This window comes from Narcine bancroftii, unplaced genomic scaffold, assembly GCF_036971445.1.
Source record: "Narcine bancroftii isolate sNarBan1 unplaced genomic scaffold, sNarBan1.hap1 Scaffold_116, whole genome shotgun sequence".
NCBI classification, from domain to species: Eukaryota; Metazoa; Chordata; class Chondrichthyes; order Torpediniformes; family Narcinidae; genus Narcine; species Narcine bancroftii.
In genome coordinates this window covers 854,799-926,887 of record NW_027211851.1, presented here as the reverse complement: position 1 = coordinate 926,887, position 72,089 = coordinate 854,799, and the positions used below count along the sequence as shown (strand labels likewise).

Below are 72,089 nucleotides of genomic sequence, written 5' to 3'. Positions count from 1 at the left end.
ATTGGGCCTGTTCAAAGTAGGAAATGGCTTCTACCAGCAGGAATTTCTATTTGATAAAAAAAAAATATTGATAGGTGGCTGGCCAAATATGTTTCCTAAAAATTAATACCCTCTCCCTCACTAAACCACATTCAGCCCCGTGACATCTTTCTATGTTGCATTACTGGGACCACCAAGGACCTGACCCATTTCCCATCTCTCCTTGCAATGCCAATATGGCAGCTGCCATAAGAACTGACAAATCACATTTTAATTCAGCAAGTAACATGAAGGTTATCCTGACATCCTGCTTAAAAGGAAGGGTCAACAAGCCGTCCTAATTTTGTCACTTCATTTTTATTTTGCTTCCCATGGGGCATTAGCAAAAACTGTCCTATCATAATTTGGCTCACCAAATTATGAGTAAAATCATGATCCCTGTTCATGAAAACCCATAACTTTCAATGTTACACAGATAATCAAGGAAGAATTCTGTAATAAAAGTGAATAAAACATTGAAAGAATTTCCCCCTTATCAACGCTGATATTGTAGCGCACCAGGCAACTGGGCAAGCAAAAAAGGCCAAATCACTGCAACACTTGGACAGTCCAAGATGGCACAGAGTCCCCTTTACCACTGAGAAGGAGCCTGGGCCAAGCACCATGTGCGGGCTGAGATGCCCCTGACTTCCGCGTAGCGACCAGCCAGCTGGAGAGTGATGCCACAATGCAATGACGTCACTGCTGGAAGTCAGGGGCACGTCACCAGAAGTGGGCGGGCCAGTGAGCACACGTGGGGAATTTAAACCAGTAAAGCCAGTCTTTGTTTTACACTCACCTTGTGGGGACGTCTCTTTATTTGGTAGCGCTGCTGCAGCCGATGCTACAAATCGATAACTTCTTACTTGCTGCAACCAAACAGGTCTGCAAGATACACCAACCAAAATAGAAAACATGACCAGAAATCCCAGAGATCATAAATTCAAATGTGTCAGAAATAGAAGTACCTTTAAAGAAATTGCTCGAGACAAAAATTGAGAACAAAGAACATTTATTACAGCAACAATGCAAAGTTGGGTGCTTCCCCTTACCCTGGGAATACACACATACACTGGGGCTCACCCAACTTTTATACAGTTGATTTCAGTATAGGAATACCCTCCCCCTTACATTCTTCTGCCTCCTGCTGGAGAGGTTTGGCATTAGGCAATCCTTCCTGCCTACGTGCAATTTCAGTATACTTCGAGGACCAGGGGGTATCCTGTCGGTGTCCCTTCATGTTATTGTCCTTATTCACACCTTCCTGATTCTCGGGGCTACAGTCTCTTGATATGCAGAGTTGGCTCATCCTGTCTAGGGTTGGCTAATTTAATATGTATAAATCTGTGTAAGGTTAGCTAATTAGATATGTAGGACTTGGTACTTCTGTCCAGGGCTAGGAGACCCTTATCTGATCCAGACTACCTCAACTTCCTACATTCTATTGTTCCTTACCACTCCTTATCTTAGTCTTATGGTGGCTCTTGTCACAAAGACTAGAAGATTCTTATGTTAATCGTGCTGACTCTGCTTTCCTGCATCCTAATTCCCAAACTCATCCTGTTTGTACTGGTTACAGCCATTAACTGATATATGAATTTTAGTTTCCTTCATGTTCATAATTTTAGATCAGTTTTCCCATCTCTCACAAAAGGATTGGTGAAATCTTGACTCTGTATTGTTAACACCAAAGTCCCTATATTTTTAAGGCATTTGGACAAGTAACTGAGAAACATTGCATTTTAAACACATGGTACGTCAACTTTAAAAAAATAACATCTAACTTGATGAAGAATGTGATACTACAACAGGAAAAACAGATGGAATCAGACACATTCTATTAGCATTGGGAAGCAAAGAAAAATGGATTGGTTTTCCATCCCTTCCGAAGCGACCCAATGACCCTGACACGTCCTCCCCGACCTGTGACCGTAGTGGAGTTCAAAGGTCCCACGATGGTCGCAAGTCGATGTTTTGACCCCGTGCGAAGAGCCCTGAAGCCTTAGAGCCTATTTTTAAAATCAAATGATTTGACAAACGAGAACAGAGACACAGGACACAAAAGACCCAAAATGTCCGGATTGACTTTGTGACTGAGGGTCCATTGGATGGGGGCAGCCATCTTAATTTCTGTGCGCATGCGCCAGTCATCAGTTGGCGCTTGCGCAAATGTTTCGCTTCGTGGCCCTCAATCGGCACATGCGTATCTGCAACATATGCGCGAACTCACCACGCATGCGCCAACCAGACTTGCCAATCTCCTGCCCCCGCCAACTCCCGCTGCAAGTTACCCCACGTCCTCCAGCCTCGCCCTGTCGGCGTCATCAGGCCTCGCACCGACGCCTGGGCTCCATCCAAACACCCCGCCGATACCGGCCGCTCCCGGGTGGGTCCCACCGGGCTGCTGGTCGCCCGTTTTCCCTGGACCGCGCGGCTGAGGATCCCGGCGGCGCCGCCAATTTCTTCCCGTTGGGCCAGCGGGGACACGACGGACCCTGAGCAGACGATGCCGCCACAAACGTCCCGCCTTCCCACAGCACGAGCCAATCAGCCCGCGAATCCGCCTATCAATCCAACCCGACTTCAGCGTCCAATCAAATAGCGGCCTCACCGAATCAGCCCATTGGCTCGCGCAACTGAAGCAACCAATCAGCAAGCGATCGAACACAAAGGCGCACCCACTCAGCATCGCAAGACAGAAGACAGGCAGTCGAAGGAGCAGGAGACCCTTCGGCCCTTCCATTTCCAGCTACCCCAACAACTCAATCAAATCCTTAGATTTCATAGGATCACTTTGTCTTGGCTCCAAGATCCCTCTGATCCCAAGAAATACATTGTACCCCAACTACAAGGGAGACTATTTATTCTCAATCTTTCCTCCAAATTTATTACCGCTTCCAATTTAATGTCTGTTAATTTTTTCAAAGTATCTGCATCTAAGTTAAATGCATATGATCCCTCTACGAATGTGTCCGCCAATAAATTCATCACAAGTCCATGGATCCCAATTTCAAATGAACCTTCAATAGGGTAGAGAATTCCAAGGATATTTCATTTTCATTTAAGACATCTAAGCAACCGATCGGTTATTGGGAAATTGTGACACTTGGTGTTCGGCTCCTTTGCATTATCCTCTCTCGATCCGTGCTGCTGTGTCCTCTCATAATGTTGTAAGGTCATCTCCATTTTTTCCAATGACAAAGAGATCCATATTCAAACTTTCCTCCTATCACCCGGTTAAAACATCCCAGAAACAAATTTGACAATATGTGTGCACTTCTCATTCTTCATATAAGGAAACTGGACACGTGACTCCCGATGTGAAATTGGAGTGTTCGCGCTACTGTGAAGGGTGGAAAGGAGGACACACACTCAAGCAATCAAAGTTAAAGATGCTTCATTACACTGATAGCTCTACTTCTATTCTCTCCCCGCTGCTGTCGACAGGAGTGATGTCACATTCGCGCCGGCCTCTGATTGGTCAGTATTCCTGTCCTTGTTGATTCCTTCCGTGTGGGTTGTTCCCTGGGATGAAAGTTGTTGGTCCCCGTGGACTCTGTGCGGTCACCACGTTCATCAACCATCTTGTGTATAGGGTGGATTCCCAGTTAGCATGATCCCCCACCTCCCCAGAACCAGTGATTAGAGCACTGTTTGCTGCTTTTGGTCACCTATATCTGTGTCGTGGGGGCTGAGTAGAGGCCAGTTTGCTAATGTCCAGATGGAGGGGGCATGAGGTGGTTTATGGGGGGATTTCTTTATTCTTTCTTTTATATATATCACATATATTTGTATTTCATTTGTATTATTATTAATTGTGTTAATTTTTTGTGCATTTAATTTATAAATAATATATTTTTTAAATGATCAGAGGTCAATCCACGGGACCTGAAGAGGCCTAGAGTAACTGGGGACACCCTCCTGCCCCCCACCACCCCAAATATCAATGTGAACCACTACGATCATTGACAAAATCATCGAGGACCCCTTCACCCGGCCAACAGCATCATCCAGCTATTCCCGTCGGGAAAGAGATCCAGGAATTTCAGAGCCGGTACCACCAGGCCCAGGAACAGCTGCTTCTTCCAAGCAGGCAGAATGTGGAACGATTCATGTGCTGCTCATACAAATACTCAACTCTGCTATTTATTCAACAATATGGAGTTATTTTACTGGACGTGCTGCACATGTATCATTTGTCTGTTAGTGTGAGGGCTTGGTTGTGTGTTTACATGTGTTTACCCCAAGAACGCTGTTTCATCAGGTCATACTTGTGTTATCCAATGGTAATAAATTTGACCTTGTACTTTGGAGCAGGTGCAGAAGAGATTTCCTGGATCGGGGAATGTATCTCATGAAGCAAAGTTGACTGAGTAGGGCTTTTCTCTTCCCTAACCCCCGCACCCCACAAAATTGACATTATTCAGAAAATATTTCCAAAGAGGAAGACCGTTGCAAGTCCTTTCTCCTCCTCCGGTTGAATCCAGATATTCCCTTCACTGCACATTGCTGTATACGTCTCTGTTTATCTTCATTGCCACCATTTTGATACCATGTGGTTACTGCCCCCCTCTGCTGTTGGAGGAGTTCCCCTTGGTCTCAGCCTCTCAGTGCCCAGTAATGGGAGGGTTATGATCGATTCCTATAGTGCCTTCGTGTTGGCAGCGCCAAGTCTCCACCCATTCCTCATCATGTACTCCTGCAGCCTGGAATGTCCCAATCAGCAGCGTTCCCTCCACAACATCTCCGCTCACTGAAAGACTGACAGGTTTTAACATAGAACACAAGAGCACAGTACAAGCAGTTCAGCCCTCGATGTTGTGCCGACTGATGTATTCCTACCAAAATAAAAATAACTAACCCCTTCCTCCCTCATAACCCTCCATTCTTCTTACATCCATGTGACTCAGAGCCTCTTAAATGCCCCTAAGATTTCAGCCTTCATCACCACCCCAGTTCTTGGGCTCGTCCCATGTCCCTGACCTGGTACGCATACACTGCATCCCCTCCCCTTGTCACCCTCCTGCTCCCCTCACCTTGAGCCAGTAGTGAAGGTGGTTTCTGTTCCAATAGGTGTTGGGGGCCTCAACCAGGGAGCAGATCCGAGAGATGAACCCCAAGTGCACCGAATTCAAGTTCCCGCAGATCAAAGTACGTCCATGGGCCAAAGTGAGTGACCCAATGGCGAACTGGAGCTCCAGGGGTGGTCTCCTTCCTCTGGCTCCATCCCCAATACTGTCCCCTGTCACCCACCAGGCCCATCCCCAAAGCCCCCATATCCCACCAGGCCCATCCCCAAACCCCTCCCCCTGCTGAGATCGTCGCCAAGGCCTCTGTCCCCCACTGGGCCCGTCCCCAATGCTCCACCCATTGCTTGGACTGTTCCCAGAGCTCCTGACTCCCACCAGGGCCTTCACTCAGCCCCTGTCCCCCAACATGCCCAGCCAAAAGTCCCCATCCCATCCCCCCTCACCTATTTGCCTGTACCCAAAAGCCCATCCCCATCAGGTCTGTCCACCCACCAGACCCATTCCCTCACTGGAACCCTCTCCAATCAATCACCCATCACAACTTGTCCACCCCAGTTCTTGAATCTCCCCCTTCTGCCACCCACAGGCCTTGGAATATGAGCTGTTCCTGGGACCTCCGGACAATGGAGATGTGGGGAGGGTAGTGGTCCATCTCCTTCCCGGTGGAAGCGTCCCATACCTTCACCAAGCTGGGGAATCCCCTGACCCTTTGCACAGGGATATCTGTCCCATCTGAGCCAGTCCTTTCTCTCCCTCCACCTTGGAGAATGTGGCCCAGTTCATCTGGCTGCTACAGTACACGCTGCCCTTCACCTCTTGCCCCAGGACTCCTGCTCCCACTTGTCTTTCAATGAGCTATGTGACCACAGCCAGGAGCTGCCCCATCCTCATTACCCTGTGGGTGAATGGGTGGGACATGACGACGGGGTTGTAGGTGGTGGAATTGGGGTAGGAAAGTTTGGGTGAGACCTGGGAAAGAGAGCTGTGATCATCTGGCTGTGATCATTCGGCAAAGATGGTGTGAGGCATTGAAGAGTGAGTTAATGGGCAGTCCCCTGCTGGGTCCATCCCCCACCGGGTCCATCTCCAAAATTCTCCTCCACCAGGTCCATCCTCAATATTATCCCTCGCCGGGTCCACCACCAATCACATCCCCACTGGGTCCAACCCGAATACCGTCCCCCGCTGGTTCCATCCCCAATCCTGTCTCCGCCGGTTCCATCCAAAATCCTGTCTCCCGATGAGTCCGTCCCTAATCCCGTCCTCCGCTGCGTCCATCCCCAATCCATTCCCCCACTGCATCCAACCCCAATACCGTCCCCCACCAGATCAGACCCCAATACCATCCCCCACTGGATCCATTCCCAATCGCATCCCCACCGGGACCTCCCAACTCCAACCGATTCCGTCCCCAGTACAGTTCCCAACTTGGCCTGTCACTAATTATTTTGCCTGACAGGTCCTCCCACAAACACAATTCCCCACTGGACCCTCCCCAAAGCCCCTGACCCCCACCAGGTCCATTCCCAAAGCCATTGTCCCCCACTGGCTGGTGTCCAAAGCCCCCGCCTCCCCACTAGACCCATCCTGAAGCCCCAGCCCTCCACTGGGCCTGCCCCAAAGGCCCATTCCCCATCATGTCTGACCTCCCTCTGGACCGATCCTCTCACTAGGCCCATCTCCAATCGATCACGCACCGGAACTGCCCCACCCCAGTTACTGAACCTCCCCCTTCCCCCACTGACAGGACTTGGAACCTGTTGCTCCAGGGACCCCCAGACGGTGGAGATGTGGGGAGAGCAGTGGTCCAGTCAACTTGCCGGTGGCAGCATCCCAGACCTTCACTGAGCTGGGGAATTCCCTGACCCCTGGCACTGGGACATCTGTCCCATCTGAGCCAGTCCTCTTTCCACCCCCCCCCACACTGGAGGCTGTGCCCCTGTAGCTGGCTGCTACAGTACACCCTACCCTTCACCATTTGCCCCAGGACTCCTGCTCTCATTTGTCCTTCGACAAGCTGTGTGACTACAGCCTGGACCTTCCCCCACCTCATTACCCTTGGCCCTGTGGGTGAGTGGGTGGGACATGACAGGGGGGATGTAGGTGGTGGAAATGGGGTAAGAAAGTTTGGGTGAGAGCCGGGAAAGAGAGCGATGATCATCTGGCCAGGGAGAAGCATTGGGGACAGAGTCACTGGGCAGGGGTCAGAGCCTCAGGGAAACAAGGGCACTGGAATTTGAAGCAATCACAGCTCATGGAAAGTAGGAGGAAGAACCCTGGGAACCATTGAGAGTGGCGAGGTTAGCATCGCGGTTAGAACAACGCTTTTAAGGGGCCAGCGAGCCGGGTTCAAATTTGACACTGTCTCTGGGGAGTTGTACGTTTTTCCCATGTCTGCGTGGGTTTCCACCAGTTGCTCCTGGTCCTTCCACCATTTAAAACGTACCGGGGGTTGTAGGTCATTGGTGTAATTGAGTGGTTGTGGCTCATAGACTGAAAGGGCCTGTTCCCGGGCTGCAGGTGTCAATCTAAAATCTCCATCTAAAATGATAGTCCAGCCTGTCATGAATTTTTTAAAGATTCAACTCAAATGACTGGTCCAAATAGACAACTCTGAAACAGTCCTTTCGCTCCTTATTTTCTGCTGGCCAAGCTGCTTGCAAACAAACCATATCCCTCTCAACCTTTTCATTCGACGGACCCATTCAACTGACATTACATTGTCAACCTGTGGGCCTGTGGGAATAAGTTATTTCCCTGCCTGGCAACCTGATTATGTTCCTCCATAATGGTGAAGTTTTGGAAGTCTGGTTGGCGCATGCGCTGTGGATTTGCAACTTGGGGTTGGGTTCACGCATGTGCGGCTGATACGCACGTGCTGACTAAGGGCCACTCAGCAAAGTCTTTGTGGAAGCGCCAACTAACAAGTCGCGCATGCGCACTGAAATTAAGATGGCTGCCCCCAGCCGATGGACCCTGAGAAACTGAGTCACAAAATCAATCTGCACATTTTGGGTCGTACGTGCCCTGTGTCTCTGTTCTCGTTTGATTTTAAAAATAGTCTCTAAGACTTCAGGGCTCCTCGCACAGGGGCAAATCTCCGACTTGCGTCCATTGTGGGACCTTTCGGGTTTCATTACGGTCGCAATTCGGGGAGGACCTGTCGGGAGTCATTGGGTCGCTTAGGAAGGGATGGAAAACAAATCTGAAGGAGTTTAGAGATAGTTATTATTTTAATTGCAGAAGTTTAGAAACAGTTATTATTTTAATGTTAGGAGTTCTGAAACAGTTATAGAAGGTAGAAAAACAGCAGAACAGAGTAAACAAGATAACAGAGGAATTTAAGAAATATGCACGTACACACACAAAGAGCTTGTTTAATCGGGGGTGGGGAAAGGAGGTGTGAGTACGGGATAGGAGAAAGTCGGAGTCAGTCAAGAGTCAGGTGAATAGGGCAAAGTGCCAAACCAATCCAAGAAGGATAAATGTAGGAAAAATGTAAGGGGAGGTGAATTGAAAAATGTATAAAAACAAAGAAGCTTCCCGCCCTCGGTGTACTTTCCCGAGGTAGGGGGAGAGTATCCAACCTTGCAATGTTGTAAATGTAAATAAATGTTCTTTGTTCTCAACTTTTGTCTCGAGCAGATTTTGTGAATGTGAAGCCACTTCTCACAAATCCATTTTTCTTTGCTTCCCAATGCTCATAGAATGAGTCTGATTCCATCCGTTTTTCCTGTTGTTGTATCACATTCTTCATAAAGTTAGATGTTATTTTTTAAAGTAGTGTCACCTGAACAATAATGCTCCAATCCTTCTGATCCTGATGTACCAAGTGTTTAAAATGCAATGTTTCTCAGTTACTTGTCCAAATGCCTTAAAAATATAGGGACTTTGGTGTTAACAATACAGAGTCAATATTTCACTAATCCTTTTGAATTTATGATCTCTGGGATTTCTCGTCAAGTTTTCTATTTAGGTTGGTGTATCTTGCAGACCTGTTTGGTTGCAGCAAGTAAGAAGTTATCGCCTTGTAGCATCCGCTGTGGCAGCGCTACCACATACTGTTTTAAATTCCCCACGTGTGCTCGCTGGCCCACCCACTTCTGGTGACGTACTCCCTGACTTCCATCTTTACGTCATTGTGTCGTGGAGTCACTCTCCAGCTGGCTGCCGCTATGTGGAAGTGTAGGGCTCCTCAGCCCATACATGGTGCTAGGAGTGGGCTCCTTCTCGGCAGTGAAGGGGAGTCTGTGCCATCTTGGATTATCCAAGTGTTGCAGCGATTTGGCCTCTTTTTGCTCACCTGGTCTCTTGACGCACCATAATCTCAGCATTTATAAGGGGGAAATTCTTTCAATGTTTCATTCACTTTTATTACAGAATTCTTCCTAGATTATCTGTGTAACATTGAATGTTATGGGTTTTCATGAACAGGGATCATGATTTTACTCATAATTTGGTGAGCAAATAGATGGGACATTTTTACTAATGCCCCATGGGAATCGAAATAAAAATGAAGTGACAAAATTTGGAAGGTTTGTTGACCCTTGTTTTTAAGCAGGATGTCAGGATAACCTTCATCTTGCTTGCTGAATTAAAATGTGATTTGTCAGTTCTTAATGGCAGCTGCCATATTGGCATTGCAAGGAGAGATGGGAAATGGGTCAGGTCCTTGGTGGTCCCAGTAATGCAACGTAGAAAGATGTCACGGGGCTGAATGTGGTTTAGGGAGGGTGAGGGTATTAATTTTTAGGAAACGTATGTGGCCAGCCACCTATCAATATTTTTTGTCAAACAGAAACTGCTGCTGGTAGAAGCCATTTCCTACTTTGAACAGGCCCAATGTCAATATCCAAGCACATATTGTTAAGAGCCCATAGGATCCCAAAACCCAGCAGCAAGAGACATTCACCAAGACAAGTGGTTTTTAAAACAGAAGTTATTTTTAATCAAATTTAAACATGAAATTAGAATAAAACTTTAAATTAACTCTATACTTAACTAATCCAAATGAACCCCCTTCTAATTCTAAGCGCACATGTTTGTAATGTGTATAAATTTAAGAAAAGTTCTTTGGTTCAAGGTTCAATCTCACTTCTCCTTCTTCCAAGTTCTCTGGATGCCCAGCCTCCCCCTCGCCCTACAACTCCCCCTTCACCCTCCCCCTTACCCCTGCCTGGCCCCGCCCCCTCCCCTCATTCACCGCCCCCGCCCCCTCCCCTCATTCAACTGCCCCGCCCGCTCCGGGCTCCCGCCCCTCCCATCCCCCTCCCTCTCCCTCATCCCCATCCCCTCCCCGCCCCCTGCACCGACCCCTCGGCTCCACCCAAACACCCCGCTGGTACCGGCCACTCCTGGGTGGGGCCCGGCGGGCTGCGGGTCGCCCGCTTGCGCGGCTGAGGAAGGTCCCGGCGCTGCCGCCAACTTCATCCCATTCGCGCCCGCGGCGAAGCGACGGACCCCGAGCAGATGACGCCGCCACCAACGTCCCGCCGCCTCACAGCAAGAGCCAATCAGCCCGCGAAACCGCCCATCAATCCAACCCGACTTTAGCGTCCAATCCCATAGCGGCCTCACCCAATCAACCCATTGGCTCGCGCAACTGAAGCAACCAATCAGCGAGAGAGCGAACACACAGGTGAACCCAATCAGCATCGCAAGACAGAAATCAAAGGCAGTGGAAGGAGCAGGAGACCTTTCGGCCCTTCCACTTACAACTACCCCAACACTCAATCTAATCCTTGGGAAACACAGGATCACTTTGTCTTGGCTCCAGGATTCCTCTGATCTCAAGAAATACATTGTACCCCAACTGCAAGGGAGACTATTTATTATCAAACTTTCCTTTATATTTATTACCGCTTCCAATTTAATGGAGGACACAAGTGGTTGTGTCAGCCAGCTGGACCGCCTCGGGGAACCTCATGGAGCAGGCAATCTTGGTGAGAAGGTAACTCATCCCGCGGGAGGCCGGTAGTGACCCTACAATGTCATTGTAGATGTGGCTGAACCTATGTGGTGCTGGCTCGAATGTCTGGCATGGTGCCTTCACGTATGTCTGTATTTTGGTCATCTGGCAGAGTGTGCAGGCCTTGGCCCACTGACAACCTGTTTTTGAAGGCTCAGCAAGACCAACCGATTGACCACCATTTTGACAGTACTGATGGCTGGGTGCGTCAGATTGTGCACCTCATCATAAAACTGCCATATCCATGCTGTCGGCACGATGAGGTGGGGTTTGCCATTAGAATGTCGCAGAGGAGCGTCTACTTACCAGGATCGATGTTAACATCCTCCAGCCTGAGCCTGGACACTGCTCTCTTGCTTGCAAGGATCTCAGGGTCATCCTGCTGTCCCCTGCCGAGGGCTAAGTAGTCTATTCATTGGGACAGGGCCTGGATAGACTTGATTGCAGGGATGGGGCAGTGCGTCACTGATGTGGGCCACGGGGGGGCGTGGCAAGATGGTGTAAGGATCAGACGTGCCTTCCAGTCCTCTCCTGACTCTATCTTAATGTTTTGTCTAGAAATGCCCGTTAAAATTCTTTAAAAGTTTAGATAACTTCAGTGATGTTAATTTAACTTATGATGGTAAAATTGGTGGAAAAGAGCAAAAAAAAACGACAACAGATTATCAAAAAACTACATTTTCCAAAAGTTCAAGTTTTGGAGCCTACCTACAGGAAAGACATCGAGACTCAGCCTGAAATGGATCCCAGGAGAAAGGTACAGCTTTCGGATGTAGAGTTTGTTCGAATTTTTATGCATGCCTTTCAGGCTCAAGAACACCGCCCAGACCTTCCAGCACCTCATGGATACAGTGCGCAGGGATTTGAATTTCGTGTTCATTTATCTGGATGACATTCTTGTCGCCAGCAGAGACTGGGCACAACACAAGTCTCACCTGCACACCCTCTTCTCCCGACTGGCTGAATTCAGCCTAATGATCAGCCCGGCCAAATACCAGTTTTGTGCAGAAGAAAATTTGGATGTGATGAAACTAATCCAGAATCCATTGCACAAGATTGGAAAAATTAGATTGAGCGTCTTCAAATACTTGGAAGTTTTGACATCAACAGACTTTGGAGTGGCCACATTTGCTCAGTTACACCATTGTTCTGATGTAAGTGAAGGTGGTTTTGATCCTGTCAGTGACTGAGTCCTGTGAAATAACCAAGTGCGAGTAGATGGTGGATTTTTATATTAATTTTTTATATTAAGTTTGTTAATTATATGTTTCATCTTAACTCTGTTAAATATATGCATTTAAGTTTGATTTAAATATGTTTTTTAAGTCTGATATCTTAGTATTAATTACTTTTCTTTTTGTTAGTATTTTAATTGGTTATGTTTTTGTTTTTTTTGTAAGTGGGTTTTTTTCTCACATATATTATTAACTTTATTAATTCTTCACTCTTTATTTTGGGGGGGAAGTGGGGGTTGGACTAATTTGAGTTGGGTTATTAATGTGTAATAATTATTGGGGAGGGTATAGTTTATTTAGATTACTGATACTGTATTGTAATTTTATTATTTAGTTCTTAATTTTTAAATGTAATTCTATATGTTATTCATGTTATAAAATCTTAAATAAAGTTTAAAAACAAAAAAATGATGTCGGCCACAACCGGTATGAATCGGTGATAAAAATTAATCGTACCAGTGAATTCTTGCAGCCCCTTCATTATGTGGGGTTTGAGGAAGCACTTAACAAACTCTATCTTTTCAAGCAGGGTTTAGTTCCGTGCCTGTTGATTTGACCCCCAAGGAAGTCGAACGTTTCCAACCTGAACTAGCACTTAGCAAGGTTTATATCGTAAGTCCAAATTCCCGCAGCCAGGCGCACAGTCAAATTAGACGGTCTCTGTTTAGCTTCATTGCCACCACTTTGACATCTTGCGGTTACTGCCACCCTCTGCTGTTGGAGAATATCCTCCTTGATCTCAGCCCCTCAATGTAACTAAGAACCCCTAAAATGTCCCTAATGTTTTGGCCTTCATCACTACTCCTGGCAAGGCATTCTTGACACCCACAACTCTGGGTAAAAGAAAATACCCCTGATATCTCCCCTAAATCTTCCTCCCTTTGCTTTAGACAGATGTCTTCTAGTGTTTGCTACTCCCATCTGGGTTTCAGGCAAACTGAAGGGCATCTTTCACCGAGTTTCTGGTTTTCCAGCAGTTCTGGATGTCTATCTCTGGATGCTCTGCTCCGTGGACCACCCCGCAGTATCCCATCTAGTCCTGGAGTCTCTGTGTCAGCAATGCTCTGCTGACCACTGCCTGATGGCTTTGTGGTCAAATGTGTTTGTCTATGAAACCGTTCCCAGGAAGGTAAAGGGGCAAAGTCCTGCTGACTGGAACATTGTGCAGCACCAGGGCCAGGCCAATCTTTCGCAACACCTGAGCCAGGTAGAACCTCAGCACAGAGCAGCATTTGGTGCCCTTGCACTTTGGTTACAAGCACAGCCACACACAATTATGGTCATGCTGGTTACACCCTTGTCCCCATTGATTGATGATGTACACGGTCCTTCTCCAGACTCTATTCATTTTGGACCCCCACATGAATTGAAATTTGTTTTGGGAATTGACAGTGTGGTGGTGTGGGGATGGGCCAAACATGGCCCACGTGCAGCAGGACCGAAAGTTCCTTGCACATTGCACCTGATAATCAGGTTTTACCCGAATGACAGAGATGGGTATCTGTGTGGTTCTCCCTGTCTCCTGGACATGGGGGTCTTTGTACTGCCCCCCATCTCCTTAAGTTGGTGCTTTGTTCTCCACCACCCCCACAAGAAATCCAAGACCCCTGGATGGAGGGCAGAGGGGCAGAGAGATCAGTGAGAACATGGGTAGTTTCAACAGGGTGGGGTCCATCCAGGCGCCTGATAACAGGAGGAACCAAGTGGGAAGGAGGATGCAGGGCATTCGATAGCAGGACATTGCAAGAGAGTGGATTCCTCGAACTCTTCAGGGGAGAAGGCGCTGGTCGATCCATCGGTTTAGGTGGGGCAGGGTATAGACATGGCAGCTGACTGGAATTGTCAGCGGGTTACTGAGACCTGGGAGTAGAGGGGAAGGAGGGTGCAGTAGTGTTCTGAGAGTGCTGAGGGAGAGGCAACATGGTTGCCACCTCAAGGCAACGGTCCCCTGATTGATTGCAGGGATGGGCTCTGTAAATAGACTCATAGATATCCAGCACAGAGCATCTTTGTCGCCCTGCCATCAGGAAGGAGATATGGAGGAATAAAAGCAGAGCAGCCAGGGAGGGAAATAGCATCTTCCCACAGGCCATGAGATTAACAAGGCAACATGAGCTGGATGGGAGCTAAGAATGAAAAGGGTGAGAGGAATATGGACTGATTACAACAGCTCAGCTAGCAGGAGAGAGGGGCTGAAGGGCCTGTTTATGTTTTCTCTATCTGGACCAGCTTTTGAGTTCAAGCTTTAAAAAACCCAATCATTTTTAAATTTAATATCAATGGTACAGAATGAATCAAGAGACAAGATGTCTGTCCAGCAGCAAGCGTCGAAGGCACTTCCTGAAACGGAGGCTCTGAAACCACAGGGAGGTTCTGGACGGAAAGAGGCCCAGCTTCTTCTGGAAGGAGGAGAGGAGAGGCAGGGGAAATGCGGGGGAAGGGAAGGGGAGGGGAGGGGCTAGGGATGCCGTCCACCGTTCACCTCCCCTTTCCTCTACACCGTTCCCCTCCCCTTTCCACTGCCCGTTCCCCTCCCACATCCCCTCCCCCTTCCAGTCCCCAGTTCCCGTCCCCTGCTCGCCTCCCCCATTCCCCTCCCCCTTCCCTTCCTCCTACTCCTAACCCTAACCCCTAACAAAATCCTAAACCTAACCTTAACACTACCGATACCCCCTACCACCACTCCACGTCCCCTAACTCTACCCCCACCCCATCCACTAACCCTAACTTTATTCCTACGCCTATGCCACCCCCTAACCCCAACCCTAATGCTACCCACCATCCCCTAACCCCAAACCTCACTCCTCCTCTACCCCCCTGCTCCTACCCCCTTCCCCTATACCTAACACAAGCCCACTTCCCCGAACTATAGACCTAACCATAAACCAAGATATAGCCCTACCCCATGTCTCCTAACACTAACCCTAACTCTACCCAACTTCCCCAACCCTAAACTAAACCCTATCCCTATCCCTTACAACCTACCTCCTTCCCCTAACCCTACCTCCTACCCCTTCCCCATACCCGCACCCCCTACAACTATCCCCTTCCCCTAACCATACCTCCTACACCTTCCCCATACCCACACCCCCTACAACTACCCCCTACCCTATCCCTTACAACCTACCCCCTTCCCCTAACCCTACCCCTTCCACATACCCGCACCCCCTACCACTATCCCTACCCTATCCCTTACAACCTACCCACTTCCCCTAACCCTACCTCCTACCCCTTCCCCATCCCCGCACCCCCTACCACTACCCCCTACCCTACCCCTTACCACAACCCCTACCCTTACTCCCTTCCACTACCCCCTTTCTCCTACCCCCTTCCCCTAGGTTAGGGGTAGGAAGGGGAAAGGGAAGGGGGAGGGGAAGGGGAGGAGGAGAAAGGGAGGGGAAGGGGGAGGGTTAGGGGAGGGGATGGGGGAGGGGAAGGGGAGGGGGAAAGGGGAAGGGAAGGGCGGAGGGGAAGAGGGAGGTGAAGAGTGGAGGGCTGGGGTTAGGGCATAGGTGTGAGGGCAGGGGAAGGGGAAGATGAGCGGGAGGGGGTTGGGATGGAGGAGGGGTAGAGGAGAAGAGGGGAAGTGGGTGAAGGGACATGGAAGAGGCAGGGAATGGGGTTGGCAGGGCCAGAGGGATACGACGGGGAGGGGTTCAGGCCATCATGATGTTGTCCGTCCTCTGTTCAGCTGGGATGCGAGGTTCTTCTGGACTCGTGTCTTGTCTCTGAGATCGCTCCTTCTCCTGGGAAGAGAAATACGAGTGATAGAGATACTGTCTCTGAGGCCTGAACTCAATGACTTTGGAGGGTCCCAACACTTCCCCCATCATCCCCCCTACCCCTGAACCCTCCCCTCCCTCACACCAGTACTCTCCATTTTTCTTGAATTCCTGTCCATATTAAAATCCTTTTCATGCCTTTTTTGGACAAGCCTCCGCTACTACCCCGACAATGCATTCCAGCCACCCACTACATTCTGTGTGAATAAAATGTACCCCTCACGTCTTGCCTAAATTTCCCTCAGCTCACCTTAATTAGACGTCCTCTGGTATTCTCGCCCCAGGAATGCACACAATATTCCAAGTGTGGTCTGACGAGAATTTTATACATCTGCAACGATACCTCTCGGTTCTTGAACTCAATCCCCTGACTCCTGAAGGCCAGCACACAATACACCATCTTAAACTCCCTCTCAATTTGCACAGCAACCTTGAGTGATATATGGAGCAGGATCTAAATATTTCTCTGTCCTGCACACTGTTCATAATCCTGCCATTAACCAAGTGCTCTGCCCACACATTCTTGTAATCCGCATTCAATGAAGATATTGGTCTATATGAAGCTACTTTTAATGGGGCTCCAACCTTCTTTGGAATAACTGTTATTCGTGCTCTTGAAAATTACTCTGGAAATAAACCTGGACCAGTTGCTTATTTAAGTACATCTGATTTACAGGATTGAACTCCATCTGTCACTTCTCTGCAAACTGGATGACCTATGACAACCTTCTACACTGTCTACAACATCTCTACCTCTGTGTCATCCCCTGACCTACCCACCCTTCCACTCCCATCATCATTCATAAAAATCACAAAGAGCAGGGGTCCCAGAGCAGATCCCTTTGGAGCGCCAGTAGTCATTGTTTCATCTACTACTACCCTCTGTTTTCTGCAGACAAGCCAATTCTGAATCCACACAGCCAAGGCTCCATGGATCCCATGCCTCCCGACATTCTGAATGAGGCCTCCGTGGGGATCTTGTCAAGCACCTTACTAAAATCCTCGTGCAGCACATACAGACCTTGACCTTCATCTATCTCCTTTGACACCTCCTCTAAAAACTCAATTTGACTCGTGAAGCAGGACCTGCTCCTCACAAAACTATCCATGAGTTTCCCCAGCATGTTTGGGCATTGCCCTCGGCCCCAGAATCTGCAGACTTCCTGGCGAGTCCCTCCCTTACCCCTTCCCAGAGCTTCCGCATCCATTAGAACATCAAGCATTGCTGCCCAGTACAGGCCCTTTGGCCCATAAAGGCTGTACTGACCTTTGTAAATGTTCTCCACAACCTTTACCTGTACCACACCCATAGGAACATAGGAAGTGGGAACAGGAATAGGACAAAAATGGCCTATCGAGCCTGCTCCGCCATTCAATACGATCATGGCTGATCTAATTTATGACCAAACTCGACCTACCCTGCCTTCTCGCCATATCCCCAAATTCCTCTATCATGTAAAAATTCTGTTCCCTTACATCCACATGCTCGTCTCAGAGACTTTTATATGTACCTATTCTACCAACCGCTACCACTTTCTGTGGTGACGCATTCAAAGCTCTCACAACTCTCTGCATAAAAAAAATCTCCCCTCACCTGAAGCGGATGCTCTCTGAGATTTGCACCTGACACTTTAGGAAAGGTTTCTGGCTGTTCATTCCATCTAAGGCCCCCACAATCTTATTTAGAATAAGTTATTAAGCTGTGGATGGGGCAAGTTGGGAGAGGGAGGAGGGGAGAGAGCTGGTGGGGGAGGGGTGAGAGCTGATGGGGAGGGGACAAGGCCGTGTTGTGGAGAGGGATCAGGACCGCGTTGAGGTGGTGAACGGACAGACATGGGTGGATCTACCTGCCGAAATAAAGGAGCAATAAGAAGGCCATCTCGGGATCTACCAGCATCTTCTGGGGCTTGATGTCTCAATGGAAAACCCCCTGAGGATGGAAGTAGGCCATGCTCTGCTACAGCTGGTACATGAACATCTGGCAACACAACGATATAACATGACCCACTCTGCCTCCACACTGGCCGGGTCTATATCCTGAGGGTAAGGGGAGGTGGGTGAAGGGCCCCTCCCTGCCAATCAACATCCATCCTCATCATCCTCTCCACCCCTCTCCCCTCACTACCCTTTCTCTCCTCACCAATACCCATTGAGACCCTCATGCACCCTTCATCGATATCCAGTCCCCTGAGAGACTCAGCCAGTAAACTCCTTCATATCCTCCAACCCCACCATCCAAGCTTGCCCCAGTGGACAACTTGACCACCCAGACCCACAACCACCTTGATGTAGATCATGGGAATGGGCTGCTTGGCCTTGTTGAAGTGCTGGACCATGCAGTGAACCGTCTTGGGAACATAGTCCAGACCCAGATTCAAATAAACCTGCTCTTCCTCTTGGACACAATACAAACATGTCAGCTGGATTTACCCTCCAAAACCCCGTGCCTCTCCCAACAGGAGTGCCAGCCCCTCCTGCTCTCTGTAGGCCTGATGCCCCCACTGCTCAACACAACATGGCATGAATCCAACGGCTCAGCGAGCAGAGCGTCAACAGGCCGTAGTGGACCCGTCCGCTGCCCCATCATTCGGCTTCTGGTGAGACTGCACAAAATGTGCAGCTCTGACCGCCCTCCCTCGTGAGGCAAGGATTCACCGGGGGAGAAAAACCATTGACGTTTCGAGATGAGAAATGTTTGCAGCCGGGTGTTGGCTGGGGTCGAACATGTGGAGGCTGAGTTGTTGGGACGATTCAGAGCAGGCGTTGATTTGGAGGCGCACCAAAAGGTGCCAAAAGTGAGTTATGGGGGAAAGTACATTCGTGAAATGAATTGGGGAAACAGACTGGAGGGGCTGAGTGGCCGAATTTGGCGACCTTGTCTTGTGGTCTTGGCTGCTGCTGTCTGGAGTTGAAATGGCAAGAGGTCATGAGTTAATGGGTGAGGAGCAGGGCAGCCAACGTCAAAGAGTCAGCACTGGTCAGAGGGGCAGGATGGAGGCAAAAGAGAGGCTGCAGCGAGACAGATCGATTGAAGGAATGGGGAAGGTAGCAGCAAATGATATGCATCAGAGTGAGGGTGGGGTGGGTGCAGGTGGATCTTACCTTGACTACAGAGGAGAAGTTGAGAAGAGGGACAATGATGGTGTGATCCAACTTTCGCACGATCTGCAGTTTGCGGTTCTATGGCGAGAGAAGAACATCAGCAAGGCTGGGCGATGAGTCGGGGCCCTGAGGGGCAACTTGTCCAAGTTGAGGGAGGAGGCGGGGAGGAGATTTGTCAAGAGGTCAGAGGTGGGGAACTCCAAGGGAGGCCGAAGTGGGGGACTTTTCGAGAGTCAGTGGGGGGGACTTTTCGTGTCGCTGGAGGGGGGACTCGTCAGGGGGTTCAATGAAGTATCATTTCAGTTTTTATGATTGTTTTCCCAGCTTCTACTAAACAATTAATTTGCAGAAAATCTTTGATATTTGCCAGGTGAGTGTGTGTGTGTGTGTGTGTGTGTGTGTGTGTGTGTGTGTGTGTGTGTGTGTGTGTGTGTGTGTGTGAGTGTGTGTGTGTGTGTGGGGTGGGGGGTTGTGTGTGGGGAGGGGGGCTGCTGTTGTGGGTTTGTGTGACTTTCTCTGTTTCCAAACCCCATGGCTGCTTTGGTCTCTGTCAGATGCTCCTCTTTCCACCCCCCTTCAAAAATGTGTTTGGGGTGTTCTTTGTCAATTGGGTGTAATTGTGTGAAACGGGCTCATGTGTCGCAAGGGCCTGTGAACGTGCTGTAGGCCCTAAATTTAAATATCAGGGTTTTTCATTTCCACACAACTGCTCCTCCCCCTCACCTTGAATCTCTTGTCTTGCAAGATCTTCTTGATGGCAATCAGCTCTCCGGAGTCCACCGGCCTTGCCTGGTACACCACACCGAAAGATCCATTGTCGATGATTTTAACATCTGTGCAGGACACCACCTTGGGGACGTTGGGTCCATGACACGGTGTGGCCACCTCTGTTGTGGCCTTATTGCCATGTCCTCTGGGGCAGAAGCAGCAGCATTTACACACCCAGAGGGTACACAACAGGTCATTTATCCCAGCCCAGCCTTGTTGTCTGAGTTAGTCTCTACCCCTCCCTCTACCTCCCTTCCAAGTGTCTCCAAAATGTCAGAATTGATCCTCTGGTGGTTCTTTCCAGCCTCTCAGTAGAAATATTGCCACCCCAGGTCCCTCTTTGATCACTCTCCTCAGACTGAGGCCAGTTCCGCAGCCGTTCACCTTATTTACAACCCTCCCTCCATGAGAGGATCGGGTCATCCTTGACCTTCAGCACGTCCCGGGGAGATGAACCACTCTGAACCCTACCACGGGTTTAGCAGAAGCCCTCCACATTCCCAGAAGCTCAGCAACACCGTGATCTTCCATGATGCAAGCGAGACCTCGTTGCCTGAGGGAGCAGGTGGTGCGGAGAGCGCCCCACTCTTCACCGCTCAACTCTGTTGGGTCCGCCGCAGCAGAAACACTTTCTAGCACCTTCATCCAGGTCCACTGGGGGAAAGAATCCTATCCCGGTTGGGGGTGTGTGGGGGTGTATGCAAGGGTGGAAGGGATCTTGTAACCACGGGGGTGGGGGGGGGGCGTGGCGGGTGGAGGAGCGGTCGTGTCTCTCAGTGGACAGATCCCATTCCAGGTGGAGGGGGAGCTCTGTCCCATTTCTGTTGAAAGGTCTGCCTTCCATCCCCCTCGCAACTTCTCTTCTCCCTCAGACACCTCACACTCTCCCCTGCCCCGATTCCTCTACCACACTCTCATCCCCCACCCAACACCACCCCCATGGTTTCCCCAGTCCTTTCCGTCCCCTCGCACCCCATCCCCCCAGCTCAACCCTATGTCCCCTATCTCTGATCCAATCTCCCTTGACATTAGCCTGTGGTGCTACCCCGTTCCTTTGTTCTCCCCTCCACTCCTACAGACCCCATCCCTGTATTCCCTCACATGCCATTGTTCTCCCCTCCCCAGTCCCCTCCAGCTGCCTCATAAAGTGCCCTGCACTCAGGATGGGGAGAGGGGATTAAATGTAGCCTCCATTCTCTCCGCCCACACTGGGTGAAGGATGGTGCCAGAGGAGTCTCTGTCCCAGTAGGGGAGCCTGTAACAGGCTCTTTATCTCACCCATGGGTGCAGGGTGCTTCCAAACACAACCCTGTTGATCAGAGGGTCCCTGGGATGAGACAGCGTCCTACTCCGACATGCGGGCCAGAATCCCCTTCTAGGAGAGGCATCTTTCTCGTGTTGCTGTGCCATGCACGACTCAGCTATGGCTGCCCCATGCAGTGACATCATCACCCCCTCTGTGTCATCATCTCCCCCCTCTGTGACACCTCCCCTCTCTGTGACACCACTAGTGTAATGGGCAGTGACATCCAACCATTTAAATCCTCCTCAATTTCCCCAAGCAAGGGGAGAATAATTCAGCTGGTCTAAATTACTCGTTGTTATCTATTCTAACTCCTAGATATTTGATCCCATTTTGCCTCCACATTTGTTGACTATTTGCTTGACATTGGCTCTAATCCCCCTTCCTAAGTGACATGATTTTGCACATATCCCAAAAGAACTTATACCCAGAGATGTCCCCATAGTCCTCCAGGGTGGAGCACCTGAGTGTGGGCAATGAGTGTGTTGGGTCTGTCAGATATATCAGAACAACTTCTGCAAATAAATTGATTTCATGCTCTTCCTGGCCTGTTCTGAAACCTTTAATGCCTGAATCCTGGCAAATGGCCTCAGCTAATCGCTCCATGGCCAGTACAAACTCACTCACTGGGAGTGTGGGGGAGGAGTCAGACCTTGATTGGCATGTCTGTTGGCTACCTCTGTCCCTCTCATCTCGACATCAGTGGCTCAGGTTGGGGGAGTCTGTGCTGCCTCCTGCAGTGCACAGCAACGCTGCTGGACCACCTTTATCTCCTTATTTTCCTGGGCCCTCTGCAAATCTTTCCTTTCTATGATCTCACATTGGTTTCTCAGGAGAAACAATGGCAGCCAAAAGGCACCCTCTGATTCCCCTTAGATTTTGGGAACCCCGACTTCTTGAAGTGGGACCACACGTGGTGACCTATTTTCTCAAGATGTGGATCCAGGAGCTTGGACCAGTCTACCAGTTTGCCGTGGTCCGCCAGCATGCTTGCCAAGCTCCCCAACCCTGCACTCTTGACAGTCCACCCGCAGATCTTGTTCTCCCTGCCTGCACTAGATTTCCTGCTCCGATTCCAAAGCATCTCCACTGCAGCTGTGTTCAGTCGGAACTCGAAGGACCCTGCTCACTGCACCAATTATTATGTGTGTGAAACTGATTCGAGGGGTCCCAAGGGTGGCGAATTTGAACACAGTTGTCTTTTATTGACACATGTAGTGAAGTCGCACGAGGAGTAAAAGACACACACAGACACAAACTCGCCGGATTAATCGATACACTTGCAACCACTCGTGGAGAGAAGACTTGACAATCAACTTGTCACATACGATACCTTGAACAGGTCATTCATTCACTCATTGATCTTGGATGCCTGTGGGTGGTAGGGGATATGCAGGTGGCCCCAAATACTTGGCATCACCACCCATTGCTGGTCGGACGTTATCCGATAGGGTATTCCACATATGGAGCACGCTAAAATGGTGCTTGGTCGGCCCGCTGGCAGGACATCTGAGTATGTGCTGACCATCGTGAGAACATATCACTTTTTATTTTGGCAGGGGAGAGGCCTGATATGGTCAATTTATCAGACTTGGCCAGCTCCCGAACCCCAGCGAATGCGACCCTTGGTTTTAATTGCTGACAAATAGGGCATTTGGCCATCACAGTTCTTGCAACATCATGAGACCCCCAGATCCTCTGTCCATCATAGTGCCCCCATATGCCCACATTTATGATGCACCAATGCTGCCAAGGCTCCAGGGTCTCTCTGCTTGGGGAAAATAGTGGCAGAGCATATTTGAGCAGCTCAGTCCACAGTGGCATCGCGTCAGCTTCAGCGGTTTTCCTGGAGGTGTGTCCATCCACGTGGTGGACCCTGACTATTCTTTTGTTGTTCCACCTCTCAGAAGATCTGCCAGTGCTGTTGTCCTCAGAGCAGGCAGCCATGGATCTGCCTCCCTGTCTCCTGACGCCGACCCATCCACACTGACCTGCTGTTTGGCACAGCCCAGAAAACCTGTGGCACTAATCGGAAAAGAGGCTCCTGGGCCCGCCTGGTTGTCCCTTTTCGGATCAGTGCCACAGCTGCCAGCTTGGACAGTTGGCTCTCCCCTCCACCTCACCCTCTTGTGTCAGTACTTTATCTGTGGTGGGCTGGAGCGCTCCCACCTTACACCACTGTTTTTCGCACCTCCACCAGCCGGAGCCGTCAGTAAACCAAGCTTTTTCCTGCTGTCCAGCATCGAGGGTGTTGAACGGTTTGCCCCAGGCCATGGTGCCAAGCTCTTCTCGGGGTCATTCAGGTGGTAGGCTGTCACTTTCGGGCAGGACACGATCTGTTCTTGCAAGTGGCTCAGCCCTTCGAGCGCGGCCTCTCTGCGGTCTGCCATGTACCACTTCTTCGGTCCGCTGTGAGTGGCATCCACAGATTTAACCCATCACATGTTGGGGAGGTGTGGTTGGAGTGTGACTGTCTCTGCTGCCATCTGGTTCTCTGTGGTGAGCAGGCGAGCATCTGACACTCAGATGGGGAGTCGCGGGAGGTAGCTTCCAGGAGGGAATTGAACAAGAAGCTGTGTGGGACTCGGCGACCTTGCCTCTTTTGCTTGACGCTCCACTTGGCCATTGTCTTCATGGCAGAGACAAGTCATTCAAAGTGTCTTCCAGTTTTGAGGGGTTGGGGATACTTGTGGTCAGTGGCAGTGGTGTTCAACAGCGTGTTTTGCCATTAAAGAAGCCATTTGTTGTTCAGGTCATCAATGAAGCGGTGAGTTTTTTTTTCTGGGCAACATTGTACAGTAGATGGAGGGGCAGGGTGAGATGGGGAATATGTTGGCACCAGTAACCCAAAAGACCCACAAACCTTTGTGCCTCAACTTGTTGGTGGGCACCGCAATGAGGATTTTGCTTTGAGCAACCATTGATATTTCTCTGCTGCCTGGATTCTCAGGAAAATGACTGTTGGACTAGGACCCTGGACCTTTTCCAGGTGGTGCCTCCCTGGTGCCAGTATCTGGGGTGTTGCTGCTGGTGTCCAAGACATCCTAAAGTGGGCCAGAGGTTGTGGTACATGGAGATACCAATGACATAGGGAGGAAGAGGGAAGAGTTCCTGAAAAGTGGGTCCAGGGCGTTTGGTGAGAGCTGAAAAGAAATAGCATGAAGGGAGTCATGTTGGGATGACTGTCTGGGCCATGCGACAGTGAGAGCAGGAACAGAATGAGGTGGAGGATAAAGGCGTGGCCTGAAGGTGCGGGTAAAGAGCTCCTTGAGGGCATCCTATTTGCCTTGCTCGGGAGGCTGATGTCGGAAGTCGATGAGCCTTGCTGCCATGTCCTGATGAGCAAGAACATCATGGAGGAGTAATGGATGTCATCAGCGGTGATCTCTTGGAGGTGGAACTGGTCCTTGGCCTGTTTGAACCCCACGTGTGGCTGCGACATCCAGAACGTTGACAGCTTCAACCAAACCATCTGAAGCGCCGCCTGGACCGTGATCTTCACATCCAATTGAAGGGCTGGGTCCTGCTGAGGTCATCACGGTAGCAGGCGCGCTCCCGCAAAGTCTGGAAAGAATGACATGCACCCAAGAAGTGGAAGTGGAAGATAAGTTGCTTGAACAGGCAGCTCCAGCCTCCGGTTGGAAGGCGATCCTCCCGTTGCTCATTGATTCCCAAGATATGGGTCATCCCCTGGGATGAAGGGCATTGGCCCCAACGGGGTCTGCGCTGTCAGCGTGTTTGTCGGCTCTCTAGTGTAGTGACTCGTGTCTCGGTTAACAGGCCACTCCAACTCGATATGTCAGAAGAATATGGAGCCCATATTTACCAAGGGTGGGTGTGGATATTTACATGAAACCCTGACACTCCCTTTCACCTGAAGGCCTCCGTTTATTCAATGAAACTTTAAAGTAACAGACACTTCTGTTGAGGCGAGAAGGGGAGAGGTTAGGATATTGGGGATGAAGGTGGGAGGTGGTTTCTTTATTCTTTCTTTTATAGATGCCACACATTAGATGAGCATTATTATTCATTGTGTGAATTTGTTGTGGATTTAAGTATATAAATATTTTTTTTAAATTATCGGCAGGACCACGAGTGGCAGATAGGATCATGGGGACTCTCACCCCCCAACCCACCCACCCCAAATATCAATGGGATAAACCGGGTTCATTGTCAATGTCGTCGAGGATCCCTTCCACCTGCCCACAGCATTTGGCAGCTCTTCTCATCAGGAAAGAGGTCGAGGAATATCGGAGCCAGGAGCACCAGGCCCAGAAACAGATTCTTCCTGCGAGCAGTGAGGATGGAGAATGATGGATGACCGGCTCAGACAAAGACTCCAAGACTCTGCTATTGATTCAACAGAATTTATTTCATTTTTGGGAGGGACTGCACGTGTATCATTTGTCTCTCTGTGCGTAGGTCCCGTTGTGTGTTTGCAGAGGTTTCCACCATGAACACAGTTTCCTCGGGTTAAATTTGAACGGGTACAGAGGAGCTTTCCTGGATTGGAGAATGTATCTCATGAAACAAAGTTGACTGAGTTCGGGCTTTTCTCTTTTTCAGCCCAAAATTAACTTTATTCTAAAATTATTGACCAAGAGGACAACTGTTCCATGTCTTTTCTCATCCTCGTGTTGCATGCCTATATTCCTTTCACTGCACCTGTTCTCTGTTTAGCATCATTCTACCACTTTGACACCTCGTGGTTACTCCCTGCACTCTGTGGTTGAAGGGGTTCCCCTTAGACTCCGCCCCTCAAGACCCGGAGGATTAGAGTCCTTACCCACAGCGCCCTCGTGTTGGCTGCGCCAAGCCTCAGTGCATCTCTCAGCAACCTGGAATAGGCCGGTGGGCAGCGTTCCCTCACCCACATCTCCATGTGCTAAAAGACCAGCAGGTTAACGTCGAACAGTTATGCCCTTCGGACCTCGATGTTGCGCTGACCTATCAATTCCAAGCAAAATAAAAACTTGACCCTTCCTCCTTCATAACCCTCCATTCTTGCAATGGAGGGAGTGCAGAGACAATTCACCAGGCTGATACCTGGAATGGCAGGAATGACTTATGAGGAAAGATTGCGCAAATTGGGATTGTTCTCACTGGAGTTTAGAAGATTGAGAGGGAATCTCATAGAGACATATAAAATTCTGGCAGGGCTGGACAGAATGGATGGAGATGGGATGTTTCCAATGGTGGGAAAATCCAGAACCCAGGGCCATGGTTTGAGGATAATAAGCAAACCATTTAGGACCGAGATGAGGAGGAATTTCTTTACCCAGAGGGTGGTGAATCTGTGGAATTCATTGCCACAGAGGGCAGTAGAGGCAGGTTCATTAAATATATTTAAGAGGGAATTAGATCTATTTCTTCTGTATAAGGATATTAAAGGTTAAGGAGAGAAGGCGGGGACGGGGTACTGAACTTTAAGATCAGCCATGATCTCGTTGAATGGCGGAGCAGGCTCGAAGGGTCGAATGACCTACTCCTGCTCCTATCTTCTATGTTTCCTTCATTCATGTGTCCAAGAAGCCCTTAAATGCCACTAATATTTTAGCCTTCATCACCACTCCTGGCAAGACATTCCTGGCACCCACAACTCTGTGTAAAAACAAGTACCCCTGATATTGCCCCTAAACCTTCCTCCCTTTGCTTTGGGCTTCTATTGTTTGCTTCTCTTATCTGGGTTTCAGGCAGACCAAAGGGCATCTTTCACTGAGTTTCTGGTCTTCCAGCAGTTCTGGATGTCTGTCTCTCGATGCTCTGCTCAGGGTACCACCCCGCAGTATCTCATCAAGTCCTAGTCTCTGTGTCAGCAGGAATTCCATGCTGACCACTGCCTGATGGCCCTGTGGTCAACAGTGTTTGTCTATGCAACCATTCCCATGAAGGTGATGGGGCAAAGTCCTGCTGACTAGGACATTGTGTGGCATCAGGGCCAGACCAATCTTTCGCAACACCTGATCCAGGTAGAACTTCAGCACATAGCGGCTTTTGGTGCCCTTGCACTTTGTTTCCAAGCAGAGCCAAACACAATAGCCATGCTGGTTAGGGTTATGCCCCCATTGATTGACGACGTACATGGTCCTCCAGACTCTATACATTTTGGACCCCCACATGAATAGGAAATGTGTTTTGGGAATTGACAGGGTGGAGGTGTGGGGATGGGCCACACCTGCCTCACGTGCAGCAGTACCCGAGAGCTCCTTGCACCTGATGACCAGGTTCTACCGGATTGATAGAGTTGGGCATCTCTGTGGTTCTCCATGTCTCCTGGAACTGGGGGTCTCCTTACTGCTCCCCATCTCCTTGAGTTGGTACTTTGTTCTCCACCATCACCACAAGACAACCAAGACCCCTGGATGGAGGGCAGTGGTGCAGAGAGATCAGTGAGAATATGGGTAGTTTCAACAGGGTGGGGTCCATTCTGATGCCTGATAACAGGAGGAAACCAACGGGGAAGGAGGATGCAGGGCATTCGATAGCAGATGGGGCAGGGTGCAGACACGGCAGCTGACTGGAATTGTCAGGGGGATACTGAGACCTGGGAGAGGAGGGGAAGGAAGGTGCAGTTGTGTTCTGACGAGAGAGTGCTGAGGGAGAGGCAACATGGGTGGAACCTCAAGGCAAGGGACCCCTGAATTTTTTGCAGGGATGAGCTCTGTAAATAGACTCCCAGATATCCAGCAAAGAGCATCTTTGTCCCCCTGCCATCAGGAAGGCGATATGGAGGAATAAAAGCAGAGAAGCCAGGGAGGGAAATAGCTTCTTCCCACAGACCGTGAGATTGACAAGGCAACATGAGCTGGATGGGAGCTAAGAATGAAAAGGTGGAGAGGAATATGGACTGATTACAACAGCACAGCCAGCAGGAGAGTGGGGCCGAAGGGCCTGTTTCTGTGTTGTCTATCTGGACGAGCCTTTTGAGTTCAAGCTTTAAAAGACCAAACCATTTTTAAATTTAATATCAACGGTATAGAATGAATCAAGATACAAGATGTCTGTCCAACGGCAAGTGTCGAAGGCACTTCCTGAAACGGAGGCTCTGAAATTACAGGGAGGTTCTGGCTGGTATGAGGCCCGGCTTCCTCTGGAAGGAGGAGAGGAGGCAGGGATAATGTGGGGGTAGGCGTGGGGAGGGGAGGGGGTAGCGATGCCTTCCTCCATTCACCTCCCATTTCCTCTACACCGTACCCCTCCTCATTCCCATGCCCATTCCCCTCCCCCATCACTTCCCCATTTCCCGTGCCCTGCTCGCCTCCCCCGCTCCCCTCCCCAACCTAACCCTAACCCCTAACAAACTCTATCCTTAACGTTAACACTACCGATACCTTTAAACACTACACCACGTCCCCAACCCTAACTCTTATTTCCACTCTGTCCCCTAACCCTATCCCTACGCTGTCCCCTGAACCCAACCCTAATCCTACCCACCTTCCCCAAACCCCAACTCACACCCCACCTCTACCTCCTACTCCTACCCCCTTCCCCTAAACCTAAAACAAGCCCACTTCCCCAAACTCTAAACCTAACCCTAAACCTCGACCTAACCCGAGCCCACATCTCCTAACCCCAAACCTAACTGTACCTCTACCCGTCCATGACCCATATCTTAATTCTACCCACCTTCCCCAACCATAACCTAAACCCTACCCCTATCCTCTACACCTACCCCCTTCCCCTAATCCTACCCCATACCTGCAACCCCTTCCACTACCCCATTACCTACCCCTACCCTCTCACTACCTCCTTTCTCCTACCCCCTTCCCCTATCCCTCCTTCCCCTAAGTTAGGGGTAGGAAGGGGAGGGGAAGGGGAGGAGGGGAAGGGTAGGAGGTGAAGGGGAGGGGCAAAGGAGAGGGAAAGGGGAGGTGAAGGGAGGAGGGCTGAGTTTAGGGCATAGGTGTGAGGGTAGGTGAAAGGGAAGGTGAGTGGGAGGGGGTTGGAATGGAGGAGAGGTAGGGGAGAAATGGGTGGGGGAAATGGGTGAAGGTATATGGAAAAAGTGGGGAATGGAGTTGGCAGGGCCAGAGGGAGAAGGGGAGGGGTTCAGGCCATCATGATGTTGTCCGTCCTCAGTTCAGCTGGGATGCAATGTTCTTCTGGACTCGTGTCTTGTCTCTGAGATCGCTCCTTCTCCTGGGAAGAGAAATACGAGTGATAGAGATGCCGTCTCCGAGGCCTGATCACGATGACTTTGGAGGGCCCCAACTCTTCCCCCATCAACCCCCTCCCTACCTCTGCACACTAGGGCCTTTCCCTTCCTCTGCTTTACCTGAGGAAGTGTGTTATGGAGAAAACCACAATCTATATCTGCAGATCTCAGAGTACCGTGTCTCCATCAGGCAACACCCTGGTTCACCACGACATGGCAGCAAGATGCTGGACAAATCATGGATGGATCAGTCGAGTCCCTTCAGCTGACCCATCTGAACCTACCCCATAACAATATTACTCTTCCCTCCCTCCACCAGTACCTTCTGTTTTTCTTTTATTCCTGTCCCGAAATTAAAATCTTTTTCATGACTTTTTTGGACCAGCCTCCACTACTACCCCTGGCAATGCATTCCAGCCACCCACTACATTCTGTGTCAACAAAATATCCCCCTCACATCTTGTCTAAAGTTCCCTCATCTCACCTTATTTAGACGTCCACTGGTATTCTCGCCCCAGGAATGCACACAATATTCCAAGTGTGGTTTGACTAGAATTTTATACATCTGCAACGTTACCTCTCAGTTCTTGAACTCAATCCCTGACTCCTGAAGGCTAGCACACAATACAGCATCTTAAACTCCCTCTCAATTTGCACAGCAACCTTGAGCGATTTATGGAGCAGGATCTAAATATTTCTCTGTCCTGCACACTGTTCTTAATCCTGCCATTAACCAAGTGCTCTGCGCTCATGATCTTGTAATCCGCATTCAATAAAGATATTGGTCTATATGAAGCTACTTTTAATGGGTCTCCAACCTTCTTTGGAAAAACTGTTATTCATGCCCTTGAAAATGACTCTGGAAATAAACCTGTACCAGTTGCTTGGTTAAGTACATCTGTATTTACAGGATTGAACTCCATCTGTCACTTCTCTGCAAACTGGATGACCTCTGACAACCTTCTACACTGTCTACAACATCTCTACCTCTGTGTCATCCCCTGATGTACCCACCCTTCCACTCCCATCATCATTCATAAAAATCACAAAGAGCAGGGGTCCCAGAGCAGATCCCTTTGGAGAGCCCCTAGTCATTGTTCCATCTACTACTACCCTCTGTTTACTGCAGACAAGCCAATTCTGAATCCACACAGCCAAGGCTCCATGGATCCCATGCCTCCCGACGTTCTGAATGAGGCTACCGTGACGACCTTGTCAAGCACCTTACTAAAATCCACGTGCAGCACATACAGACCTTGACCTTCATCTATTTCCTTTGACACCTCCTCGAAATACTCAATTTGACTCGTGATGCAGGACCTGCTCCTCACAAAACTATCCATGAGTTTCCCCAGCATGTTTGTGCATTGCCCTCGGCCCCAGCATCTGCAGACTTCCTGGCCAGTCCCTCCCTTACCCCTTCCCAGAGCTTCCGCATCCATTACAACATTAAGCATTGCTGCCCAGTACTGCCCAGTACAGACCTTTGTAAACGTTCTCCACAACCAACTAACCCTTACCCGTACCACACCCATAACTATGGGTGGATTAAATATCCAATTAACTACTTTCTGAAGTAATGCATCATGAATTTGATGTTGATTCCAATTTTGAATAACTTTTCATAATTCTAGTTGAGCTCCTGTAAAGTTAGATCCATTATTAGAACATCATTTTTTGACTTGACCACGTCTAGGAATAAAACGCCAAAGAACATTAATAAAAGAGTCTGTATCAAGCAATGACGCTACTTCAATATGAATTGCTCTCATAGTCAAACAAGTGAAAATAACTCCATATCGTGTTTCAACACTTCGTCCTCACTTTACTTGCAAAGGACCAAAATAATCAACTTCCACAGATGTAAATGGGAATTCTTCAGGTGAAACTCTGTCCTGTGGTAAATCTGCCATTTGTTGTTGTCCAGGTTTTCATTCTCTCTGTTAGTCACAAAGAGATGAAACCTCATGATTTCATTATTAATATATTTAAGCACTGATGTTCTATCAGTCCAAAACACAGGATCTGCTAACTCCATCTGTAATTGTCTTCTTAACATAGCGTCCATTTTGCTCGCCATAATAGCAGCAGTCAATTCCATTCAAGGTCTGGTGACTGACTTTAATGGAGCCACTCTGTCTTTTCCCATTACAAATCCACCATCTACTCACACTTGGTTATTTCACAGGACTCAGTAACTGACAGGATCAAAACCACCTTCACTTACATCAGAAAAATGGTGTAACTGAGCAAATGTGGCCACTCCAAAGTCTGTTGACTTCAAAATTTCCAAGTATTTGAAGACGCTCAATCTAATTTTTCCAATCTTGTGCAATGGATTCTGGATTAGTTTCATCCCATCCAAATTTTCTTCTGCACAAAACTGGTATTTGGCCGGGCTGATCATTAGGCTGAATTCAGCCAGTCGGGAGAAGAGGGTGTGCAGGTGAGACTTGTGTTGTGCCCAGTCTCTGCTGGCGACAAGAATGTCATCCAGATAAATGAACACAAAATTCAAATCCCTGCGCACCGTATCCATGAGGTGCATTATGTCTGGGCGGTGTTCTTGAGCCTGAAAGGCATGCATAAAAATTCGAACAAACCGAAGGGTGTGATGATGGCCGTTTTGGGGATGTCCTCGGGGTGCAATGGGATTTGATGATACACGCACACCAGATTGACCTTGGAGAATACTCTCATATCATGCAGATTGGCCATAAAGTCCTGAATGTGAGGGATGGGGTAACGGTCAGATACTGTCATATCATTAAGCCGTTGATAATCTCCGCAGGGGTGCCAGCCATCGGAGGCTTTTGGGACCAGGTGGAGCGGTGAGCCCCAGGGCTGTCAGAGCGACGAATGATCCCCAGTTCCTGCAGATGCGAGAACTCCTCTTTCGTTATCTGGAGCTTATCTGGTGGGTTTAACAGTAATGTACGATAAATTGTATCAGACACTATGACCCCAGGTTCACAGTTGGGAGAATATATAACGGAGATGTACAATCGACGACCTTGGCAGATACTGAGACACTGTGTTCACAGTACTGAGAAGGTTTAACAGAGAAGTATGGTAGAATAAAGCAGAATCTGTGACTCCAGGTTTACAGTAGTAAGAAGGTTTTAAAATGATGTATAATAAACTGAGGCAGATACTGTGAAATCTGGTTCACTGTGGGTGGAGGTTAATGGTGATGTACAGGAGACTACGTAGATACATTGATACTGGGCTCAGAGTGGGGAAAAAAAGCTTTATTGGTGTTGTATGGGAAACTGAGGCAGTTACTGTGACACCGGGTTCATAGTGGGGAAAATGTTGAACAGAGTTGTACGATAACCTTTGGCAAATAAAGTGACACCAGCTTCATATTGGGGAGAATTTTTAATGATGATGTACACTAAACTGTGGCAGATACAGTACCACCAGGCTCACATTGAGGAGAAGGTTTACTGGTGATGTGCGGTAGAGTGGCAGGCTCTGTAACACCGAGTTCACAGTAGTGAGAAGGTATAATAGTGATGTACGATAAACTGTGGCAGATACAGTAAAACCGGTCTCCCAATGGGGAGAAGGTTTAATGATGATGTGTGGTAAACTTAGGCTGATACTTTAACACGAAGTTAACAGGGGGAGAAGGTTTAATGTTGATGAACGGTAGATTGAGGCAGAAACTGAGAGACAGCATTCACAGTAATGTGAAGGTTTAACAGTGATTTACTATAAACCTTGTCAGATACTGTGACAAGATGGTGCAGAGGGTAGACGTGTGGTTCCACCCTTCCCCAGTTAGACTATTAAATGCTTGATTTTAAAAGTTGTAAAAGTGATTAAAAATACTGTTTATAGACTTTGGAATTGTGGAGGATCAAAATAGCTACAAATGTGAAAAAATCGAAAACTCAGTTCCAGAAGAAATTACCTTACAAAAGTGTTGAAGAATTATGGCCGAGTTCAACTTGAAGCAACGGAGTCGTTGACTGGCGTCTCCAAGCCTCAGAGGATTCCTGCCCGGCGAAGTATTTCGTCGGCACCACTTGCGCTATCGCAAGATGGCACCAGCTCAGCGATGAGTTCAGCGGTTTTGACTCGTGCACTCATGAACACAGGCGTGAGGGCGGGCCAGCTGAGCGAGGACAGGCACATAAGCGTGCAGCATTGCCTGGTGGTCAGGAGAGGTACAGTGTAGCATCAGAAGACGCACTGCGTAGTCAGTGGCCCTACTGGGCATGCACAGTGTGTTGAGGGTCCACAAACCTTTGGAGAAGGTGTGGGCTGTGGGGGAGCCTGATCGAAGGTGAACTGACGAGGTCGGCACACTGTTGTCGGGTGTCCAGACCCACAGCAGCACCGGAAGAGGACCTATTGCTATGGAGGAAGAAGATGCTCAATTTCATTAGAATTTCAACAACTGGGGACTGCGGCAAAAGAAGGTCAGCCTCAAATGGAGGTGATGGATCCTGGACTGGATTCTGTGTTTCCAATTCGGGAAGGGATTGCTCAGCTCATGGAAGATATGGCAAATATATCAATGCAGATGACTCATCAGATGACTCAAGGATTTTCAGAAATGAAAACTAAAATGAACACTGTGTGTGAAGAAATAACTTTTATGAAGCAAGATATTAATGTAGTTAAGAGTGATGTTACGAGATGGACACGATCAGTGGATACTGTGCAAGATCATTTTAAAAAGATTGAGGAGGCTTTCTTGAATGCAAGAGTCAAATGGAGCATAATAGAGAAAAAATGGAAATAGTGGAAGATCCTTTTGTAGATTGGGGGATTCAGAAGAAGGAATTATTGAAGAAGTTTGGCTCATTAGAAAACCAATGTCGTAGAAATAATGTTAAGATAGTAGGTCTTCCGGAAGATATGCAAGGTTCGGATCCGATGTAGGTTTTGAAGAAATGGATCCCAGAAGTGTAGGGCAGGTAATTTATTCCAGATGGACTGGAATTAGATCGAGCAAACAGAGCGTTAAGGAAGAAACCATTTCCAGGCGAATTACCACGAGCAGTTATGATTCACTCTTTTAAATATCAAGACAGAGAGATGATCCTCCGATTGGTGGTGCAGAAAACACGGCAAAATCAGGATCCACTGATGGTTCAAAATAATAGGGTTTTTTTTAATGCAGATCTGAGTCAAGAAATTATCAGAAGAGACCGAGAATTTAATTCAGCCTAAGAAGTATTGTGGCGAAAGGGATATAAATTTGCTTTTCGTTATGCGGCAGTATTGAAAGATTTTTATGGGAATTTTCAATCTCAGTTTTTTGAGAATGACCACGATGCTTTAATATTTGCTAATTCATTGCCAGATGTATGAGGAAGTGGGCGATCGTCACCATTGTCACCAAAGGGAAAGGTCAATGGGAATGGAAATGGGAAGATTGGAAAATATGGAAAGAATGGGAAAAAAGTTGAATTGACACAAAGTCTTCTCGATATTGAAGATCCGGAACAATCAGTGGGACTGGAATCACTGGGTTGAATGTTTTTGTTTCAGTACTTTGTGAAAGTCTGACTGGGGGTGGGTGACACTGAGTCCTTTAGTCACATGCCACTTGTGGACTTTACCACACCCAGATTTTTAGGGGGCTACTACTCTTGAGTAACTTGTTTTGGGATTGATGTTTCTCTTTTTTTTGGAATTTTTAAAATAGGTGGGGATTAGAATACTGTGAGACTTAGAAGGGGTGCATTATTTTATAGTAGGATTCACATTTGTGAGGTTTAACAGTGATATACTATGAACTGTGTCAGATACTGTGACACCAGGTTCACAGGGGGAGAAAGTTTAACAGTGATTTACAGTATGTTGAGGTAGATAATTTGACACCAGGAGTAAAGTGGGGACCAGGTTTAATGGTGATGTACTGTAGACTGAAGCAGATACTGTGACACCAGGCTCATTGTATTGTTCATTTATCTTAATTACAACATCTTATATATATGCTCCATTTTTTGTGGCAACTTCCAAACATTAGATAAACTTCTATTCTAATCAGATTTTGTTCATTTAAATAGGACACCACTAAAAGCCCAAATCGTTTGATCTCTTAAGTATTGCTGCTCAAATTAATTTCTTTACCTGGGTTTGGGTTCAACGGCACTTCAGTTTGCTTCATTAATTTTTCAGCCCCTCGTTTTGTGCTTTCTGCTTTGCTCAGCCGATTCGCCAAATGGGCATCCAACTCTGTCTTCTCAGCTTGACCCAACATCTCCTCTGTAAACTTAAGCAAACCAAGAAGACTAACGTTAAAATTTTCACCTTGGCATTTTCAAAAACAAAAATGACGCTGTGACTTGCAGTTTCACATCATCATCCCACTTGCTAAACTTGCAAGCAACTGCACCTCATCCTACAGCTGGAAAATTGCAAGAGAACTGCTTGGTTAAAGCAAAGATTCCACCCAGTCACCCCATTAAAGGCCTCCAAGTTAACAACAGATAGCAACCTGAAAGTTAAATAGAAAGATCTGTATCAGGAAGATTAACGGGCTTTAAAAAAAAATAATTTCCACTATTGAAAGAAAACTCCTCAGGGAACACCAGGCTCTTGTTGAACAATTCCTGTTGTATTCCTCAAAATAGTTTGAATCTTGATTTCAAGCAGAGTCATTTGGTGAGATTGTTGGTCCAGAACAAACCCTGCCCACACACTCCCTTAAATACCTGCAAAGTCGTGGCTCAGCTCTGCTCCATGCTTAAGCTATCAAGCTTTTCTGAAGAGAAAACGGACTTCAGATGCTGGTACGTTGAGTCACAAAAACACTAATGCTTGCCTGAACAACACACCTCTATCTGAAAACCAACAAGAACCTTCCCGAGTGGTAAATATCAACAAGACATAATATCATGTAACTGTTGTGTTTGTGTCGTTGGAGAATTGCCTTTCCATTCAATCAGAATTCGAGTTTTGTGTGCTGTATTTGAGAAAAGATGTGCTGGTGTTGGAGAAGGTCAGAGATCATTTACTGGAATGATATCAGGAATGAAAGGGTTAGTGTATGAGGAACAATTGTCGACTCTTTGACTGTACTAGTTGGAGTACAGAAGGATAAGGGGGACCTCAGAGGCATTTCAAATGCTAGATGGACTGGGCAGAGTACATATGGCAAAGATTATTTCCGATGGTAGGGGATTCTAGGACACGAGAGCATAATTTCAGGATAAAAGGGTGTCAATTTAAAACAAATGTGGAACAAATTGATTGTGTCAGTGGGTCGTGAAACCCACGTGACGTCATTGGGTGTATTTAAGGCAGAGATTGACAAGGAATCAAGGGTTATTGGGAGAAAGTTGAGGAGTGGGGGTGAGTGGAAGAATGGTGGAACAGACTCGACGGGCCTACTTCTGCTCCTATATCTTGTGATCTATATCCTGCTGGAGACCTAGTCAACCCTCCTCTTGCATCCCATTCTTAGAAAACATGCTGCATCGTGGTTTTATGTGACGTGAACCCATTTCCGATTGAATCCCATGTTACAAGTAACCCAATGCAAATTCTGTATTGAGAGGACTGCAGCTTCCTCATTTTAAAAATTGTTATGGAGCAGCTCAAATGAGATTTCTTGCTTCTTTTTTTGAAAGGGTTAAAATAGAATCAAATAAAATAGGAGAGGGAAAAGCAAAATAATTTATGTACAAGTGGGAATCAAAATTAATGGTTGGTGATAAAGATACACAATTGTTGAAACATTTGATTAATATATGGAATAAAATAAATGATGAAATTGGTGTAAGTGGATGTACATCACCCAGAATGGCTTTGATTCAAAATCCTCGTATCTTTTTTAAAGGATCATCAATTTCTGGATAGCTGGTTTCATAAGGGGATTATAAATGTTGAAGATTGTTATGAAAGGGGTCAATTAATGTCATTTGAGCAATTGAGAAATAAATATCGTATACCTCATCACAATCTTTTTGCTATTTCCAACTTAGAGCATATTTGAAGGATAAGTTAGGACCAACTATGTTGTACTGAAATAGAAATTCCTTATAAGAGGAATTGTTAAAAACAATTATTTGATGATGTCCTCTTTATTACAAGTAGGAACTTTAAAATGAGGAGTTCATAAGTTGAGACAAAGGTGGGAAATGGATCTGAATATTGTAATTGATTGGCAAATATGGGCAGATCCATATAAGGATCTCAATGTAATGTACAAATTAGTTCAGTATAATTGTTTTGACATCAGTCATGTAGCAGATGTCAGAAAGGATTTTATCTGAAAGCTGCCCCTGGAGTCAGGTGACTCAGGCTGTTGGATTTGAAAAGCTCTACAGGAAAATGATTTGGCAATAGAGATCATGTGATCCAGGGGAGATGTATTAATTCACTTCAACTCAGCAGTCTGGAACTATTGACCAGAGTTCCACATTGCAGCAGTGAGGAAGGAATTCACAACTAGTTTTTCTTCTACAGTTACTTCTTACACCAGTGAAATTGAATAGAATAAAATCAGAATTATCAGATCAATGTTTTAGGTGTGTTGAAGATGTTGCAACTTATCTTTGTCCTAATGCAAGATCTTTTTGAGGAGAATGACAATATTAATGGAACAAGTTATAGGATATGTTTTTCCGCAGAATCTGACCTTAATTTTATTAGGAAATATTGAAGGAACAAGGCCCAAATTAAATCTATTAATATATCAATTGAAATTTGTTAAATTAACGTTAGCGGTGATGAGGACATGTATTGCACTTACTTGGAAATAAGATATACATATATTTTTAGGGATGCCAAGATGACATGCAAATATTCAAGGTTGTATTCCTTTGGAAAAAGATTACAAATAGCTTGAGAAATATATATTCTATGCATTTGCAAATTTGGCACCTGAATATTCAAATATAAGGCTTCAATTTGTAATAATGCCATTTCCATCCATCTAGACATGTGAGATTCTCCTCTTAGTTAATTTGTAACTAAGAAGTCTCCTGTTGGTGACTTCAAGAGAGGAACCCACGCAGGCTGCGGGCTTCTGGACATAGCAGTCAAGGAACTCACACCAGGCTGTGGAATGCTAGAGACTGGGTCTAAACTGGCTAAAAGGGTGTCAAGTATCAGTCCTGGGATACGAGTGAGTGCTAAATGGTTCCTAATTATGTCAGAGGTTCAAAACTGGAGCTCACATTGCCAATGACTTGGATGGTCTGTGAGCATTGAAAGAGAATCCACAGACCCTCAGTGACTTGTCCCAGGGTTCAGGGTGGCAGGGGATGGTGGGTGCAAGAGGTATTTCAGTCAACTTCTGCCAGAGGTGAATCTGTTTGTCTTACAGCAGGAAAAAAGCAATTTTGTGTGATATGACACTTTTTAATTACATGACAGTAAATTGTCTCCTGAAATAGAGAGAGAGGTTCAAGTTTCAAACTATTACAAATTCTACTCACCAGATTATACCTCTTCCCACTTTTTATTTTTGCAAGGACACCGTTGATTTTATCACAACTCCTCTGCTGCGTCTGTCCTGTGACAGATTATATATTTTATATTGTATATAGAGATGTTTTTGAAAGAGATGGATTGGAGGAGTCGTTTAGGTCACAAACAAACACATACACTTCACAATACAGCTCTTATTTAAAATGCAAGAGCTTGGCTGAGAGTGAGTCATTCAGGCACCAAGAGCCTTTTCAAAGACAAAACAAGGAGACTGTTTTACTAAAGAATTTCAAAAGCAGGTGTAAATTGATTATTGCTTTTAAAGGAACAGATGAATGGACTCAGAAGTTTGGGTCTGGTGCAGTAATCTGGCTGGTTCCAGTTTGCTGTTCTAAGAAGTTCATGTGGTTTTGCAAGCAGAGAGGAGAGACCAAATAGGCTTTTTCTAAGAGAGAGAGAGAGAGAGAGAGAGAGAGAGAGAGAGAGAGAGAGAGAGAGAGAGAGAGAGAGATGGCAAGCTGGCATCTTGTTTTGAAGACGGGGTGTTAGTTCTCAGTTCAGCATGTTGAAAAACTTTGTTGTCCATATGAAGAAATAGCTGGATAGAAATGATGTTTCACTTGAAAAAAGGGAAACAAAAGGAACTCTATGGTGACCTGCAGAAGAGGTTATCATTTGGAAAACCCTGATGGGTCAAGTTTCTTTGGCAAGACACCAAAGTGGCTGATCAGAGGGAATCAGTTTATGTATGTCCAATGAGCAAGCAATCCCCCTCTGAAACCAATAAGAGCCTTACTGGAGGGTACACATTTACTTTTAAGCACCAGAGCTTGGTGCAAATTCATAAATGTTGAATTCTGTGCACAGTATAAGAATTGATAGACACCGGTGAACTTGGAGTTGTGTCAAAGAACTTTATGCACATTAAATACACCTGCATTTAAAATTAGATGGTGGTAATGGAAGACTGTTAATAGTGATAAGTTAAAGTTTGATCCTGATTTTTTTTTTGTTTAAAGAAAATTAAAAACGATGTTTGTTTAAGAATCAATGGCGTGATTGTTCAAAATCAGCCTGTAACCGAAAGTATTCTTGGACTGAAAAGACATCTGGGCCAAATGACTATTTAAAGACAATCTGTACATGATTGTACATCCTAAGGTACAATATAACCAGTTAGAGCACAGAACAGGCCAGTTCGGCCCAACTAGTGCCATAACAAATTCCCACCCTCCTACTCCCACTGACCAATACCCAGTCCATACCCCTCCAGTCCTCTCCTCTCCATGTAACTATCCAGTCTATACTTAAATGTAACCAATGATCCCGCCTCAACTACATCTGCCGGAAGCTCATTCCACATCCCTACCACCCTTTGCGTAAAGAAATTTCCCCTCATGTTCCCTTTATAATTTTACCCCTTCAATCTTAAACCATGCCCTCCAGTTTGAATCTCCCCCACTCTTAATTGAAAAAGCCTATCCACATCTACTCTGTCTGTCCCTTTTAAAATCTTAAAACACCTCTATCAAGTCCCCTCTCAATCTTCTACGCTCCAGAGAAAAAAGCCCCAGTCTGCACAACCTTTCCCTGTAACTCAAACCTTGAAATCCTGTCAACATTCTTGTGAACCTTCTCTGCACTCTCTCTATTTTGTTTATATCTTTCCTATAATTTGGTGACCAAAACTGTACACAGAACTCCAAATTTGGCCTCACCAATGCCTTGTACAATTTCATCATAACCTCCCTGCTCTTGAATTCAATACTCCGATTTATGAAGGCCAACATTCCAAATGCCTTTTACACCACACCATCTACCTGAGTATCAGCCTTGAGGGAACTATTTACCATCACTCCTACATCCCTTTGTTGTTCTGCACATCTCAATCTTTTCTTTGGCTTGGCTTCGCGGACGAAGATTTATGGAGGGGGTAAAAAGTCCACGTCAGCTGCAGGCTCGTTTGTGGCTGACAAGTCCGATGCGGGACAGGCAGACACGATTGCAGCGGTTGCAAGGGAAAATTGGTTGGTTGGGGTTGGGTGTTGGGTTTTTCCTCCTTTGCCTTTTGTCAGTGAGGTGGGCTCTGCGGTCTTCTTCAAAGGAGGTTGCTGCCCGCCAAACTGTGAGGCGGCAAGATGCACGGTTTGAGGCGTTATCAGCCCACTGGCGGTGGTCAATGTGGCAGGCACCAAGAGATTTCTTTAGGCAGTCCTTGTACCTTTTCTTTGGTGCACCTCTGTCACGGTGGCCAGTGGAGAGCTCGCCATATAACACGATCTTGGGAAGGCGATGGTCCTCCATTCTGGAGACGTGACCCATCCAGCGCAGCTGGATCTTCAGCAGCGTGGACTCAATGCTGTCGACCTCTGCCATCTCGAGTACTTCGACGTTAGGGGTGTAAGCGCTCCAATGGATGTTGAGGATGGAGCGGAGACAACGCTGGTGGAAGCGTTCTAGGAGCCGTAGGTGATGCCGGTAGAGGACCCATGATTCGGAGCCGAACAGGAGTGTGGGTATGACAACAGCTCTGTATACGCTTATCTTTGTGAGGTTTTTCAGTTGGTTGTTTTTCCAGACTCTTTTGTGTAGTCTTCCAAAGGCGCTATTTGCCTTGGCGAGTCTGTTGTCTATCTCATCGTCGATCCTTGCATCTGATGAAATGGTGCAGCCGAGATAGGTAAACTGGTTGACCGTTTTGAGTTTTGTGTGCCCGATGGAGATGTGGGGGGGCTGGTAGTCATGGTGGGGAGCTGGCTGATGGAGACCCCAACAATGAAGACGCTGTTTACATCCGGTACCGCACGGATGGCAGTCTCTTCAATCTGAGGCGCCTGCAAGCTCACACCAAGACACAAGAGAAACTTGTCCGTGAACTACTCTTTGCAGATGATGCCGCTTTAGTTGCCCATTCAGAGCCAGCTCTTCAGCGCTTGACGTCCTGCTTTGCGGAAACTGCCAAAATGTTTGGCCTGGAAGTCAGCCTGAAGAAGAAGAAAACTGAGGCACATCTCAATAGTCCACCATTTAATGCATATGACCTATTTAGATTTGCGCTTTTTCTATCCACTAAAAATTGTTGAAGAGCAAGAATAGACAATACAATCACATAAAATTCCCATCCATACAGCACACGTATTAATACACAAAACAATCACAGCTCCTTATTGGTCAGGAAGGGCCTACATTTCCCAAGGAGGCTGAGGAGGTCAAGGCCAACGGTTCTCATCCTGAGATTTTACAGGAGCGCAGTTGAGTCTACTGTCTGGCTGCACCATTGGATGGTCTAGTTGCTGTAAAGCATTAGACAGGAATGATGCAGAGTAGTGAGGATCACTGGGATCTCCCTTTTTCTGTAGATGACATTTACTGGGAGTGTTGTTCAAATCAGGCTCAAGCAATAGTACAAAGACCATTTTCACCACGTCCATCATCAAAATCAGGACTTACAGGCTGGGGAATAGCTTCTTCCCACAGGCTGTGAGATGGATGAAAAGTATCCTCTAAGTGCAATAATCCTCCAAATATTTATATATGTAGCGGCTACTTCGACAGAGCTATTACAGCAACACACACACACACACACACACATACCAGGTTAGTCAACACAAGACTGCTTTATTCAGTCTTTACAGGCTTCTTCTATTTACAGCATGTCCTGTGCTCCATGGGTCAAGGTGGGACATCATTATGTGTTTGCTGCAGATCCACGGGCCCTGTCAGCGTCCCGCACCTTCCGGCAGGAGAAATCACAGACCAACGTGCTGTTCCTTGGCACGCAGCACCACGTGCATGTGGTCAATTAAATGGATGAGTTCCCAGCTGTCTGCCTTACGATTTCATGTGCCCGCCAAAGAAACTTGCCCACTCGGCCCGCTACACAGCTGCTACACCCCCCAGAACCGTCGCCAGAAAGTAAAACACCAGCTGCATGCACCTTAGGTGGACACGCTAATCGTCTGGGCTGGAGGCACTGAATGGGTGAAGCGGGATCCACATGGGCAGGCTTGTGTCTGTCCAAACTAAACAGCTGCGAATGTCCCCCAATGTCCAAAGTATACTCAAACCCATCCTTCTTCACCACGCAGAAAAGGTCCTCATACGGTCGTTGTAACAGCATTCCTGGGTCCTGTCTGCGCACAAAAACAAAATCCGCGTCCAGGAGTGGTGGGGCACATTCTGTTAAGGGGATCCAAGCCAGTGGGTAGGAAAAGCTTTGCTGATCGTGATACCATGTCGAAGCTGCTGAAGGATGTTCAGATCAGAATTGGTTGTGAAATCAATGTCCCATGAAACTGTAAGGACCAGACCATAAAGCATCTCTGCGGAAAATGCAGACATATCTTACTTTGGAGCTGTGTGCACTCCCAAAAGAATGCATGGCAACTCATCAACCTAACTGGGACCAGTGAGTCGGGCCTTAAAAGTGGACTTCAGTTGCCAGTGGGAATGAGGGTGAATTGTGTTCTGCGGACTGAATTAATGTGGGAAAACCAAATCCAGTTGACGATGAATGCTCTGGCCCTTGTCTCAGTGTCACTGGATGGCAACGGGACGGCCTCTGGTCAGCACGTGAAATGTTCTACAACTGTTAGAATGTATCTCATGTTTTGAGATTCTGGCAATGGTCCAAGCAGGTCCACATGCACGTGTTCCAACTGCCTGCATACTGTCGGGAAATATTGAAGAGGTACCTTATTGTGGCACTGAATCTTGGCAGTCTGGCAGGAGGTACATATGCAAACCCATTGCTCGACACCTTTTCTCAGTCCATGCTATACATATTTATTTGACATGAGCTTGACAGATGTTCTGATGGATGGATGAGATAAGCTGTGTCTCTGGTCAATAAGGTGTTTCTTCCAAGATGCAGGAAACATTGGTCCAATATCTTATCCTGAGATATGATCTGCTGGCATTCAGAAATCATATCATAGACTAGAGTATAGCTGGAAGAGATGCAGCAACTGTTTAACGCATTGGTGAGGCCAGGTTTGGAGAATTGTTTTCAGTTCTGGTCTCCAAATATAGGAATAAAATAGGTAACGTGGAGAGGGTGCAGAAAAAATTTACAAAAATGTTACGTGTCTTACAACATCTAGAGTACAGAGAAAGATTAAGGAGACAGCGACTTTATTCATTCAAACGTAGACGGATGAAGGGGGTTATGATAGAGGTATTCAAATTATGAAAGGAATAGATAGACTGGACGTGAGTAGACTCTTTCCCCTGAGGGCAGGGGAGGTTGGAACAAGAGGGCATGAGTTCAAGGTAAGGGTGCAAAACTTCAGGAGGAATGTTAGAGGATGCTTCTTCACTGAGAGAGTGGTGGCAGAATGGAATGATCTTCCAGAAGAGATAATTGCGGCAGGGTCCTTTCTGTCATTTAAGAGAAGGTTGGATGTGTACATTGATATGAGGGTGTTGGAGGGATATGGCCAGAGTGTTGGAGGGGAAAACTAGTGGAGTTGTTCATGTGAACTGGCACAGACTTGAAAGGCCAATATGACCTGTTTCTGTGCTGTAAACTGTCATTTGGTTATATGTGCTGGGCTCCACGGGACAAGGTGGGACATCATTAAGAGTTTGCTGCCAGCGGGTTTGAATTAAGCCCCGTGATTATCCCACGCATTCCGGCAGGAGACTCCAAAAATCGAAAAGATGTATTAACTATTTCCATGAACCCTCCACTTTTACATCTATTTTTCTAAATCCACCCCATAATCTAGACATCTTTACTTAACACAAACCACATTTCTTCTCCCATTCAAAGCACTCAGTAATACACCAAGGCAGTAAAATAAAAGCTCAATGCTGGAAATACTCAGCAGGTTATCTACTTGAAAAATAATCGGAGTTAAAACCTTCAGGTCGATAACCTTTCACTGGGATTCAGAAAGATGATCAAATAAACCTGATTCTCTTTGCTGAGAAAAAGAAGAGAGGGAAATAACAAATTGATTACATGGGATGAAAAGCCCGAGCAGCAGAAATGGCAGTGATGCTGGATGAGTGGAGTCCACTCATTGATCAACACATCTGTCTGGATGGAGGGGTAAAGGATAAACAAGACAAACACGATGCTGTCACTGTGAGGTACAATACGACAGCTGCAGAGAATCTGAAATGAAGGAATGGTGAAAATATTTGTTTTTGGATCAATGTGACAAAATTTGACCTGACAAAAGAAAACAACATTGTTTTGCTCTGCCAGAACTCTCTAGATCAAGGGGCACAATAAAATAGTCCAGAAGCCAACATTATGAAATTGAACAGCCAAGTTACGCAAATCGGCAGCAAGAGATAAAACACTGTTACATAATTCCATGAAAGTGGTGTCACAGGACGACCGGGTTCTAAAGACAGCTTTTGTCATCTTGGCCTTCATTAATTAACATATTGAAAATAAGAGTTGGGAAGTTATGATGAGGTTGGATAAGATGATGGTGAGGCCCACTTAGGAGTATTGTGTGCAGTTCTGGTCACCTAGCTACAGGAAGGGTATTAGTAAGATTGAAAGAGTGCAGAGAAGATTTACTAGGAAGCTGCCAGATCTTCAGGAGTTGAGCTACAGGGAAAGGTTGAACAGGTTGGGACTTTATTCCTTGGAGTGTTGAAAAATGAGTAAGAGATTGCTTAAAGTGGAATATGAATGGGAAAAAAGGCTGAGAAAGACTGCAGTGGACCCAATTGTGAAGGAAATATTTTGCTTGAGAAAAATTGTCATTGGTCTATTTCCTCTTGAGTTATGAAACCACGCACAGAACAAGTCAATGAGGTACAATTAAAACAGTGGTTTTCAAACTTTTTCTTTCCAATCACATTCCACCTTAAGTAATCCCTTACTAACAGAGCACTTCTGGCACAGGGATTAAGTGGAATATGATCCGGGGGGTGGGGGTGGGGGTGTGGAGGAGGAGTTTGAAAATCACTGCTCCAGATGAAAAGGTTTCTCCATCTCCTTTTTCAGCAGATATCCTTTTATTCTGAGGTTGTGCCCACTGGTCCTAAACTCTCGCACGACTGGCAAAGTCTTCTCTATCCAGCCCTTTCACTAGTCATCAGATTTCAATGAGGTCCTGCCTCATCCTTCTAAACTCAGGTGAGTATAGGCCCAGAATCATCAAATGCTCCTCAAACATTATTCCTCTCATCCCCAGGATCATTCTTGTAAACCACCTTTGGACCATCACATCCTCTCTTAGAAATGGGGCCTAAAATTGCTCACAACACTTACGAGATCAGGACAACCAGAAGGTGGTCACGGGAGGGAAGACAGCTGCAGGAGTGCCTAGAGTCCGTGGATTGGATGGTGTTCAAGGAGTCAGCTGAGGGGGGGGGGGGGTCGGGTGGTGGCAAGATGGCGTTGATAAAAGACGTGAGAAGTCACCTCTCCCTGACTGAACTGTTCAATACTCGAACTGTAGTGACTTTTTTGACTTTATCAATGTTTTGAACAGAAATTTACTACAATAGGATTCTGGAAATGAAGAAAAGAAAAAAGCAGTGTTGGGCACGACCAGTTGGCCCAATAATCACAGAGACAAAGACTGAGGGGAATGATAGGCTTTATTACACACAAGACTGCAGGCCCCTGTCCAAGTGAGGGAAGTGAAGGGAAGGAAGAGGTGGCTTGACCTTTATGGCCTGGGTCACAGGGGAGGAGTCTAGGAGAGGATGACATCAGGAGGGGGGGGCAGCCCATGCCTGTTGTGGTCAGTACATACAATACCATATCATAACAAGCAACTTAGAAAAAAACTAGGTTGTCAACCTGTGAAAAGTACAGAAGAAGCAAGGCCGACCTTCCAGAAGGAACCTCGAGACCAGTTAGAAATGAATCTGAAGCCTCAACGTGCAAGTCAGGACCAGCTGGAAGAAATATCTACATCCTCTGCACATCTGGAGATGAAAGATAGCACCGAGATCTTTGGCCGATCCAGGAGGAGCAAAAGTGTGGAATTCGACACGAGCCAGGCTTGACTAAGGAGAGTTGGGCGTGAGTGCCAAAATGCAAGCATGAGTTACCAGGTAGGGGACTGTCTGTATGCAGTGGCGCATCTGAAGATGTTCTCACTTGAAAGAATTTCTGGATCCGATCCATAGTCCGGCTGCCAGGTAGGAGGTGGAAGAGAAGAGGTGGAGGAGGACAACTCAGAAGTTCAAGAAGAAGAAGAGCAAGATTTACTACTTGCTGCAGTTGGACTCAATGAAGGGAGGCCTAAGGCTTTAAGAACATCTCCTTCTCCAATGAAAGCTGTTGTTTCACCAGATACCTTCCCCAGACTTCAAGGCACATGTAACAGGGATGGAAGTCAACCTCATGTCTACAGAACTGATCCAACAAAATGAAAAGATGATGTCTTCTGTGAACTAAGGTTGTGAAACTTTAAATGATCAATTTGCTGTTATGGAGGAAATAAATGGCTGGTATGTGTGAAGAAATTACATCTATTCAAGTTGATATTAATAAGAGTTTAACAGCAGTGGACACTGGACAAGATCAATTTAAGAAGATAGAAGACATTTTTATTGACTGTAAGGACCGTGTGGACCATTATGCGGAGAGAATGGATCATATTGACAATTTGTTTACAGGCTGAGATGTCCAGAAGAGAGATTTGTTAAAAAACATTGATTCGTTGGAAAATCAAAGTTCTCGTAATAATATTAAGATAGTTTGTCTGCCGGAAGATATTGATGATTCAGATCCTGTAAAATTATTTCTGGATCCACATGGGCAGGCTTGCATCTGTCCACACTAAACAGCTGTGAATGCCCCCCAATGTCCAAAGTATACACAACCCCATCCTTCTTCATCACAAGGAAAGGGCTCTCATACGGTCATTGTAATGGCGCTCCTGGGACCTATCTGTGCACAAAAACATAATCAGTGTCCAGGAGTTTTGGGGGCACATTCTGTTTAGGGGAACCATACCAGTGGGTAGGAAAAGATTTGCTGATCACAACACCATGTCGAAGCTGCTGAAGGACGTTCAGATCAGAGTTGGTGTGAAATGAATGTCCCATGAAACTGTAAGGACCGTACCATAAACCATCTCTGCGGACAATGCAGACATCTTCATTTGGAGCCGTGCACACTCCCAATAGAACCCATGGCAATTCATCGACTATATTGTGTCCGGAGAGTAGGGCCTTCAGTTGCCGATGGAAACGTTCCACAAGGCCGTTGGACTGTGGGTGAATTGTGGTGCGTGGTCTGATGCAATGTGGGTCGGGAAACCAAATCTAGCCATCCAATTAATGATGAATGCTATAGCCCTTGTCTCAGTGTCACAAGATGGAAACGAGATGGCTTCTGGCCAGCGTGTGAAACGTTCTACGACTGTTAGAATGTATCTCAAGTTTTGAGATTTTGGCAATGGTCCGAGCAGATCCTCATGCACATGTTCCAACCACGTGTGTACCACTGGGAAAGGTTGAAGAAGTGCCTTAGTGTGCCGTTGAATTTTGGCAGTCTGGCATGAGGTACATGTGCAGACCAATTGCGCGACGCCTCGTGTACTGGTTTTCTGCCAGGGGATTAGCAACAAATTCTCTTCTACGACATGCTTTAGCAGCATCCAATGCACCTACTATGTACCAGAATTTCATGTCCTCTGCCATTATGACACAAGACAAAACTAAGTTTCATCCTTGGTTGATGGGTCTGGAAAGGAGGCAAGTGAAGTCCTAACATCGATTGGGAAACACAGTCAGTGAGAGGTCAGCATGGCTTAGAGTTTAGACAACGTGTTCAGGACTGCTTTTTGCAGCAGTATGTGGAGATGCCCACGAGATGGGGGGCAGTGTTTGATCTGTGGTTAGGGAATGAAATGGGGCAGGTGGCGGAGGTGAGCATTGGGAAGAACTTCAGATCCAGTGATCATGGGTTAATTAGATTTAGCTTAATTATGGAAAGGGATAGGTCATGTCTGAACTCAAAGGTCTTCGAGTGGGGGAAGGCCAGATTTGAAGAAATGAGAAGAGATTTGCAAAGAGTTGTGTGGGCTGATCTTTTAGCTGGAAATGATGAACAGGAAAATTGGAGGGTATTTAAAGGTGAGATTTTGAGAGTACAGGATCATTTTGTTCCAGATCGGCTGAAATGTAAGATTATAAGTTCAAGGGAGCTGTGGATTTCTAGAAAAATTATGAATGATTCGGGATAAGAGGGAGGCCCATGCTCAATATAAGAAACAAAAGATTGATGAGATTTATGATCCTTACTTATATTGAAGAAAGAACCTCAAGAGGGAAATTAGAAAGGCAAAAAGAAGGTATGAAGTATCCATAGCTAATAAGGTGAAAGTGAGTCCTTCGGGTTTTTACAGATACGAGAACAGTACAAAGAGGGTTAAGGATAGAGTCCGTCCACTGGAAAATGGGAACGGTGGACTATGTGTAAGTGAGAAGCTGTATGAGATGGGGGAGATATTGAACAATTTTTTTTCTTTTCTGTATTCACGAGCAAAAGGGACACTGGACTATGTGAGATAAATGAGGTGAATGGCTTAGTTATGGAAAGGATAGGGATTAGTAAAGAGAGGGATTTGGAGCTTCTAGGGTCAATAGAGTTGGATGTCTCCTGGTCCTGATGGGATTTTCCCCAGGACATTAAGGGAGGTCAGGGAGCAAATAGCCGGGGCTCTGACAGTGATGTTTCAAACATCACTGGAGAAGGGTGTGGTGTCGCGGGATTGGAGGGTTGCAAATGTTGTTCCACTGTTTAAAAAAAGCAGAAGGTGCAGGCCAAGTATTTATCGGCCAGTAAGTTTTACTTTGGTGGTGGCAAAAGTTATGGAGGGTATTCTCAGAGATAGTATGTACAAATATCTGGATAGGCAGGGAATGATCAGGGGCATCCAGAATGGGTTTATGAAGAGAAAATCATTTTAATGAATCTTGTTGAATGTTTTGAAGAGGTGACAAGGCAAGTGGCTGAAGGTAGGGTGGCTGACGATATCTATTTGAATTTTAGTAAGGCTTTTGATAAGGTTCCGCATGTAAAGTTAGTTAGGAAGGTTCAGTGACTAGGGATTAATAGATAGTGAGATGGGTCAGAGGTGGCTGTAAAACAGACAGCAGAGAGTCATGGTGGACAACTGTCTGTGAGGATAGAAGCCTGTGACGAGCGGTGTGACTCAGGGATTGGTGCTGGGTCCCCTGATGTTTATCATTTATTTTCATGATTTGGATGAGGGGGTGGTTAACTGGGTAATCAAATATGCAGACGATACAAAATTAGGGGGACTGGTGGAATGTGAGGAAGGTTTTCTTGGATTACAGGATTTGGTTTGTTTGGAAAAGTGGACTGAAAGATGGCAGATGGAATTTAATGTTGACAAGTATGAGGTGCTGCATTCCGGAAAAAATAATGTTAATATGACATATGAAGTTCAGGGATGGGCATCGAGGAAGGCAGAGGAACAGAGGGATCTTGAGTTATGGTACAGATTTCCTTGAAAGTGGTTTCCCATGTAGACACGGTAGTTAAGAAGGCATGTGACATGCTGGCCTTCATAAATCATAGCATAGACTAGAGTATAGCTGTTTAAGGCATTGGTGAGGCCATGTGCAGAGAAGATTTACAAAAATGTTGCCTGACTTACAACATCTAGGGTACAGAGGAAGATGAAGGAGACAGCGACTTTATTCATTTGAACGTGGACAATTGAAGGGGGTTATGATAGAGGTATTTAAAATTATGAAGGTAATAGATAGGCAAGACATGAGTAGACTCTTTCCACTGAGGGCAGGGGAGGCTGGAACAAGAGGGCATGAGTTAAGTGTAAGGGGGTAAAACTTCAGGAGAAATGTTAGAGGATGTTTCTTCACTCAGAGTGTGGTGGCAGAATGGAATGATCTTCCAGAAGAGATAGTTGCGGCAGGGTCCTTTCTGTCATTGAAGAGAATGTTGGATGTGTACATGGATATGAGGGGGTTGGAGGATATGGGCAGAGTGTGGGAAGGGGCTGGGGAATGGTTAGGGAGTGGAGTGGTTCATGTGAAATGGCATGCACTCGAAAGGCTGTTATGGCTTGTTTCTGTGCTGTAAATTGTCATATGGTTATATGTGCCGGGCTCCACGAGACAAGGTGGGACATAATGAAGTGTTTGCTACCGGCAAGTTTAAAAAAAGTCCCGTGAGTATCCCACACTTTCCGGCAGGAGTCTCCACAGATCAACGTGCCATTCCTCGGCACGCTGCACCAAGCACAGTCCATTAAATGGGTGAGTACACAGCTGTCTGTCTTATGTTTTCGTGCGCCCACTAAACAACTCTTATTCTGCCTTGTCTCACTGACGAGCATCCAGTCCAGAGACCTCCATCCCCCTCGTATCCCTGAACTTGTCCAAATTCTTCAATGCTAACATTGAGCTCATATTTCCTCATGCAGCTGGCAGCTTGTTCCACTCTCCCACCACCTTGTGTGGAGAAGTTCCCCCTCATGTTTCAACTAAACTTTTCCCCTTTCATCCTTGGCCCACGTATTAAGGACTTTTCCAAGAGGCGGAGTCTGAAGAAAACAACCTCTATCCTCAAGGACCCTCACCACCCAGGCCAAGCTTTCTTCACCCTGCTATCACCAGGGAAACAGGTCCAGGAGCCTGAAGACGAACACCCAATGGTACAAACACAGCTTCTCTCCCTCTGCCATCAGATTTCTGAATGGACAAGGAACCACAGTCACTCTCTCACTTACTCTTCATTTTGCACAAATAGATTTCTTTTTTAAAAATGTAATTTATAGCAATATTTGCACCTATATTGTTGCCACAAAATGACAAATATTGTGACATGTTCATCATAATAAATTTTTAATTCTGAACACTGCGCGTACATCAGAAAACAATCATAGCTCAAAAAACAATTTTAAAAGATGAATTAACTATTTCCATGCTCCCTTCCCTTTTATGTCTATTTTTCTAAATTCACTCCATAATCAAGACATCTCCACTTAACCCAACCCACATTTCTTCTACTATTTAAAGCACTCAGTAATACACCAAGGCAGTAAAATAAAAATTCAATGCTGGAAATACTCGGCAAGCCATCTACTGGAAAAATAATCGGCTTTAAAACCTTCAGGTTGATAACCTTTCACTGGGATTCAAGAAGATGATCAGACAAACCTGATTCTCTTTTTGAGAAAAAGAAGAGGAGAGATAACAAACTGAATAAGTGGGATGAAAAGCCCAACAGCAGAATTGGCTGCTGGATGAGTGAAGTCGACTCATTGATCAACACATCTGTCTGGATGGAGGGATAAAGGATAAACAAGACAAACATGATGCCATCACTGTGAGGTTCAATACGACAGCTGCAGAGAATCTGAAATGAAGGAATGGTGAAAATACTTGTTTTTGGATCAATGTGACAAAATTTGACCTGACAAAAGAAAACAAAATTCCTTTGCTCTGCCAGAACTCTCTAGATCAAGGGACACAATAAAATAATCCAAAAGCCAACGATATGAAATTGAACAGCAAGTTATAGAAATTGGTAGCAAGAGATAAAACACAGTTACATAATTCCATGAAAGTGGTGTCACAGGACGACAGGGTTCTAAAGACAGCTTTTGTCATCTTGGCCTTCATTAATTAACATATTGAAAATAAGAGTTGGGAAGTTATGATGAGGTTGGATAAGATGATGGTGAGGCCCACTTAGGAGTATTGTGTGCAGTTCTGGTCACCTAGCTACAGGAAGGGTATTAGTAAGATTGATAGAGTGCAGAGAAGATTTACTTGGACGCTGCCAGGTCTTCAGGAGTTGAGCTACAGGGAAAGGTTGAACAGGTTGGGACTTTATTCCTTGGAGTGTCGAAAAATGAGTAAGAGATTGCTTAAAGTGGAATATGAATGGGAAAAAAGGCTGAGAAAGACTGCAGTCGACCCAATTGTGAAGGAAAGATTTTGCTTGAGATAAATTGTCATTGGCCCATTTCCTCTGGAGTTATGAAACCACGCACAGAACAAGTCAATGTCATACGATTAAAACAGTGGTTTTCAAACTTTGTTTCCCCAATCACATAGCTCATTAAGTAATTCCTTACTAACAGAGCACTTCTGGCAAAGGGATTAAGTGGAATTTGATCCAGGGTGTGGAGGAGGAGTTTGAAAATCACTGCTCTAGATGAAAAGATTTCTCCATCTCCGTTTTAAGCAGAAATCCTTTTATTATGAGGTTGTACCCACTGGTCCTAAACTCTCCCAGTACTGGCAAAATCCTCTCTATCCAGCCCTTTCACTATTCATCAGATTTCAATGAGGTCCTGCCTCATCTTTACAAACTCGGGCGAGTCCAGGCCCAGAACCATCAAATGCTCCTCAAACATTATTCCTCTCATCCCCAGGATCATTCTTGTAAAACAAGTCTGGGCCATCACATCCTCTCTTAGAAATGGGGCCTAACATTGCTCACAACACTTACTAGATCAGGACAACCAGAAGGTGGTCACGGGAGGGAAGACAGCTGCAGGTCTGCCTAGAGTCCATGGATTGGATGGTGTTCAAGGAGTCAGCTGAGGGGGAGTCCCGTGGCAAGATGGCGTAGGAAAAAGAAGTTCGAAGACACCTCTCCCTGACTGAACTGTTCAATACTCGAACCGTAATGTCTCGTTTGACTTTATCAATGTTTAGAACAATAATTTTCTACTGTAGAATTCTGGAAATGAAGAAAGAAAAAAAACAGTGTTGGGCACGATCAGTTGCCCCAATTATCACAGAGACAAAGACTGAGGGGAACGATAGGCTTTATTACACACAAGACTGCAGGCCCGGGTCCAAGTGAGGGAAGTGAAGGCCTGGATCACAGTGGAGGAGTCGAGGGAGGAATCCAGGAGAGGATGTCATCAGGAGGGGGGTTGCCAGCCCGTGCCTGTACTGGTCAGTACATACAATACCATTTCATTACAAGCAACTTAGAAAAAACCTAGGTTGTCAACCTGTGAAAAGTGCAGAAGAAGCAAGGCCGACCTTCCAGAAGGAACCTCAGGACACGTTAGACATGGATCCGAAGCCTCAACGTGCAAGTCGGGAGCAGCTGGAAGAAATGTTTGCATCCTCTGCACATCCGGAGATGAAAGATGGCGCCAAGATTTTTGGCCGGGCCAGGAGGAGCGCTAGTAAGGAATTCGACACGAGCCGGGCTTGACTAAGGAGAGTGGGGGGTGAATGCCCGAATGTGAGCTCTAGATACCGGGAAGGGGACTGCCTGTATGCAGCGGAGCATCTGGAGATGTTCTCACTTGCAGGAAATTCTGGATCCGATCTACAGTCCGGCTGCCAGGTATGATGTGGAAGAGAAGAGGTGGAGGAGGACAACTCAGAGGTTCAAGAAGAAGAAGAGCAAGATTTACTACTTGCTGCAGTTGGACTCACTGAAGGAAGGCCTGAGGCTTGAAGAACATCTCCTTCTCCAATGAAAGCTGTTGTTTCACCAGATACCTTCCCCAGACTTCAAGGCCCCTCTACAGAACTGATCCATCAAAATGAAAATATGATGTCTTCTGTGAACTAAGGTTTTGAAACTTTAAATGATCAATTTGCTGGTATGAAGGAAAAAAAATGGCTGGTATGTGTGAAGAAATTACATCTATTGAAGTTGATATTAATAAGAGTTTAACAGCAGTGGACACTGGACAAGATCAATTTAAGAGGATAGAAGAAGTTTTTAATGACTGTAAGGATCGTGTGGACCATTATGCAGAGAGAATGGATCATATTGAAGATTTATTTACAGGCTGGGATGTCCAGAAGAGAGATTTGTTACAAAACATTGATTCGTTGGAAAATCAAAGTTGTCGTAATAATATTAAGATAGTTGGTCTGCTGGAAGATATTGAAGATTCAAATCCTGTAAAATTATTTTTGGAAATAGATTCCAGAGATGTTGGGAGTTGAGTTTTTTTAGATCGGGCTCAGAGGGCGTTAAGGACAAAATCTTTTCCGGGTCAAATGCCAAGTGCGGTTCTTTTAAGATGTTTGCGATATCAGAATAGAGAAATGATTTTGCGGCTTGCGGTTCAGAAAGCTCGCCTTGATCAAAGCCCTACGATGGTTCAAGGCAATATGGTTTTATTTTATGCTGATTTAAGTCAGGAGATTATTAAGTGACGGAAAGAGATTAATCTGGCCAAAGCAGTTCTGTGGAAGAAAGGGTATAAGTTTACTTTACTTTATGGGCCTGATCAGTCTCAATGTTTTGAGAGTCCTTATGGTGCATTAACTTTTGTGAATTCCTTCCCAGATTTGAAGGAATTAATGGGGAAAATGTCCGAGGATTGGTATGGGTATGGGGAAAAGAAGTTGGAATCAGAATTGGTGAGTGTTGTTGAAGATGAAGCTCAAGCTCAATGTGGGTGTTATCACTGGGATGACTGATGGGTTTTAATGTTCAGTTGGGGGGTGGTGGTTGACTCGACTACTTCTAAAGTCATCTGCCACTTGTGGTATTAGCTGCACCTGGTCCACAGAGGGGGATCCGACTCTTATACTCGTAGGTTTTTTTTTTACAGGATTTTCTTCTTTGAAAAGAGGGGTTTGTGAAGAGCATTTACTTGTGTGAAGTGTCAATCTCAGGAGGAAATTAAGTTATGGCTCATTTCAATTTTGTGATCTTTAATGTTAAAGGACAATAATCCGATTGAAAGAAAGTGAATATTGGCATATATAAAGAAAATGAAGGTTGATCTTGCTTTTTTGCAAGAAACTCATATGTTTGAGAAAGAACATATGAAATTGAAAAGAGATTGGGTCGGACATGTTTTTCATCTCCATTTAATTCGAAAGCTCGAGGTGTTGCTACTTTGGTTCATAAGAAGATACCGTTTCAGTTGGAATCATTCTCTGCCAAATCATTTTCTCGAAGACAATCAAGATAACTAACCTGTTCATTGAGCACTGTGCCTGGACTCAGATTCACAAACTCACCTGGCAAGGTCAGCATACAGCCATTGACTAGCTCTACCACTAAACATCCATGATCTGCCCTAACAGCAGTAGGCATGCAAAGGAGAACCATGGCCAAACGTTCGCTCCATGGAGATGCATCACCACCTGCTTTCAATTGTCAATGGAAACGCTCAAAGAAGCTGTTTGCCTGAAATGCTCAGTGATAATTCAGGTTGTGCCCAGAGGATCAGTGAGAGCTCGGACCAATGCTGACTCGAACTGAAACCTTTGATCTGTTGTAGTAGTGCCCAGAACACCAAAAGATGGAATCCAATGATCCACAAAAGCCCAAACAATTGTCTCTGCAGAGATGCCGATGATAGGAATTTCATCCTGCTACCTGGTCGTCCAGTCCTCACATGTGAGCAGATAAGTACATTGCCGAGTTGGCAGAAGTGGACCTTCCAAGCCACAAGGTGCACGTGCTGGAAATGGGAATCCAAAACAACAAAATCCCCCAGCTTGAATTTCATGTGCCTGGAGACTTTAGGCCATTGAACCAGCAAGCGAGTCCTTGCCCATAATCCAACATTCTGTTCAACATGAAACCAGATAAAATCTTCCTTAACCAGTTTGATTGATGCTCTTCTACCAGGAAGAGATAGATTATGAAGAGAAAATCTCCTGCCTCATAGCTGCCACACAAACGGCAGAGTCCTTCCTGTTGGTGGAAAAAAAATCACAGGCCAACTTTTCACCCGATTCATCCAGGGTCACATCTTGAAAATGGAGACCAGAGTTGACCTGATGAAATCGGCATCAGTGTGCCGTGCATGAGCCATGGCAGTGAAATCGATGGCAATTGTTGGATGTAATGTCGCGCCTGGATCGGGCACCAGCCACAGCATTCACTTTTCCTCAGATATGCTGTGTGTCCGATGAAAATTGTAGGATGAACTCCAAGTGCCAAATCTCTCTGTGCAAATAGAGATGTGTGCTTCTATTTTCAGAATGCAGAAGAGGCTGGTGGTCTGTACAAATTGTGTAACAATGACCTTCCAATAAAAAGCTGAAATATTGAATTGGAAATTTGGATTCATGAGAGAATTACAAATAAATTTGTTTCAAAATTGTATCTACTATTTCAAGAGGAATCTCCAAACCCAGACTTGAATAAATCAAAAGAAAGATGGGAATTGCATTTGGGAACTGAAATTGACCCTTTTTGCTTGTCTGACATTTGTTGAGACAGTAATTAATGTTTTTCATAGATTAGTTAATTACAAATTTATTCATCAATTATATTTAATGCTATATCAATTAATTTATTGCAATTTTTTCAAATTTATGTCTTAGATGTGGCACAGAAATTGGTACGTTTATACATTCTCTTTGGTCATGTCTCAAGGTGACATCATTTTGGAAAGATCTGGGCAAGTTTTTGGAACAAATTATAATAATGTTTACCATCAACACCTGAGCATTTACTTTTGGGAAATGTATATGATTTGGAAGCCTAATTCAATTTCTCAAAGAACAATTAATTATTTTTATAAGTTGCATTGACAGTGGCCAGGAGATGTATAGCAATTCCATGGAAATCTGAATCCCATCTTAAAATTGATTGTGGGGAAATGCAAAATTGTATTCCCTTAGCAAAGGTGATGTATAATATTAACTGGGTATGATACATTATTCAAAATATGGAAACCATATTTAGATATGGGTTTGGATATCTAATGTATTTACTTCTCCACCCCACCACCACTTTTCATTAATCTTAATGGTTGAACCTTATCATGTTGGTTTAATTCTAATATTTTTTTAATGTCCTGCCTTTCCTTTTGGGAGGAAATAGTTATCACAGGAGCTTTGAACCTAGATCTGTTTTTTTTTTCATTATACTTTTCTTCTCTTCTCACTTTTATGGACAGTACAACCATTTATTTGTTATTCTATTTTGATCAATGTATCATTTGGATACGATTCTGGTATTATATTGTACTGTATACAAAACTATAAATTAAAAAAAAACTGAAATGTTTCACTGCGAGATAGATAGCTCAGAGTTCTTGCCCAAATGTACTATACTTTGCCTGAGCCGGTGACCGCTTGGCTGAAAAAAAACACCGGAGATTCCAATTGCCCACAGACTCGTTGTTCGAACACTGGTCCCACAGCACTGTCAGATGCATCTGTGGTAAGAGAGCAAGATCTTGGGCATTTGATGTACAACCTTAGTGACATATGTCAGAACAGTGTTCACATCATGGAAAGCATAAACAGGATGGTCTCCCAAAGATAATGTCTTTTTGAAGCAGAGATCAGATCCTTTGAGTCGTACAGCAAGAGGTGTAGTGGCATTCACCAGGAAACAGCAATAAAAATCCCTCATACCTCAAAACCATCACAACTGGCCAAACGTAACAGAGGGAGGAAATTCTCAAATTTCACCCACTTTCCATTCATCAGGCAAAATACCATGTGGCATAACTCTAGCTCCCAAAAATACAAGATCAGAAACACCAGAAACACTTTCCTGGGATTGATCACGGTACCACATTCCTCAAGCCTTAGAAACAATGAGATAAGGTGGCTCTTGTGCTCCTCTTCATCCACACTTACAACCAGATCTCCTCAATCAACACAAGCACCAAACAAACCCATGGACAGTGAGTTCGTGGTCCATGACCCACTGGAATTTCTGAGCTGCATTCCATAGACCGAATGGTTTTCTCAGAAACACAAACATGCCGAACGGGAGCATCACTGCTGTCTTTGTGACATCCAAATACTCAAATGGAATATAATAGTAAGCACATTCTAGATCTATTTTGGCAAATGCAGATTTGCCATGGAGGTTTGCTGAGAAGTCTTGTCAATTTGGAATATTGTATCAGTCAGGCATGGTGGAATTGTTCAGGGGACGATCATCTCTGCAAGGCTGCCAATCTCTAGTTTGTTCAGAACCACATACAATCGTGAAGCCCAGCAGCTGTCAGATCTGTGGGCTAGGCACAATTCTTGCCATTCCAATTTTGACATTTTAAGATAATCCGGGGTATTACAAGCCTGCGTCTCATAGACCCTGCCTTTATATGGTGGCTTATTGCATGTCTGCACACCATTATGATGGGGACACGAGGCGAGGAAAAGACTTGAGGAAGGCTTGGAAAGGGCAGGAGCCAGGTTGAAGACTTGTCAGGCAGCAGATGGCATTGGAAGGACAATAAATGTAGCTCACTTGCATTCAAGAGCTGCAGTCCACACAACGGCATTTTGACAAATACATCACTGAAAAATGTGACAAGAAATTCTCTCCCAAAGTGGAACTGGCCACATTTACAACTGAAAACCCACCCAAAACGATGTGAAGCTGAAATGAAATGCAAGTGACCTCTGGGCATATTTGAATAAGAGAATCATTTGTAGCTGAATGAACACATGACATATTAGCAAATCTATGTTCCTCAGGAGTTGGAGGGACAGGCACCGCTCCAAAGTGACAGATAGTTTTGGAGTTTTACATAGAGATGCCAAACTAATAACCTATTCTAACAACTGCCTAGAATTGTTCCATTTTTCTCAGTTGCCTTCGATAATCTCTCCCAAATGAGGACAAAGGAACATCGAATCTGCTCCGTAAACTGAAACAAAACTATTTCTTGATTTAATACTCAGTGATCTGGCTTCCACTACTGTATGTGGCAGCGGTTCCACAGATCCACGACCCTCTGGCGAAACAAGTTCTTCCTAATCTCTGTTTTATAGGATAACCTCTAATTTTCTTGTCCTCGATTCACCCACCAAGGGAACCATCTTACCCGCATCCACCCTATCTAAACCTTTCAATACACAAAATCCCTCCATGAGATTTCTTCTTTAATTTCCTGTACTCCAATGAATACAACCCAAAAGCTGTCAAACACTCCTTGTACGTTATCCTTTGCATTTTGGGAATCATCCTAGTCATTCTCCTCTGCACCCTCTCCAACAACATCACATCCTTTCTCACATAGGGGGCCCAAAACTGCACACAGTACTTGAAATGAGGTCTCACCGGTGCCCCATAGAGCCTCATCAACACCTCTTTACTCTTCTACACCATTCCTCTTGAAATGAATGCCATCATAGCATTCGCTTTCTTCATGACCAATTTCACCTGGTTATTAACTTTTAGGTTTCCTTGCACAAGGACACCCAGGTCCCTTTGCACATCCAAGGTCTGAATTTTCATCCCATCCAAATAGTATGCTTCCTGTTTATTTCCACTGCCAAAATGTACAACTGTACATTTCTCGGTGTTAAATCTCATCTGCCATCATTTTGCCCAGTTTCCTAATCTGTTTATATCCTTCTCCAACTTTACGGTTTCTACACTTCCTACTCTGTCCCCTATCTTGGTGACCTCCGCAAATTTGGCCACAAAACCATTTAAATCACAATCCAAATCATTAATTTATTTTTCCTTGGAATATATCTATCCTGCATTCCATTTATTACTGCCACATGCCATTCCAGAATCGATCATCACTGAACCTGAACATGTTTATTGTGATGAACGTCTTCCAATAAATGTTCTGGGTTTAATTTTTTTAATTCTTGTTGTGGTTCCTCTTCATCACCTCTTTGGAAGCTGAATTCACAAAATTTTCCAAATATTTTTTCAGCAATAATTCTGTGGTACAGAGGATTATTCATCTTTCCTAGAGGTTAAAAGTTGCATTTTGATTTTCTTCTCTCAACTGAACATTGTACAAGGTGAAGGCTGATTAAAATGGATTCAGTAATGATGGCCTTCAAACTTTGCATTTTTGCTGTGGCTACACAGCTTGAATGATAAACTGCTGTTTCTACGGGGAATTAACTCATGGAAATGTTCTAAATACATGAATTGAAGATAGACCTCTGTGAAAAGTATATTGCCCATCAGCAACAATCCTTGAAAAGAGATGAATCATCACCCAACAGAGCAGCCCAGGAATAGGCCATTTGGTGAACAATGTCTGTGGTGACCATGATGCTCATTTAAATTAATTCCATCTGTCAGCACATGGTCCATACACATCACCCATTCCCTTTTGTTCATGTGCCCAACCACATGCCTCTTAAATCGTGGTGATTTCACCACTATCCTGGCAGTGTGGGCCAGATCCCCACTGCATTGTGCAAAACCCTGCTTCACTTGTCTCCTTTTCCCCTCTCATGTTCAATATAGGGATCGTAGTATTTTTACATCTCCCACGGGGGCCGGGAAAGAAGAAATCTGTCTTCTCCAGGACTACAATAATTGGATAAATTTCAACCAAGTCATCTCTCACCCTCCCATGCTCCAAAGAAAAGTATCCAAATTTGTCCAACTTCTCCTCAGACCCAATGCTCTATCCCAAGCAAACCCCAGATGAATTCCTTTTGTCATGCAGCAACTAGAATTGCAGAAAATACTCAAAATGTGACCTAATCACATTTAATACTTAATGCCCTGCTCAATGAAGAATACTTTCTTTAACACCCTACACTTGTGTTGCCACTTTCAAGGAGCTCACGCTTGTACCCCAAGATCCCTCTATGCAACAGTATGACAAGTCCTCTCGAAGAGCAAGACACTTGTCCAGATTAAACTCCATCTGCCATTTCTCTGCCCACATTTAAAAGTTATCGGTTTGGAAGGGAGAATACGAGGGGAACTTGGTGAATCAGCAGGAGAGAGAGTGAAACCTGTGGAGGGGGGAGGTGGTGGACAGGTTACATGATTTTGGAAAATTCCATATGCATACTCTCGAGTCACAAATGCAATAAGAGATGGTTCCTCTGGATTTGACCTCACCCTGACAATGGAGGAGGCAGAAGACAAAGGTCAGTGTGAGAATGGAATGGAATTTAAAACGGCTTGTGACCATGAGCCAAGATGGCCATTGTGATCAAATTGGAGGTGCTCAGCCAATCTGTCATTTACTCTGCATTGGGTTTCCTGCCACAGAGAGAACAGACATGGTTGGAGGAGGTGATTGTGAAACTTTACCCTGCATGAGAATCCCTCGATGGTGGTAAATGATGTAGATTGCAGGAGAAAATGACCGAGGAGGGGGAGGAATTAGGAGTCTGTAATTAGTTGAAAGATCTTACTGCAAGATTCATCAACAACGAGTAGTAAAGTAGCTTCAGTCTATTCTCCCTCTCAGAAAGATTTAGTTAATAAACAAAACAATATTTCAGCACAGCCAGGGGCAAAAGGTCTCTTAATTTATTCTTACAATCAACAGACTTTGAAATTACCCACCGTAAATGCCTCAAAATTCAATTCACTTCTGGTGGAAGTATAAGAGCCAGTGGCTTGCTTAATCAGATTAGCCTATTCTGAGTTTCCATTTTGACTTTCACACCATCAAATGCAAGCCCCAGTTTTGTTCCCCAACTATTTTCTATCCTTACCCTCTTTGCAATCTCATCTACCTGAAATTGGAACAAATAACAGCCAATTTTGCCATGTATAAATCAAAATAATTTACCCACAGTTTCACATCACTGTAGCCACTGAGGGATAACTTGTGCCCATCAGGAAACTGCACCACCCACTACAGGGTGCTATTTACCTTGGTGTTAATGACTCTTTTCCAGTGTTACTTTCAGACATAATGACATATTCAACATGCACAATATTTATTTTCTTACTGACCAGAACTATAAAGCATTGTGTGAAAAGGTAAAAAACTCAAGTCAACCAGGAGATACAAATTTCTGACTGCAATGTTGCTGCCCAAATTTGCTACATTATTGAAGTCTCACAGAGCTTACAACAGATATTCAAATCAAGCAATAACAGAAATAACAGATATTACGGCACGGTACAAGCCCTTTGACCCACGATGTTTTGTTGATCTTGATATTTCTAACAAAAAAAAAACCCTGTAGCAGCTACTGCGGTAGATGCTACTAAATAAAGGAAAACACATACAAAGGTAGTCAACTCAAGACTGGTTTATTGCAGACATACAGACCTTTTATTCCCTGCCTCTCAATGAGAACATTAGTGAACACCTGGTCCAGAGGACCAGCAGGTTAAAGCTACCAGCCATTTGTGCCCCGTGCCTTTAGGCAGGGGCTTCATCTGATCCACTCACTGTACTTTGGTGTCCAGCACTGTTAGCCTGCGACGTGTCAGGTAAGTCTGTGAACTGACGGTGGCATTGCGTCCGCTACAACCCTGTTTTTCTTTCACCCATGTAAACCTGTCTTAGAGTCTCTTAAATGCACCTTACGTGATATTGTAATGGATAAATATATTTGGAGAATTTGGTAATATTTGGGATTTTGGTAAGATTTAGAGTAGGTTACATACATACACACACATATATTATAAAACATTTTATTTGAAAGACTGAAGAAATATTGAAGATCTCTGGAGAAAGTTATTCACATTCACAAGTTGGTGTTAGTCGAACTGATGTCATAAAATGAATGACCATTGTTTGGAAATGGAGCCAGGATGGCTACAAGTACTTTTCTGCAGGGTGCTTAGAGGAAAGTCACACGTGGGTTTTGTTTATCTAACAACAGCTTGAGCAGAAGAAAGAACTCCTGTTGTTTTGAATAAGAGGAATGGAACTATGTAATAGCTTGCAAAAAGAAGTTACCATCTGGAAAATCCTGATGGGGCAAGTTTCTTCAGCCAGACATTGAGGTGACTAATGAAGGTACCTCAGTTGTGGAAATCCTGGAACAACAAATCTCTAAAAACCCTACAAGAACCTTCCTGAGCAGGAAACATTTACCTTTCGAGCACCAAAACCTGGTGAAATTTAGAAACGTTTAATTCTGTGCACAGCAGAAGAATTGCTTGCATCCAGATAACTTGGAAGAAGGAGAAGTGAGATTGAACAATATCTGCTTAGATAATGACATTGGGAATGTTCAAAGTAGGAAATGGGTTCTACCAGCAGGAGTTTCTATTTGATAAAAAATATTGATAGGTGGCTGGCAACATACGTTTCTTAAAAATTAATACTCTACCCTCTCCCTCCCTAAACCACATTCAGCCCCATGACATCTTTCCACATTGCATTACTGGGACCATCAAGGACCTGACCCATTTCCCATCTCTCCTTGCAATGCCAATATGGCAGCTGCCATTAAGAACTGACAAATCATATGCAAGATGAACATCATCATGACATCCTGCTTAAAAAGAAGGGTCAACAAACCTTCCTAATTTTGTCACTACATTTTTATTTCGATTCCCATGGGGCATGAGCAAAAAATGTCCCATCCATTGGCTCACCAAATTATGAGTAAAATCATGATCCCTGTTCAAGAAAACCCATAACCTTCAATGGTACACAGATAATCTAGGAAGAATTCTGTAATAAAGTTGAATGAAACATTGAAAGAATTTCCCGCTTATAAACACTGAGATTGTAGCATGCCAAGTGACCAGGTGAGCAATAAGAGGCCAAATCACTGCCACACTCGGATAGTCCAAGATGGCACGGACTCCCCTTCACTGACGAGAAGGAGCCCACTCCTAGCACCATGTATGGGCTGAGGAGCCCTCCACTTCCACGTAGAGGCAGACAGCTGGAGAGTGACGCCATGACACAATGACGTAAATCGGGAAGTCAGGGAGTACGTCACCAGAAGTGGGTGGGCCAGCGAGCACATGTGGGGAATTTAAAACAGTAAAGCCAGTCTTTGGTTTACTCTCACCTTGGGTGGATGTCTCTTTATTTGGTAGCGCTGCCACAGCAGATGCTACAAGGCGATAACTTCTTACTTGCTGCAACCAAACAGGTCTGCATGATACACCAACCTAAATAGAAAACATGTCCAGAAATCCCAGAGATCATAAATTCAAAAGGATTGGTGAAATCTTTACCCTGTATTTTTAACACCAAAGTCCCTATATTTTTAAGCCATTCGGACAGGTAACTGAGAAACATTACATTTTAAACACATGGTACGTCAGGATCAGAAGGATTGGAGCATTATTGTTCAAGAGACACAACTTTTAAAATAATAACATCTAACTTTATGAAGAATGTGATGCTACAACAGGAACAACGGATGGAATCAAACACATTCTATGAACATTTGGAAGCAAAAAAAAATGGATTGGTTTTCCATCCCTTCCTAAGCGACCCAATGACCCCAAGTCCTTCCCGACTTGCGACCGCAATGGAACCCAAAAGTTCAGTCAGATACCACAATGGACGCAAGTCGGAGTTTCCCCCCCGTGCGAGGAGCCCTGAAGTCTTAGAGTGTATTTTTAAAATCAAATGATTTTCAAAGGGGAACAGAGACACGGGACACGTAAAACCCAAAATGTGCGGATTGACTTTGTGATTCAGTTTCTCAGGGTCCATCGGTTGGGGAAGCCATCTTAATTTCAGTGCGCATGCGCGACTTGTGGCTTTGCTGAGTGGCCCGTCAGTCGGCACGTGCATATTAGCCGCACATGCGCAAACCCAACTCCAAGTCGCAAATCCACCGCGCATGCGCCAACCAGACTTCCAAACTTCTTCTTGCCCCTCCCCCGCCCCTTTCCCGCTGCCAGTTACCCCACGGCCTCCGGCCTCGCCCTGTCGGCGCCATCAGGCCTCGCACCGACGCCTCGGCTCCACTCAAACACCCCGCCGGTACCGGCCGCTCCCGGGTGGGGCCCGGAGGGCTGCCGGTCGCCCGTTTTCCCTGGACCGCGCGGCTGAGGAAGGTCCCGGCGCCGCCACTAACTTCGTCCCGTTGGACCAGCGACGACGCGACGGACCCCGAGCAGACGACGCCACCGCAAACGTCCCGCCTCCTCACAGCAAGAGCCAATCAGCCCGCGACTCCGCCCATCAATCCAACCCGAGTTCAGCGTCCAATCCAATAGCGGCCTCACCGAATCAACCCATTGGCTCGCGCAACTGAAGCAACCAATCAGCGAGCGAGCGAGCGAACACACAGGCGCACCCATTCAGCATCGCAAGACAGAAAACAGAGGCAGTGGATGGAGCAGGAGACCTTTCGGCCCTTCCACTTTAACTACCCCAACAACTCAATCAAATCCTTGGGAAACACAGGATCACTTTGTCTTGGCTCCAGGATTCCTCTGATCTCAAGCAATACATTGTACCCCAACTGCAAGGGAGACTATTTATTCTCAATCTTTCCTTCATATTTATTACCGCTTCCAATTTAATGTCTGCTACTTTTTTCAAAGTATCTGCATCTAAGTTGAATGCATGTTATCCCTCTACGAATGGATACGGCAATAAACTCATCACAAGTCCATGGATCCCAATTTCAAATGAATCTTCAACAGGGGAGAGAATTCCAAGGATATTACATTTTCATTGAAGATGTTTCTTAAAGTCCAAGCAGGTGATCAGTTATTGGGAAATTGTGACACTCGGTGTTCGGCTGCTTAACATTATCCTCTCTGGATCCATGTTGCCGTGTCGTCTCATAATGTTGTCAGGTCATCTCCCTTTCTTCCAACAACAAAGAAATCGATTTTCAAACTTTCCTCCTATCAACCGTTTAAAACACCCCAGAAACAAGTCTGACAATCTTTGTGCACTTCTCACGCTTCAGGTAAGGAAACTGGACACATGACTCCCGATGTAAGATGAGCAAGACCATTCGATCTGAAATTGGAGCGTGCACACTACTGTGAAGGGTTGAAAGAAGGACACACACTCAAGAAATCAAAGTCAAAGACTCCTTTATTACACTGGCAACTCTACTTCTATTTCTGCCCGCTGCTGTCGCTGGAGTGATGTCACAGCCGTGCTGGCCTCCAATTGGTCGGTGTTCCATTCCTTGTTGATTCCTGCCATGTCTACTGGGACGAACGTTATTGGTCCCTATTGACTCTGCGTCATTGCCAAGTTCGTCAGCCATCTTGTGTACAGGGCGGCATCCCAGTTAGCATGATCCCCCACCTCCCCAGAACCAGTGATTAGAGCACAGTTCGCTGCTTTCTGTCGCCTATATCTGTGTCGTGGGGGCTGAGTGGAGACCGGTTTGCTAATGTCCAGATGCGCTGGCTTGAGGTGGTCGATGGTGAAAGTTTTATCGCTCACACTGATATCCAGCACACTTACCGTGAAGTGTGGAATGAACGATACACACCCAAGTAGTCGAAGTCGAACACTGGTTTGTTGAACTGGCAGTTCTGCTTATATACTCTCCCGCTGCTGACGACAGGACTTACGAGATGGCAACACCAGCCTCGAATTGGTGGGTGTTTCCGCCATTGCTCAGTGCTTCCCGCCGTGTGGAATGTCACCTGGGACGAAGTTTGTTGGTTCCCATGGGATCTGTGCAGTCACCGCATTCGTCAGCCATCTTGTGTACTGGGTTGTGTCCAGGTTAGCGGGCGACAACATCCATATATTGTGGAGGAATGTGGAGCCCATATATGAATATTTAACTGAAGCTCAGACATTCCCTTTCTCCTTTAGACCTCAGTTTATGAAAAGGGTCGTTAAAGTAATCAGTGCTCCAGTTGGGGGTCCCTTGTCCTCATTTTAATTCTTTTTCTTTTAGCGAGGGGATGGAGGGGGGATGGGGTGGTTCATGTATTTGTGTTTAATTTGAGTTATTATTAATTGTGTGAATTCCTTGGAACCAAACTGTTCAAACTCCTCCAAATTCCAAATTTGTTTCCAGCTCTTCTATTTCTGCCATGTATTTCTTCTTCATCCCTTTTGTATGTGATATTGTTTGTCCCCATAAATATAAAACTCGTGGGCGAGGAGGCACAGTTTGACTCGCAGAATAACTTTATCTGGTCGCTAATATCCTTTTCAAAATCTGGATTTTGAAGTTGGGTGAGGTTTAAATGCCATCTCTGTGAATTAGTTCTTTTTTTCTGGCATCAAGATAGACAGGGTGAAAGGTTCAAGATAAATATTCGGACGAATGTTCTCCGAATTTGCTGCATTGATAAAAAGAAATGCCAATCCATGTCGAGGAATAATAGGGGGATTGGCCTCCACACATCTTTCAAATTTCAATCTTTCAGAAAAGCCAAGGTAGTTTTCGCTGCTTTTATTTGGGATATTGACGAGGTTGACTTGTCCAGAACAGGATCCAGCAAAAACTAAAGTCACCCCCTCCAAGTATATTTGGTCGTCCCCCGATACCCTGAGAAACATATCCTGAATAAAGAATCATCACAGTTAGGTGGTGGGAAATTTAAAAGTATCCAGGGTTCTGAGTAAATCTGACCATCAACTAATGCATCTTAGCCTTGTGGATCAATAATCAAAAGCTCCTGAGCGCAGGGAGCCTCGGAGTTGACCCAGAAACCCAGACACACTTCAAGATGTGGCAGCACGTGGTCGAGGCAATCATCGAGGCACACGCAGGCAGCATCCTGGACTCAGATCAGAAGAGGCTGTTCCTACTTCGGTCAAATCTGTGTTCCCATGACTTCGAGGCAACCAAAGGCTACTCCACGTACAAGAGCGCAATGGACACTCTCAAGAACTTGTACAAGTCCCCCATGAATGTGGTCTGTTCGTTTAACCTATCAAAAGCTGTTCCTCTCCTCGTCTTAAAGCCCGCCCTTGTTTACTTCTCCCATTCCCCTGATTTTGCGACCCCAAACACTTTATTTAGTCTTATCCTTATTTGGTCAGATGCTTTGTCACATGTTCCCATTCTTTCCAGTCTTTTTAATAGATCATTGTTGGGCGCTCTCGTTAGCCGCAATATGAATCGGACAAAGACTGACAGGAACGATAGGCTTTATTGAGCGAGAGACTGCTGGCCCAGGTCCAAGGCTAGGAAGGAGCAGTAAAGAGAGGGGATGACCTTTATGGCTTGGGGTCACATGGGCAGGACTAAGGGAGGAGCCAAGGTAGAAGGACACCCGGAGAGAGGGGCAGCCAACACGTACAATCATATCACTACAATCACCCCCTTTAATAAAAATGTAACCCACCAGAACATAATCCACAAGCGGGGGTGACACTACAACCATAGTAACAGCTACAATATAGTAACACAAAAGCAGCAGGACAAAACCCAGCAAACCAGGGGTGGGAAAAGAAGCCCCCCTCCCCCCCCCCCCCAACAGCTAGAGCAGGGGTGGCCGAACCACAGCTCGTGAGCCACATGCGGCTCTTTTACCTTTAATATGTGACTCGCTGCTGGTCTTCCCCTCCCCCCCCACCCCCGACTCGCACTGCTGGTCTCCTCCCCTCCCCGACTCGCACTGCTGTTCTCCTCCCCTCCCAGACTCGCTGCTGGTCTCTCCCTCCCCACATGACTCGCGCTGCCAGTCTCTCCTCCCCTCCCCGACTCGCGCTGCCGGTCTCTACCCACCCCCTCGCCTACCCGACTCATGTCTTTAATAGCCTGATATTTGTAGCATTGTATTTTAGTCAGAAAAAGATCAGATTATAATCAGGTGGAAATTTGTCAGGTGGAATCTGATTAAAATATCTCTTCTTCTTTTGGTTAACCTTATTTGACATGTTTGTGTCTTTGTGATGTCTGAAACTAATGCAAATTAACCATTTAGATACTGCAGGCATGAATAAATATGATGGCTTTTAACATGCATTTCTGAACACTGATATAATGTTTTTGTTACAAAATGTGGATGGAACAATGAAAATGTCTGTGGGAATTTTGTTCTTCTCCTGCGACTCTCAAGCATCTGAGCTTTATCGTTTGTGGCTCTTATATTGAGCAAGTTTGGCCACACTTGAGCTTGAGGATAAGCTGCTCAGGCGGTCTCCTCTGTCTGCCGGACCACCATAGGACCGGCGTGTCTGTACAGGGCTCCTCCAGGAGGGGACCAACAGCTGAGTGTCCACTGCAGGGACTGTCTGAAAAAGGATGTCAGCGGTGGACTCCCGGACTGTTGGGGGGTCCTTCGCTGTTGCATGGTGGTAGATGCCTGGACGTCAAGTTGCAAGGCAGGCAGCTCAGGCTAAAGGGTCATTTTCTAATGCTGCACGATCGGGTGTGCGGTGGGGTCACTAGCCGGCAAGGCGGTCTCAGGGACTTCAGCCCTTCCCAGGTCTCATGTTGGCACAGTGTCCTCATGGCCATCCGGGTACCTCACAAAGGCGTATTGAGGGTTTGCATGGATGAGGTGCACCACTTCAACCAGTGGGTCTGTCTTATGGCCCCTGATGTGCTTCCGAAGTAAAACCGGCCCTAGGGTGGTCAGCCAGGGAGGGATGGAGGAACCATTCACTGATCTCCTAGGAAAAGCAAAGAGGCATTTATGTGGGGTGGTCATAGTAGCGGTGTATAGTAAAGACCAGATGGCCTGGAGGGGTTTGGGCAAGACGTCCTGCCAGCGGGATACTGGCAAATCTTTAGATCTGAGGGCCAGGGTCGTCGCCTTCTAGACGGTGCTGTTCTCCCTTTCCACATGGTCATTACCTCTGGGGTTAAAGCTGGTGGTCCTGCTGATGGCTGTGCCTCTGGCCAAAAATTACTGTTGCATTTCCTCTCTCATGAACGAGGTCCCCCTGTCACTATGGATGTAGTCGAGGTACCCGAAAAGAGAGAAAATACTGCTCAGGGCCTTGATGACCATAGCTGAGGTCATATCTGGGCAGGGCGTTGCAAAGCGGAACCTGGAGAAAATGTCTGCCACCATCAGGATATAGGCGTTCCTATTTGTGGTCAGGAGGGGGCCCTTGAAATCGATGCTGAGTCATTCGAAAGGACGGGCGGTCTTGATGAGGTGTGCCTTTTATGGTAGGTAGAACTGAGGTTTACACTTGGCGCAGATTTGTCAGTGTCTGGTCGTGGACCAGTCATCCTCTATGGAGTACGGGAGGTTTTGCGTTTTAACTAAATAATACAACCTCATGACATTGTGACATAGATGGTCATGGAGGATCTGGAGATGGTCGAGATGCGTGCTGCTGCACGTCGCTTGGGCTAGGGCATCCAGGGGGACATTGAGCTTACCCGGCTGGTACAAGCTGTCATAGATGTAGGTGGAGAATTCTATCCTTAACCTCAGAATCTTGTCATTCTTGTTTTTACCCCGTTGTTTGGCACTGAACATGAAGGCCACTGTCCTCAGGTCAGTCAACAGGATAAATCTTTTACCGGCCAGGTAGTGTCACCACTTCAACAATCTCTTGAGTCTCCTTCTTGACAGAGGAGTACCAGAGGAGTACCAGAGTTCGGGACTGTGCAGGGTGCGAGATAAAATGCTACCGGCCTGCCTGTCTGGTTTAACGTGACGGCCAGTGCGACATCAGAGGTTTCGCTCTCCACTTGAAAGGGGACAGATTCATCCACTGCAGACATTGTGGCCTTTGCGATGTCTCCTCTAATTTGGTCAAAAGCAGCCTGCACCTCCGCCGATAATGGGGAGGTGTTTGTACGAATTAGGGGGTGGGCCTTATCGGCGTAGCTTATTGAGCATAATATGAAAATAGCCCTGGGCACCTCATACATGCCTTCAGGGAGTTTGGGACAGGGATCTCCATGAAGGGTGAATGCAGTCTGGGTTGGGGGCAATGACACCATGTGCCACTACGCATCCAAGAAGGGCGTGTTGAACACGCATTTGAAGGACTTGGCCCTATGCAAAAACTTTGCGAGATTCGCGTCGTGGTCCTGCTGGTCATGGTTGCAGATGGTGACATTGTCAAGGTAGGGGAACATCGCTGTCAGCCCGTGTTCCTCCACCATCTGTTCAATCAGTCTCTGAAAGGTAGAAAGACTGTTAGTAACCCCGAGACGCACCCGCAGGAAGTGAAAAAGCTTCCTGTCTGCCTCAAAGCCTGTATAATTTCGATTGGATGGACAAATGAGGAGTTTATGGTAGACTAACTTGAGGTCAAAAGTCAAAAAAAATTCTGTACTTAGCGAGCTTATTGACCAAGTCGACTATACGGGGAAGTGTGTACGCATCCAACTGGGTGAAATGGTTGATGGTCTGAATATAATCAATTACTACCCAGGGCTCGCCCGTACCTCTGACCATGAGGACCTGTGCCCTCCAGGAACTGGTGCTAGGGGCTATGATCCCCTCTGCCAGGTGTCATTGAACCTCAACCCAGATGAACTGCATGTCCTCCGAGCTATAGCACCTACACTAGGTGGCCATTGTTTTTCAATCCAGGGTGAGGTTCACGAACTGTGATGGAGGGCGGCATGGTGTGGTTGTAGTATGGTGCCAGAGACTGGGTACTGAGTCCGCAGGAGAGTGCAGGTGGCTGCGTGCTGGGACCACAAGACAGTGCCGGGCACTGTTGGCTGTGGATGGTCAGCGGTAGTTAGGGGCCCCTGAATGCCATCGTCATGCTCCTGAACTGATTCTGAAAGTCAAGGCCCAGGAGGATCGGTTCAAAATTAACAATATGAAATCGTTATAACACTCTCCCCCGCCCCCACCAACATAAGCGACACTACACAATACCCCCAGACACTTGTCTGTTGGTCCCTTGCAGCCATTGAAA

General features: G+C 46.0%; 2 long non-coding RNA genes across 3 annotated transcripts; both read right to left on the bottom strand.

Moving 5' to 3' along the window:
* Positions 1 to 15,568: 15,568 nt before the first annotated feature.
* Positions 15,569 to 20,117, bottom strand: LOC138750320 (uncharacterized). Its single transcript, XR_011349258.1, has 3 exons — positions 19,859 to 20,117; positions 19,136 to 19,213; positions 15,569 to 15,997 (listed from the first exon to the last, which is right to left on the bottom strand). It is a non-coding gene; the product is annotated as an uncharacterized lncRNA (long non-coding RNA).
* Positions 20,118 to 29,069: 8,952 nt separating this feature from the next.
* Positions 29,070 to 65,477, bottom strand: LOC138750314 (uncharacterized). 2 transcript variants are annotated; one of them, XR_011349254.1, is made up of 4 exons: positions 65,386 to 65,477; positions 64,363 to 64,465; positions 35,455 to 35,596; positions 29,070 to 29,345 (listed from the first exon to the last, which is right to left on the bottom strand). It is a non-coding gene; the product is annotated as an uncharacterized lncRNA (long non-coding RNA). The 2 variants fall into 2 exon arrangements; XR_011349253.1 differs by lacking the exon at positions 64,363 to 64,465 and having other exon boundaries at positions 65,386 to 65,476.
* Positions 65,478 to 72,089: the final 6,612 nt, after the last annotated feature.